The 71089-nt window shown below is 54.5% G+C and overlaps 6 protein-coding genes across 6 annotated transcripts; 1 reads left to right on the top strand and 5 right to left on the bottom strand.

Moving 5' to 3' along the window:
* Window positions 1-36379: 36379 nt before the first annotated feature.
* On the bottom strand, window positions 36380-36808 carry IUM83_03720 (RNA-dependent DNA polymerase; the record flags this gene model as incomplete). Its single annotated transcript, XM_067927748.1, has 1 exon — window positions 36380-36808. The coding sequence occupies one exon, from the start codon at window positions 36806-36808 to the stop codon at window positions 36380-36382; it is 429 nt and encodes a 142-aa protein (XP_067795424.1).
* A 43-nt stretch (window positions 36809-36851) lies between these two features.
* On the bottom strand, window positions 36852-37821 carry IUM83_03719 (uncharacterized protein; the record flags this gene model as incomplete). The annotated part of the gene is made up of 2 exons (XM_067927747.1): window positions 36852-36986; window positions 37096-37821. The coding sequence occupies 2 exons, from the start codon at window positions 37819-37821 to the stop codon at window positions 36852-36854; spliced, it is 861 nt and encodes a 286-aa protein (XP_067795384.1).
* Window positions 37822-38048: 227 nt separating this feature from the next.
* IUM83_03718 (Retrovirus Polyprotein) lies at window positions 38049-39311 on the bottom strand (the record flags this gene model as incomplete). Its single annotated transcript, XM_067927746.1, has 1 exon — window positions 38049-39311. One exon carries the CDS (start codon window positions 39309-39311, stop codon window positions 38049-38051), a length of 1263 nt encoding a protein of 420 aa, XP_067795385.1.
* Window positions 39312-41982: 2671 nt separating this feature from the next.
* IUM83_03717 (bZIP transcription factor 1) lies at window positions 41983-42810 on the bottom strand (the record flags this gene model as incomplete). The annotated part of the gene is made up of 1 exon (XM_067927745.1): window positions 41983-42810. The coding sequence occupies one exon, from the start codon at window positions 42808-42810 to the stop codon at window positions 41983-41985; it is 828 nt and encodes a 275-aa protein (XP_067795208.1).
* Window positions 42811-44294: 1484 nt separating this feature from the next.
* Window positions 44295-47094, top strand: IUM83_03716 (Carbohydrate esterase; the record flags this gene model as incomplete). The annotated part of the gene is made up of 2 exons (XM_067927744.1): window positions 44295-44569; window positions 45834-47094. 2 exons carry the CDS (start codon window positions 44295-44297, stop codon window positions 47092-47094), a joined length of 1536 nt encoding a protein of 511 aa, XP_067795386.1.
* Window positions 47095-60078: 12984 nt separating this feature from the next.
* IUM83_03715 (uncharacterized protein) lies at window positions 60079-61180 on the bottom strand (the record flags this gene model as incomplete). The annotated part of the gene is made up of 5 exons (XM_067927743.1): window positions 60079-60099; window positions 60173-60643; window positions 60722-60841; window positions 60924-61033; window positions 61123-61180. 5 exons carry the CDS (start codon window positions 61178-61180, stop codon window positions 60079-60081), a joined length of 780 nt encoding a protein of 259 aa, XP_067795387.1.
* Between the last annotated feature and the right edge of the window lie 9909 nt (window positions 61181-71089).

Here is a 71089-nt window from a genome sequence, read left to right as displayed (position 1 = left end):
GGTCGAGTCGTTGGTCTTGGGTTACTTGGATCGAGACTCGTAGGCCGATGTCGATCTTGGCCTGGGGTTGCCTTGTGGTCGGTGTGTGACCTTGTCTTGCCTTTCCTTGCTTGCCGCTTCCTCTAGAGGTGGGTTGAAACGAGAGTTGACGGACGCTGGGACAAGCAATCCTGGCGTCCGGGTGATTCGATCTTGGAGGCGTCGCTGACTTGACGGAACGTCGGGTGGGCCATAGTATATCCCGATCCCGGTAGCGCCAAGGCGAAGACGACTTGTGATGAAGAAGGAAAAATCAACTCTGTTTAATCTGTTACCATGTCCTAGTACAGGCCCTGTTTGTTCTCCTACACCACTAATCCTGGTGCCCTATTACTGGCTCCCTGGACCTCGCTGATTCTCTATATGGTGTTTGCGTCATCAGTGGGACTGAAATTCGGTGTCTATCTTCAAGATCAACATCATCCCTGTCAAGCTCGATATCGTCGATCCTGATCCAATATGCCGGGGATTGGACCGCTAGCTTCCGGGACACCACTCTTGTGACTCTGACACTCTTCCGAGGTATTGTATCTCTAGCCCTTGATCGATGGGTTGAGATCGCGGTATAATTCAATTCTCTGCTCCACCACAGTCGTCCTCTGCACGAGAGACACCGTACAACGGTATTCTCTCGCTGCATTTTCCCAATCGCTGCATCGTCTCCCATTCGCTTCATCTTCGCCGACCCGCGCGCTTCGTACCCTTGCTGGCGATTGATCGCAGTGATAGCGTGTCCGACGATCAGCGCACTCCAGATCAGGGCTCCGAGGATCAACATCTGTCATCGTCTACAGATCGCGTGCCTCTTTCCAACTCCAGATCGTCGTCGATAGGCTTGGGCTTGCTTGTGGCGGCTGCTGCTGCGGGCTCCGAGGCTGCTGGCGGCACTCCCGACGAGCGCCCGTCACCAGGAGACACGTTACCGTATCCTGTATGCACCCAGGCTGCGTGCGTACCGACCGTGTGTGTAAATCGTCCCCCTCTTGATCTCGCTGAAATCCGCGCCTCTGTCCAAGCTATCCAAGCTTCAATCCAGCGCGTGGAAGACGCTATGACACGGGACGTACTATCCCGCGAACTTCAGGATGAACACGCAGATCTCCAGCGTGCCCACACGACCTCGCTTCGTCATTCAGCCGAGCTGCACCGTCGCCTTGATACAGCAGAAGCCAGCGCCCATCCATTCATTCGATTTTGCCAAGATTGCTACGACGAGCTGATCCAGGAGCTCGAGTTGGCGAACTCGCCGCTAGTTTCGCGCACCGCGGAAGTAGACGCCATCGAGGAGCAGATTGAACGCGTGGACAAGCGCCGGGGTGAGCTGGAGCAACGACAATCGGAATCTGACAGCACCATCCAGCACCTTCGTGATCGTGTTCGAGATCTCGAGGCCCAGATCGCAGCAGTAACGAATCACCCCGACATAGGCCCGATCCCACCTCCAGCTTTGGCACGCCGACGGCAGGTCCAAGATCGAGAGCTGCAAGACCTTGCTGCAGCCCTCAATACGACGCGGCAACGTTGCCAGGCGCTCGAGGAGTGCCAAATCGCCCTAGTCGAAGCTGCCACCAGGCTTCGGTCACAAACTGAGAGTCTTAGCCGCCGCGTAACTCGCCTTCGGGAGGAGAGGGACAATTTTCAAGATGGCTTGACGGATGCTTTACGCCAACGTGATCGGGCGGAGGAGATGCGCAAGATGGAATCCGAGCGAGTGCTCAGGCGACGGGCTGATCTCCAGGCTCAAGGTTCGTTTTCGCCCCGCGGCATGTCGATCTGTCCCGGCATTAATGCTCACCCTGATCTTCCTGTCGTTTTTGGTTTTCAGAGGCGCATGTTACCTCAATGAGGGCTTCTATTGCTCGACTGGAGCAGCAGGTGGCGCGGTGGCGCAAGTACCAGCATTGAAAGCGGGCGCCTTCGAGAGGCTGCGCAACAGGAGGTCGACCTGCATCGCCCAGATCGTGATACCGCTATCCAGGATCGTGACGCTGCCGCCCAAGATCGCGACACCGTTGTCGCCGACTACCATTCGCTCCAGACGCACCATCACGATGCATATAACCGTTTTTCAGCTGTGGCAGCTGTCATGGGCATGGATACTAGCCTTCCAGATCCTTCCACGTTTGCACACCATGAGTTGTACACGCACATTGGGAAGGCCCGAAAGGCTCCACGCACCGGTACATCCCCCGCGGCACTTCGGAGTGTACCCACTTCACGATCTCGATCGCCCACGCGAAAAACATCTACCAGTATCAGGTCTCCCACCGGTGGTGATTTCGATGCTGCAAGTAAAGACGCAGCCCCCGAAGCCCCAAGACTTGCGAGTCGAAGATCCGAAGATCGACGCCATTCGGAATCAAGCCAGGATGAAGCGATCGAAGTCACGGACGAATTCTCCGAGGATGCAATACCGGAGATCGAGGGCGAGAGAAGCACCTACCGCGATGAGCAGCAGGGTACCGATACCGCCGGCCCGGAGAATGTTAGAGGGGGGGGGGATGAGCCTGATGAAGAGGTCGACGATGAGGTTTTGTCCGCCTTCTCTCGCTCCCGCTCCTCCGACCGTCGCCGTCGCTCATCGATCTCCGGTCCTGGATCTGTCAACCAACCTATTGACGTAGGCGGAAATGGTGGGACACCTGGCAGTCCTTCGGGCAGCTCATCGGGTAATTTCGGCAGCGCTGGTCCTGGCGATGATGTACCTCCTGCTTCTCCTCGTCCTGGTGAAGCCGTCCGTGGACCGGATGCCGTGAGACAACCACTCCCCAGGCAAGATCAAGCGGCAGAGTCTGATGTAGGTGCCGTGCGTAATCTAAAGGAGGCTACTCGCGAGATCGGCGAAGTTGATGATGCCACCTTACCGCCCACTGTGGTGCCCAGAAGATTGTGGAGTCCGGGGTTTCGTCGAAAGCGACTGTTCCGCGCGTCAGACGTTACGCCTTGGAATGTTGATCTCGTGAGTCACCTGCATGTGGCCCAGATCGACCTCTGTATTTTGAATACGCTTTTGGTTAACGTTTCCGAGTGGCTATTTCCAGATATCGATCCGGAATCCCATCCTCCTCCAAGTACATACGAGCCTCTGATAACTGGGGCAACCGTGGACGCGTTGATGAATACGTCCCCCCCACCGTGGGCGGATCTGGATAACAACGAGGCTCCATTGACTTCCATCCCCCAGCTCTTTGGTCGGCCGCTACTCCATGATTTCGCGCAAGCATATCTGGAGCTTGAAGAACGGCATATGCAGTCATATTGGGAATCGACACACTTCCTGCCGATCCAGGACACAATGAGGGAGGCTGATCCGATCTTGGCGGAATATCACGCACGAGCAGCGGCGTCAGGGACGAAGCAGGGCGGGTGCTGCATGGCGCAAATTTCCCTTGAAGCATGTCGTACCAGCGTCGCGACAACGCCAGTGTGATCTCGCCATTCTGCTTGATCCCCTCTTTTTGCACTTCCCGAAACCGCGTGTTCCGAAGCACTGGTTCCCGCAATATACGGACGAAGCGACAACGCTTGCTGATGCGCTCAAGTTCGTAGATGTCGCCGAACCGTGGCGACTCCAGTACCGGCAGAACCAACAGGATCATCCTGCTATGAGAATCGCCCGTCTCTGTGACAAGCTCCTCGATCCTCGACATGCTCAGGGCACTGCTGTCGTCGATCTCTGATTGATAATCTCCATTCCATTAGTTCGTAGTGATCGACTTGGGTTATTTTCATAACGCACATATGCTTTTGCATCAACTTCCTTCTCAGGCGACCGTGGTCGCCACATCGATCCTATGTGACACCCAGATCGACCGTACACAAGCACGTATATACACCACCGTTCCAACTGACTTGCAGCCCTCCTGCAAGCCATTCAGGTCAATCACGTTCGCGCAGAAACCAACTCACCCGCGATTTCACGCCTAGCGACCTTCATGTGAGTGCATAACATCAAATCGATGCCGGTTGGCCTGCTCTGGCAGGTAGTCATGTAGCAGTGCTCCGCAATTCAAATCGACTTCACCAACCCAGGTAGGTTCGTTATACCCCTTCTAGTACACCAAAAACTCTCTCAATGTGCGTCCATAGCGGGTCCGTCACCCAGATCGCATGTCGGCTACACGCTCCACTTCATACTTGTAGTGGGTCTAACTTGACTCACTACTTTAGCTTACACGTTGCGCAACGTGTATGAGGAAGCGTAAGTACCTAATAATTACTTAGGTTAATTATATTTGAATACACAAATATAAGTTAAGTAAGAAAGGATTCTAAGTGACTTAGATTAGGTAAAATGAGAACTGTATTGTTTGTAAATTGATCTTCCTCCTAAATCTACTAAAACTGTTTATCATCTATGAAAGGGGTTGACAGCGGCTGGCTGTCAGAGCCCCGCAAATATGCATGTCTCTGATTGGTAGAAAGATGCTGCTTTCTACCAATAGGATCTTTGGGTATGTGTGGACCACTCATTGTGGTGGTCCACTTCAATGTATCCATCGGTGTGTCTTACACCAAGGTGAGGAAGTATCCAAAACGTTTAACAGATAACCTATCTGTTAAATTCACAAGTGGCTTGCAGCCACTTGTGCGTGTAACCCCGTTACACCATCCCCCCTTAAGGTTTGACGCGCGGGGTCTCCGCACGTCAATCTTCGGAATTGACCATTCGTCAATTCTCCGCGTTTGGAGAAGAAATCCGCGCTCATTCAATGATGAGCGCGCCTCAGAAGAAGTCCACAAAGTCGGTGGGGAGTCATCTCTCCATCGACGACTACTTCCAACGCCAGAAGACGAAGTACGGCAACGTCGTCGACTTCGACGACGACGATAAAGATATGGAGGGCGAGGAGGACTCGCCCTCAAAGCGCAAAGACTCAGTGTCGAGCGAATCGCTCGACCCTCACGCCATGAACGTTCGTCCGCGTGAAGGGGACGAATCGGACGCTTCGAGCTCGAAGCGTTCGCGTACTGAGAGTGATACCCCACTCGCTTCGGCTGAGGCTCTCAGTACTCCGCGCGCTGCTGCTGCAGCGCGTGATGTCAAAGCTCAAGGCTCTCCGCGCGCTGCACCTGCAGCGCGTGATCCATGGATGCCGTCCGCGTCCGAGATCGCGGACCGGTATGGGAACTCGGTACCTCCGAATGAGGTGCCGCTGTACGTATGCAGTGCCATCAAAGATGACGCTGTGGCTGCCGAGCTGCACTTTGATGCGGAAACGCATCAAAGGCGCGATTACTACATCGGACTCTTTCATGAGCTCCGATGGTTTCAAAGCAAGAAGACCTCTTCTCGCAGCAAAGTGCCCGAATGGCAGGCACGTTGTCAAAGCTGGAACGCCTTTGTTGAAAACTTCAACAAGAGGCCGAGTGCTTACCGTGATCGGATTAAGCAAGCGCGTGATCGCTTCGAGACGTACTCGAAGCGTGGAAAGCTGGAGCAACTTCATGTTGCTGCTGAGGAGGCAAATGTGCCGTGCGCTGTGCCCGAGGGCTTTCAGTGCACGAAGTGCTTCCCAGGCGCGGTCCGCTTGAGCGACCGCGACCTGAACGGGTACACGTCGTTCCGTGTGCCCGAGAGTCTCAAAGAGCTCCGTGCTAAGGTCTTAGCACGTGAGGGTTCGGGCGCTAGCGATGATCGCAGCGCTCGTGTAACTTCCGCTGCGCCAGCGCGTACTGCTCTTCGTACGCCCTCACCATTTCCGGAACGTCCTCCAGCAAGACGTTCCGCGGCTCCCATGTATCTCGATGGGGAGGAAATCCTCTCCAACGAATACGAAAACGAGCCCCTTGAGAGTTCGTTTTCGGGATACTATGGTCAACAATCCGCTCAACAATCCAGCGGGTTGAGCCGCGGGCGTCACGGATCGGCGGTGGCGGGGGTGGGAACACGCCCCCGGGTATGATCAGCCCCGGGCTGATCAGTACACGCCTCTCCACGACCGGGTGACCGCCGTGGAGCGTCTGCAGGGCGCTGAGTTCGCCGCCCTGAAACAGGAGCTGGCGAACCAGAAGGCTCGAGTCGCGGCGGTCTCACAGACCGTCTCGAATATCCAGGTCGAGCTGGGGACCCAGATGAAGGAGTTGCTCCAGCGCGTCCGCGCGCTGGAGGAGAGGCTGCTCGTCGCCGAGGCCAAGTCCTCAGCTTCTGCCTGGGCTCTTGCCGAGGCTTCGGGTCAGCAAAGCTGGATGGCTCATGCTGCAGGTATGCGTAACGGGGTTACACGTACAAGTGGCTGCAAGCCACTTGTGAATTTAACAGATAGGTTATCTGTTAAACGTTTTGGATACTTCCTCACCTTGGTGTAAGACACACCAATGGATACATTGAAGTGGACCACCACAATGAGTGGTCCACACATACCCAAAAATCCTATTGGTAGAAAGCAGCATCTTTCTACCAATCAGAGACATGCATATTTGCGGGGCTCTGACAGCCAGCCGCTGTCAACCCCTTTCATAGATGATAAACAGTTTTAGTAGATTTAGGAGGAAGATCAATTTACAAACAATACAGTTCTCATTTTACCTAATCTAAGTCACTTAGAATCCTTTCTTACTTAACTTATATTTGTGTATTCAAATATAATTAACCTAAGTAATTATTAGGTACTTACGCTTCCGCATACACGTTGCGCAACGTGTAAGCTAAAGTAGTGAGTCAAGTTAGACCTACTACACCTGGTAGCACTTTGTAGTCCGTCCAACGACCGACTGCTTGACGTTCGTACGCGGTGTACGAACGCGGAGCCGAGAACCACATGAGCACGGAGGTGCCCATGGAGAGCTCCAATACGCCTGCAACTCATGTTGCACGCGCTGATTGCCCCCACCTGTCTGACCCAGAGTGGGAAGCCCTCCAACGACTGTCAACAGTCATTGGAGAAGCGGCGATAGCTACAATGCTGCGTACGCTATCGCCGACGGAGCAACATGGTGTTGCTCTAGGATTCATCATGAAGGAGCAGCGTGATGCTGCTTCCTCAGTGACGGCGTCGTCAGGGACGATACCGCGTGCTCAATCACTGAATTGAGCGTAAGCAATTACGTGGGAAGAGAGGCGAGCCTCTCCTCCGGTGGCTTGTCGAACTCGACACAGCCATAGCGGCTCGACGCATCGTCGACCCGCTGTCGAAAGTCGCGTTCGCCATGTCCTGCCTTGGCGGACGCGCAAGGCGTTGGGCGTATGGACGCCGACGCTCCGATCCTACGTGCTTCAGCACGTACGAAGTGTTCAAAGAGGAGCTCAAACAAGCGTTTGAGCCCCCGCAAAACGAGTTCCGGTCGAGGGCGGAATTCCTCGACCTGCAGCATGATAAGCATGACGTTCATGCTTACGCGCAGCGCGCACCATACTTGGTCTCGAACATCGTGACCAACCCGATTGACGAGGCGACCAAGGTCGTCACGTTCATGAAAGGACTTAGAGATGGGTCCGTGAAGACCTATCTCTTCCGAGAGTACCCGAGTACTCTCGAAGCTGCAATCACCCTTGCCATGCAAGAAGAGTTTAGCCTGCGGCAGGCTAAACTCCATGTAAATGTACCGAGGCCGCAACCGCGCCCGGTACCGAGGACGGGAGGTCCGGAACCAATTGACCTCTCGAACGCAACAACTGCTGGTTACCAGCAGCAGGGAGGCAACGTGCGATGCTTCCGTTGCGGAAGGATCGGTCACTTTGCACGGGAGTGCACAGCTCCCATGCCCCCTGGAGGTGACCGTCGTGGCGATGCTAGGCATCGCCGCGGTCCAACAAAAAACGCGAACATCCAGTAGGCACGGGGTGCCCTACTGGTAATGCAGTCACGCGTGCCGACATCGGGCACGCGACACTGAGGACTGCAGCCCCCAGTGAGACCAGCTCTCACTGCAAGAAACAAGATGACAGGCCGAACCTAGTCATCTTGAAGGTTTACTCGAAGAGAGCGAGCGACTCTCTTCGAGTTTTGGTAGATTCAGGCGCGTCGAACAACTTTGTTCGACTACGAAGCCTGCCGAGTCTTGACTTCGAGGAGGTAAATGCACCTCGAAGTCTTCTGGAGGTACGACTGGCAACAGGTGCCATCGTAAAGACCGAGAAGCGCGTCATGAACGTGCGCTTCTCGTACAAACAACGGGTGTTTGTCGAACACTTTATCGTCCTGGACCTGGACGATAAGTTCGACGTGGTAATGGGCATGCCGTACAAGCCACGGCATGATCCGGTAATAGACTGGAAGAAGCGCACGCTCGTGCGTTTCGGCCGCGACAGCGGAACAGAGAGCGATGGCCCTGTTACCGCAGCGCACGCGCCAACAGGTGCGCGCGGCTCACCAGTCGAGACAGCGCTTAACGCTGCTGTCCCGGAGTGCCCAAGGAGTGCGCGAGGGCGCGGACAAGTGAAACCCACGTCGGCAATGCTGCCGACGTCGGAAGGAAAAGATGTGTTGGTTCCGGGAACCAACACCCACATTCAAGCGTGTAAGGGACAGTCCCTGACCCGAAGAGGTGAGGTCGACAACGACGCGTCGGCTCCGGGAGCCGACGCACCCTCGGTCATGAGGGGCTCCGCCAATGAATGGCGTCGAGGTGACGAAGGCGTGTCAACTCCGGGAGTTGACGCTGCAAACAGTGCGGACGGTTGCAAACGTACCGCACTGACGCAATTTGCATCCTGTGGTGCAGCCGGGCTTGATGTCGCACGCCCGCGGACAGGGTCCGCCGGCGAACAACTGTCCACGGCCGGGCCCGGACCACAAGAACAGCTGTGCGGAGCCGGGCTCCGCACAACAAGAAGACGGCGCATGCGGAGAACGCTGCGCAAGTCTCGGTCCGGGACCGAGACGCAACGAGAACAGTCTGTTGGGCAGACTGAGGCGGCGACGCCGGATGTCGAGACGCTAAGCGTCTTAACGCGCACCGATACTGGATTCCAGTATCGTGAAATGGAACTCGCTAATCCTCCGACGACGGCGTCGGAGTTGGGTCATGAGCTGGAAGCGCTTCACGCGCGACTTGCACGATGGACGCATCGAGCAGGTCTGCGTTCTGTCGAACAGCGAAAGAACGGAGAGCGAGAGCGAAGAGCTGAGACAGCTCTTCATGGGAAGTACCACTGAGAGTGAAGACACTATCAGTGCGAAGACGAAGCGAGAGCGCTCGAGGAACAAGGCTGGGACTCGCTGAAGTCGACTCCCCATTACGAATTGTTGAGGGAGTACAAAGACGTACTCGCGGAAGGGCATTCAGCACGAGATTGATCTCGTGCCGGGCACGCAATATTGTATCACACGGCAGTGGCTACTGCCGCGAGAGCAAGTAAAAGCAATCGACGACTTCTTTGAAAGTCGTCGCAAAGCAGGACAAGTGCGGGAATCAAAGTCCCCGCACAGTGCTCCGACGTTCTGTGTCAAAAATCCACAGGGCGGATGGCGCATCGTTCATGCCTACAACAAGCTGAACGATGCGACGGTACCGGCGTCTGCGCCGGTACCGCGAAAAGATGTTATCATCGATTCGATGGCCGGGAGCACCGTTTACAGTACTCTCGATTTGCGAGATGGATTCTATCAAATCCTAATGCGTGAGAGCGATATCCCTCTCGTGGCGGTGAGCACACCAAGCGGCATGCTCTGGGAGTGGCTAGTAATGCCGCAGGGGATTAAGAACACCCCTGCGACCTTCAACAGGTGCGTGACACACTTGTTGCGCTCGGTGCGCGACTTCGCACCGAGCTACTTCGATGATGTGTTCATCCACAGCCGGGATGTGGACGGGAAGACCGACGTAGAGATGCACAGGGTGCATCTCCGGAAGCTACTTGAGCTTATGCGAAAGCATAAGCTCTACGCGAACCTGAAGAAGTGTATCTTCGGGGCGAGCGAGATACCCGTCCTCGGGTGTCTCGTAAGAAAGAATGGTGTTCACCCTGACCCAGAAAAGGTCAGAGTGATTAACGAATGGCCAACGCCTTCAAGTGTCAAGGAACTGAGGCAGTTCCTTGGCTTGGCCACGTACTTGTGCAAGTACGTGGAGGATTATGCGGGCAAGATCCGCCCGCTGTCGCAACTTCTTAAAAAAGAAGCTGTGTGGAATTGGACACCCGATTGCCAAAAGGCATTCGATGCAGTCAAGCGGGGCTTGACTGAGGCACCGATCTTGGTAGTGGCTGACCAAGATCGCCCATTTCACGTAGTGTGGGACTCATCCGATTTCGCGATCGCATGCGCGTTGATGCAGCACGATCACGAGGGGCGTGATCGTGTCGTCTACTACCAATCGCGTCAGCTGAAGCCAGCAGAGCGCAACTATCCGGTGCATGACAAGGAACTCCTTGCCATGAAATACGCACTCGCAAAGTTCCGAGTGTATTTGCTTGGAAGTAGACCGTTTGTGGTCTGCAGCGACCATGCATCACTGCGCACCGCAGTGAAGTCGCCACACATATCACAAAGAATGGCGAGATGGCTCTCATTCTTTGCGGAGTATAACTTCCGGGTCGAATACAAACCCGGAAGATTGAATGTAGAGGCCGAGGCGTTATCACGTCGACCGGACTACGCGGAAGCTGCTGACGTCAATGCCATTGACGTCATGCGATCAAGCAAACCCACACCGTCCCTGTTGGATGATGTGAAGGCCGCGTAAGCGCACGACGCGAACGCGAAACTCTTGCTGGCCTATGGCACAACACCTTCTGACAAGGCTCGTCAGAAGTTACCCAAGCACCTTCGTGCGCGTGCACACCGATATCGGGTGCACGACGGACTGCTTCTTTATAATGCAGTCGACGACAACGCAGACCGCGTTGTCGAGCCAAATGACCATGACCTGCGACTCAGGATCATGTACGAGTATCATGGTGCCCCGTCTGCGGGACATCTCGGACGTGAGAAAACATACGTCCTTCTCACGCGCGACTTCTACTGGCACCACCAGTATAAGTAGGTGCGCAAGTACGTCTGTGCTTGTGAGGTGTGCCAACGCGTAAAGCCTGCGCCATTCGCACAAACTCCATTTCAATCACTACTGACTCCGTCGGAGTGTTGGAAGTCCATGTCTTTGGACTTCATCTTTGGTCTTCCCCCGGACAGCGGAGGGAATACCGGTGTTGTGGTCTTCGTCGACCGCTTCAGCAAGATGGTACATCTTGCTGCGGTGCCGGCAGAGGTGACCGCGAAGCAGACGGCCCGTCTGTTCGTTGACATGGTGTTCAAACACCATGGTATGCCGACCGACATCGCGTCGGACAGAGACCCGCGCTTCACAGCGCACCTGTGGCAAGAAGTGCTTACACTTCTTGGGAGCCAACTTTCAATGTCGACTGCGGATCATCCGCAGACGGACGGTCAAACCGAGCGCGTGAATCGCGTGCTCGTCGATATGTTGAAGAGCTACGCTCACTCGTTCCAATACTGGAGCGAGTGCTTATCGATGGCAGAGTTTGCCATCAACAACGCAGTGTATGCCTCGACCGGGCATACACCGTTCTACGTGAATGTCATGCGGCATCCACGTCTACCGAGTTTACTCGGAGTGATGGCTCCCACTTTAAGTGGGGAGGATCTACGACTGCAATACAGCAACCGCAGAAACCGCTGACACTTGCACAGTGTCAGCTGCAACAATGGACAAACCAAATGAGTCTGCGCAGGGCGCAGACTCCTCCACCAAGAAGGCCAACGACCACGGGTCTACGCAGGGCGCAGACACCACAAAGAACCACGCAGAGGCCGGGCCTCTAGCGGAGAGCGAGATGAATGATTTCAGCTCGGATGCAATCAACTTCATTATCAAAAGACAAGCCATAATCCGGTTTGTCCTGGATGCAATAGCAGCTTCTGTTGACCAACAGAAGCTGAACGCAGACAATGCGGGCAGAGGCAACACAAATGAATTCAAAGTTAGTTCATTGGTTTTGTTAGCTACGCAAAACCTGCCTAAACATGCAGTTTCGGATTTCGGAGCAAGCAAGCTTGCTCTGCGCTTCATCGGTCCGTTCACTGTGTTAGCACGGCACGGCAACGCTTACACGCTAGACATACCGTCTAGCATGCGCCTCCTTCCGACCTTTTACGTCGGACGGCTGAAGCAATATGTAGTGGGTCTAACTTGACTCTCTACTTTTGCTTACACGTTGCGCAACGTGTATGAGGAAGCGTCAGTGCTTAGTAATTACTTAGGTTAATTATATTTGAATACACAAATATAAGTTAAGTAAGAAAGGATTCTAAGTGACTTAGATTAGGTAAAATGAGAACTGTATTGTTTGTGAATTGATCTTCCTCCTAAATCTACTAAAACTGTTTATCATCTATGAAAGGGGTTGACAGCGGCTGGCTGTCAGAGCCCCGCAAATATGCATGTCTCTGATTGGTAGAAAGATGCTGCTTTCTACCAATAGGATTTTTGGGTATGTGTGGACCACTCATTGTGGTGGCCCACTTCAATGTATCCATTGGTGTGTCTTACACCAAGGTGAGGAAGTATCCAAAACGTTTAACAGATAACCTATCTGTTAAATTCACAAGTGGCTTGCAGCCACTTGTGCGTGTAACCCCGTTACACCATCCCCCCTTAAGGTTTGACGCGCGGGGTCTCCGCACGTCAATCTTCGGAATTGACCATTCGTCAATTCTCCGCGTTTGGAGAAGAAATCCGCGCTCATTCAATGATGAGCGCGCCTCAGAAGAAGTCCACAAAGTCGGTGGGGAGTCATCTCTCCATCGACGACTACTTCGAACGCCAGAAGACGAAGTACGGCAACGTCGTCGACTTCGACGACGACGATAAAGATATGGAGGGCGAGGAGGACTCGCCCTCAAAGCGCAAAGACTCAGTGTCGAGCGAATCGCTCGACCCTCACGCCATGAACGTTCGTCCGCGTGAAGGGGACGAATCGGACGCTTCGAGCTCGAAGCGTTCGCGAACTGAGAGCGATACCCCACTCGCTTCGGCTGGGGCTCTCAGTACTCCGCGCGCTGCAGCTGCAGCGCGCGATTCTAAAGCACTGGGTTCTCCACGCGCTGCGCCTGCAGCGCGCGATCCGTGGATGCCGTCCGCGTCCGAGATCTCGGACCGGTATGGGAACTCGGTACCTCCGAATGAGGTGTCGTTATACGTATGCAGCGCAATCAAAGATGACGTTGTGGCTGCCGAGCTGCACTTTGATGCGGAAACGCATCAAAGGCGCGATTACTACATCGGACTCTTTCATGAGCTCCGATGGTTTCAAAGCAAGAAGACCTCTTCTCGCAGCAAAGTGCCCGAATGGCAGGCACTTTGTCAAAGCTGGAACGCCTTTGTTGAGAACTTCAACAAGAGGCCGAGTGCTTACCGTGATCGGATTAAGCAAGCGCGTGATCGCTTCGGGACGTACTCGAAGCGTGGAAAGCTGGAGCAACTTCATGTTGCTGCTGAGGAGGCAAATGTGCCGTGCGCTGTGCCCGAGGGCTTTCAGTGCACGAAGTGCTTTCCAGGCGCGGTCCGCTTGAGCGACCGCGACCTGAACGGGTACACGTCGTTCCGTGTGCCCGAGAGTCTCAAAGAGCTCCGTGCTAAGGTCTTAGCACGTGAGGGTTCGGGCGCTAGCGATGATCGCAGCGCTCGTGTTACTTCCGCTGCGCCAGCGCGTACTGCTCTTCGTACGCCCTCACCATTTCCGGAACGTCCTCCAGCAAGACGTTCCGCGGCTCCCATGTATCTCGATGGGGAGGAAATCCTCTCCAACGAATACGAAAACGAGCCCCTTGAGAGTTCGTTTTCGGGATACTATGGTCAACAATCCGCTCAACAATCCAGCGGGTTGAGCCGCGGGCGTCACGGATCGGCGGTGGCGGGGGTGGGAACACGCCCCGGGTATGATCAGCCCCGGGCTGATCAGTACACGCCTCTCCACGACCGGGTGACCGCCGTGGAGCGTCTGCAGGGCGCTGAGTTCGCCGCCCTGAAACAGGAGCTGGCGAACCAGAAGGCTCGAGTCGCGGCGGTCTCGCAGACCGTCTCGAATATCCAGGTCGAGCTGGGGACCCAGATGAAGGAGTTGCTCCAGCGCGTCCGCGCGCTGGAGGAGAGGCTGCTCGTCGCCGAGGCCAAGTCCTCAGCTTCTGCCTGGGCTCTTGCCGAGGCTTCGGGTCAGCAAAGCTGGATGGCTCATGCTGCAGGTATGCGTAACGGGGTTACACGTACAAGTGGCTGCAAGCCACTTGTGAATTTAACAGATAGGTTATCTGTTAAACGTTTTGGATACTTCCTCACCTTGGTGTAAGACACACCAATGGATACATTGAAGTGGGCCACCACAATGAGTGGTCCACACATACCCAAAAATCCTATTGGTAGAAAGCAGCATCTTTCTACCAATCAGAGACATGCATATTTGCGGGGCTCTGACAGCCAGCCGCTGTCAACCCCTTTCATAGATGATAAACAGTTTTAGTAGATTTAGGAGGAAGATCAATTCACAAACAATACAGTTCTCATTTTACCTAATCTAAGTCACTTAGAATCCTTTCTTACTTAACTTATATTTGTGTATTCAAATATAATTAACCTAAGTAATTACTAAGCACTGACGCTTCCTCATACACGTTGCGCAACGTGTAAGCAAAAGTAGAGAGTCAAGTTAGACCCACTACATATTGCTTCAGCCGTCCGACGTAAAAGGTCGGAAGGAGGCGCATGCTAGACGGTATGTCTAGCGTGTAAGCGTTGCCGTGCCGTGCTAACACAGTGAACGGACCGATGAAGCGCAGAGCAAGCTTGCTTGCTCCGAAATCCGAAACTGCATGTCTAGGCAGGTTTTGAGTAGCTAACAAAACTAATGAACCAACTTTAAATTCATTTGTGTTGCCTCTGCCCGCATTGTCTGCGTTCAGCTTCTGCTGATCAACAGAAGCTGCTATAGTGTCTTGGACAAACCGAATCACGGCTTGTCTTTTGGTGATGAAACTGATTGCATCCGAGCTGAAGTCATTCAGCTCGCTCTCCGCTAGAGGCCCGGCCTCTGCGTGGTTCTTTGTGGTGTCTGCGCCCTGCGTAGACCCGTGGTCGTTGGCCTTCTTGGTGGAGGAGTCTGCGCCCTGCGCAGACTCATTTGGTTTGTCCATTGTTGCAGCTGACACTGTGCAAGTGTCAGCGGTTTCTGCGGTTGCTGTATTGCAGTCGTAGATCCTCCCCCACTTAAAGTGGGAGCCATCACTCCGAGTAAACTCGGTAGACGTGGATGCCGCATGACATTCACGTAGAACGGTGTATGCCCGGTCGAGGCATACACTGCGTTGTTGATGGCAAACTCTGCCATCGATAAGCACTCGCTCCAGTATTGGAACGAGTGAGCGTAGCTCTTCAACATATCGACGAGCACGCGATTCACGCGCTCGGTTTGACCGTCCATCTGCGGATGATCCGCAGTCGACATTGAAAGTTGGCTCCCAAGAAGTGTAAGCACTTCTTGCCACAGGTGCGCTGTGAAGCGCGGGTCTCTGTCCGACGCGATGTCGGTCGGCATACCATGGTGTTTGAACACCATGTCAACGAACAGACGGGCCGTCTGCTTCGCGGTCACCTCTGCCGGCACCGCAGCAAGATGTACCATCTTGCTGAAGCGGTCGACGAAGACCACAACACCGGTATTCCCTCCGCTGTCCGGGGGAAGACCAAAGATGAAGTCCAAAGACATGGACTTCCAACACTCCGACGGAGTCAGTAGTGATTGAAATGGAGTTTGTGCGAATGGCGCAGGCTTTACGCGTTGGCACACCTCATAAGCACAGACGTACTTGCGCACCTACTTATACTGGTGGTGCCAGTAGAAGTCGCGCGTGAGAAGGACGTATGTTTTCTCACGTCCGAGATGTCCCGCAGACGGGGCACCATGATACTCGTACATGATCCTGAGTCGCAGGTCATGGTCATTTGGCTCGACAACGCGGTCTGCGTTGTCGTCGACTGCATTATAAAGAAGCAGTCCGTCGTGCACCCGATATCGGTGTGCACGCGCACGAAGGTGCTTGGGTAACTTCTGACGAGCCTTGTCAGAAGGTGTTGTGTCATAGGCCAGCAAGAGTTTCGCGTTCGCGTCGTGCGCTTACGCGGCCTTCACATCATCCAACAGGGACGGTGTGGGTTTGCTTGATCGCATGACGTCAATGGCATTGACGTCAGCAGCTCCCGCGTAGTCCGGCCGACGTGATAACGCCTCGGCCTCTACATTCAATCTTCCGGGTTTGTATTCGACCCGGAAGTTATACTCCGCAAAGAATGAGAGCCATCTCGCCATTTTTTGTGATATGTGTGGCGACTTCACTGCGGTGCGCAGTGATGCATGGTCGGTGCAGACCACAAACGGTCTACTTCCAAGCAAATACACTCGGAACTTTGCGAGTGCGTATTTCATGGCAAGGAGTTCCTTGTCATGCACCGGATAGTTGCGCTCTGCTGGCTTCAGCTGACGCGATTGGTAGTAGACGACACGATCACGCCCCTCGTGATCGTGCTGCATCAACGCGCATGCGATCGCGAAATCGGATGAGTCGCACACTACGTGAAATGGGCGATCTTGGTCAGCCACTACCAAGATCGGTGCCTCAGTCAAGCCCCGCTTGACTGCATCGAATGCCTTTTGGCAATCGGGTGTCCAATTCCACACAGCTTCTTTTTTAAGAAGTTGCGACAGCGGGCGGATCTTGCCCGCATAATCCTCCACGTACTTGCACAAGTACGTGGCCAAGCCAAGCCAAGGAACTGCCTCAGTTCCTTGACACTTGAAGGCGTTGGCCATTCGTTAATCACTCTGACCTTTTCTGGGTCAGGGTGAACACCATTCTTTCTTACGAGACACCCGAGGACGGGTATCTCGCTCGCCCCGAAGATACACTTCTTCAGGTTCGCGTAGAGCTTATGCTTTCGCATAAGCTCAAGTAGCTTCCGGAGATGCACCCTGTGCATCTCTACGTCGGTCTTCCCGTCCACAGCCCGGCTGTGGATGAACACATCATCGAAGTAGCTCGACGCGAAGTCGCGCACCGAGCGCAACAAGTGTGTCACGCACCTGTTGAAGGTCGCAGGGGTGTTCTTAATCCCCTGCGGCATTACTAGCCACTCCCAGAGCATACCGCTTGGTGTGCTCACCGCCACGAGAGGGATATCGCTCTCACGCATTAGGATTTGATAGAATCCATCTCGCAAGTCGAGAGTACTGTAAACGGTGCTCCCGGCCATCGAATCGATGATAACATCTTTTCGCGGTGCCGGCGCAGACGCCGGTACCGTCGCATCGTTCAGCTTGTTGTAGGCATGAACGATGTGTGATACAATATTGCGTGCCCGGCACGAGATCAATCTCGTGCTGAATGCCCTTCCGCGAGTACGTCTTTGTACTCCCTCAACAATTCGTAATGGGGAGTCGACTTCAGCGAGTCCCAGCCTTGTTCCTCGAAGCGCTCTCGATTCGTCTTCGCACTGATAGTGTCTTCACTCTCAGTGGTACTTCCCATGAAGAGCTGTCTCAGCTCTTCGCTCTCGCTCTCCGTTCTTTCGCTGTTCGACAGAACGCAGACCTGCTCGATGCGTCCATCGTGCAAGTCGCGCGTGAAGCGCTTCCAGCTCATGACCCAACTCCGACGCCGTCGTCGGAGGATTAGCGAGTTCCATTTCACGATACTGGAATCCAGTATCGGTGCGCGTTAAGACGCTTAGCGTCTCGACATCCGGCGTCGCCGCCTCAGTCTGCCCAACAGACTGTTCTCGTTGCGTCTCGGTCCCGGACCGAGACTTGCGCAGCGTTCTCCGCATGCGCCGTCTTCTTGTTGTGCGGAGCCCGGCTCCGCACAGCTGTTCTTCTGGTCCGGGCCCGGCCGTGGACAGTTGCTCGCCGGCGGACCCTGTCCGCGGGCGCGCGATATCAAGCCCGGCTGCACGACAGCATGCAAATTGCGTTAGTGCGGTACGTTTGCAACCGTCCGCACTGTTTGCAGCGTCAACGCCCGGATTTGACATGCCTTCGTCACCTCGACACCGTTCATTGGCGGAGTCCCTCATGACCGAGGGTGCGTCGGCTCCCGGAGCCGACGCGTCGTTGTCGACCTGACCGCTTCGGGTCAGGGACTGTCCCTTACACGCTTGAATGTGGGTGTTGGTTCCCGGAACCAACACATCTTTTCCTTCCGACGTCGGCAGCATTGCCGACGTGGGTTTCACTTGTGCGCGCCCTCGCGCACTCCTTGGGCACTCCGGGACAGCAGCGTTAAGCGCTGTCTCGACTGGTGAGCCGCGCGCACCTGTTGGCGCGTGCGCTGCGGTAACAGGGCCATCGCTCTCTGTTCCGCTGTCGCGGCCGAAACGCACGAGCGTGCGCTTCTTCCAGTCTATTACCGGATCATGCCGTGCAAGCCACGGCATGCCCAGTACCACGTCGAACTTATCGTCCAGATCCAGGACGATAAAGTGTTCGACAAACACCCGTTGTTTGTACGAGAAGCGCACGTTCATGACGCGCTTCTCGGTCTTTACGATGGCACCTGTTGCCAGTCGTACCTCCAGAAGACTTCGAGGTGCATTTACCTCCTCGATGTAGTGGGTCTAACTTGACTCACTACTTTAGCTTACACGTTGCGCAACGTGTATGAGGAAGCGTAAGTACTTAGTAATTACTTAGGTTAATTATATTTGAATACACAAATATAAGTTAAGTAAGAAGGATTCCAAGTGACTTAGATTAGGTAAAATGAGAACTGTATTGTTTGTAAATTGATCTTCCTCTAAAACTCAGCTAAAACTGTTTATCACCTATGAAAGGGTTGGCAGCGGCTGGCTGTCAGAGCCCCGCTAATATGCATGTCTCTGATTGGTAGAAAGATGCTGCTTTCTACCAATAGGATCTTTGGGTATGTGTGGACCACTTACTGTGGTGGCCCACTTCAATGTATCCATTGGTGTGTCTTACACCAAGGTGAGGAAGTATCCAAAACGTTTAACAGATAACCTATCTGTTAAATTCACAAGTGGCTTGCAGCCACTTGTGCGTGTAACCCCGTTACACCATCCCCCCCTTAAGGTTAGACGCGCGGGGTCCCCGCACGTCAATCTTTGGAATTGACCATTCGTCAATTCCCCGCGTTTGGAGAAGAAATCCGCGCTCATTCAACGATGAGCGCGCCTCAGAAGAAGTCCGCTAAGTCGATGGGGAGTCATCTCTCCATCGACGACTACTTCGAACGCCAGAAGACGAAGTACGGCAACGTCGTCGACTTCGACGACGACGATGAAGACATGGAGGGCGAGGAAGACTCGCCCTCAAAGCGTAAAGACTCAGTGTCGAGCGAATCGCTCGACCCTCACGCCAAGAACGTTCGCCCGCGTGAAGGGGACGAATCGGACGCTTCGAGTTCGAAGCGTTCGCGTACTGAGAGTGATACCCCACTCGCTTCGGCTGGGGCCCTCAGTACTCCGCGCGCTGCAGCTGCAGCGCGCGATTCTAAAGCACTGGGTTCTCCACGCGCTGCGCCTGCAGCGCGCGATCCGTGGATGCCGTCCGCGTCCGAGATCTCGGACCGGTATGGGAACTCGGTACCTCCGAATGAGGTGTCGTTATACGTATGCAGCGCAATCAAAGATGACGCCGTGGCTGCCGAGTTGCACTTTGATGTGGAGACGCATCAAAGGCGAGATTATTACATCGAACTTTTCCATGAGCTCCGATGGTTTCAAAACAAGAAGACATCTTCTCGCAGCAAAGTGCCCGAGTGGCAGGCACTTCGTCAAAGTTGGAATGCTTTTGTTGAGAACTTCAACAAGAGGCCGAGTGCTTACCGTGATCGGATTAAGCAAGCGCGTGATCTGTTCGGGACGTACTCGAAGCGTGGAAAGCTGGAGCAACTTCATGTTGCTGCTGAGGAGGCAAATGTGCCGTGCGCTGTGCCCGAGGGCTTTCAGTGCACGAAGTGCTTTCCAGGCGCGGTCCGCTTGAGCGACCGCGACCTGAACGGGTACACGTCGTTTCGTGTGCCCGAGAGTCTCAAAGAGCTCCGTGCTAAGTTCTTAGCACGTGAGGGTTCGGGCGCTGGCGATGATCGCAGCGCTCGCTCTACTTCCGCTGTGCCAGTGCGTACTGCTCTTCGTACGCCCTCACCATTTCCGGAACGTCCTCCAGCAAGACGTTCCGCGGCTCCCATGTATCTTGATGGGGAGGAAATCCTCTCCAACGAATACGAAAACGAGCCCCTTGAGGGTTCGTTTTCGGGATACTATGGTCAACAATCCGCTCAACAATCCAGCGGGTTGAGCCGCGGGCGTCACGGATCGGCGGTGGCGGGGTGGGAACACGCCCGGGTATGATCAGCCCCGGGCTGATCAGTATGCGCCTCTCCACGACCGGGTGACCGTCGTGGAGCGTCTTCAGGGCGCTGAGTTCGCCGCCCTGAAGCAGGAGCTGGCGAACCAGAAGGCCCAAGTCGCGGCGGTCTCGCAGACCGCCTCGAATATCCAGGTCGAGCTGGGGACCCAGATGAAGGGTTGCTCCAGCGCGTCCGCGCGCTGGAGGAGAGGTTGCTCGTCGCCGAGGCCAAGTCCTCAGCTTCTGCCTGGGCTCTTGCCGAGGCTTCGGGTCAGCCGAGCTAGATGGCTCGTGCTGCCGGTATGGCTTCAGCCGTCCGACGTAAAAGGTCGGATGGAGGCGCATGCTAGACGGTATGTCTAGTGTGTATGCGTTGCCGTGCCGTGCCAACACAGTGAACGGCCCGATGAAGCGCGGAGCAAGCTTGCTTGCTCCGAAATCCGAAACTGCATGTCTAGGCAGGTTTTGTGTAGCTAACAAAACTAATGAACCAACTTTAAATTCATTTGTGTTGCCTCTGCCCGCATTGTCTGCGTTCAGCTTCTGTTGATCAACAGAAGCTGCTATATGTCTTGGACAAACCGAATCACGGCTTGTCTTTTGGTGATGAAACTGATTGCATCCGAGCTGAAGTCATTCAGCTCGCTCTCCGCTAGAGGCCCGGCCTCTGCGTGGTTCTTTGCGGTGTCTGCGCCCTGCGCAGACCCGTGGCCTTGTCCTTGTTGTTGGGGAGTCTGCGCCCTGCGCAGACTCATTTGGTTTGTCCATTGTTGCAGCTGACACTGTGCAAGTGTCAGCGGTTTTCTGCGGCTGCTGTATTGCAGTCGTAGATCCTCCCCCACTTAAAGTGGGAGCCATCACTCCGAGTAAACTCGGTAGACGTGGATGCCGCATGGCATTCACGTAGAACGGTGTATGCCCGGTCGAGGCATGCACTGAGTTGTTGATGGCAAACTCTGCCATCGATAAGCACTCGCTCCAGTATTGGAACGAGTGAGCGTAGCTCTTCAACATATCGACGAGCACGCGATTCACGCGCTCGGTTTGACCGTCCGTCTGCGGATGATCCGCAGTCGACATTGAAAGTTGGCTCCCAAGAAGTGTAAGCACTTCTTGCCACAGGTGCGCTGTGAAGCGCGGGTCTCTGTCCGACGCGGTGTCGGTCGGCATACCATGGTGTTTGAACACCATGTCAACGAACAGACGGGCCGTCTGCTTCGCGGTCACCTCTGCCGGCACCGCAGCAAGATGTACCATCTTGCTGAAGCGGTCGACGAAGACCACAACACCGGTATTCCCTCCGCTGTCCGGGGGAAGACCAAAGATGAAGTCCAAAGACATGGACTTCCAACACTCCGACGGAGTCAGTAGTGATTGAAATGGAGTTTGTGCGAATGGCGCAGGCTTTACGCGTTGGCACACCTCACAAGCACAGACGTACTTGCGCACCTACTTATACTGGTGGTGCCAATAGAAGTCGCGCGTGAGAAGGACGTATGTTTTCTCACGTCCGAGATGTCCCGCAGACGGGGCACCATGATACTCGTACATGATCCTGAGTCGCAGGTCATGGTCATTTGGCTCGACAACGCGGTCTGCGTTGTCGTCGACTGCATTATAAAGAAGCGGTCCGTCGTGCACCCGATATCGGTGTGCACGCGCACGAAGGTGCTTGGGTAACTTCTGACGAGCCTTGTCAGAAGGCGCTGTGCCATAGGCCAGCAAGAGCTTCGCGTCCGCGTCGTGCGCGTACGCGGCCTTCACATCATCCAACAGAGATGATGTGGGTTTGCTCGATCGCATGGCGTCAATGGCATTGACGTCAGCAGCTTCTGCATAGTCCGGCCGACGTGATAACGCGTCGGCCACCACGTTCAATCTTCCGGGTTTGTATTCGACCCGGAAGTTATACTCCGCAAAGAATGAGAGCCATCTCGCCATTCTTTGTGAAATGTGTGGCGACTTCACTGCGGTGCGCAGTGAAGCTTGGTCGGTGTAGACCACAAATGGTCTACTCCCAAGCAAGTACACTCGGAACTTTGCGAGTGCATACTTCATGGCAAGGAGTTCCTTGTCATGCACCGGATAGTTGCGCTCAGCTGGCTTCAGCTGACGCGATTGGTAGTAGACGACACGATCACGGCTCTCGTGATCGTGCTGCATTAACGCGCATGCGATCGCGAAATCGGATGCGTCACACACTACGTGAAATGGGCGATCTTGGTCGGCCACTGCCAGGATCGTCGCCTCAGTCAAGCCCCGCTTGACTGCATCGAATGCCTTTTGACAATCGGGTGTCCAATTCCACACAGCTTCTTTCTTAAGAAGCTGTGACAGCGGGCGGATCTTGCCCGCATAATCCTCCACGTACTTGCACAAGTACGTGGCCAAGCCAAGGAACTGCCTCAGTTCCTTGACACTTGAAGGCGTTGGCCATTCATTTATCACTCTGACCTTTTCCGGGTCAGGGCGAACACCATTCTTCCCTACGAGACACCCGAGGACGGGTATCTCGCTCGCCCCGAAGATACACTTCTTCAGGTTCGCGTAGAGCTTATGCTTTCGCATAAGCTCAAGTAGCTTCCGGAGATGCACCCTGTGCATCTCTACGTCGGTCTTCCCGTCCACAGCCCGGCTGTGGATGAATACATCATCGAAGTAGCTCGGTGCGAAGTCGCGCACCGAACGCAATGAGTGCGTCACGCACCTGTTGAACGTCGCAGGGGCGTTCTTAAGCCCCTGTGGCATTACTAGCCATTCCCAGAGCATGCCGCTTGGCGTGCTCACTGCCGTGAGAGGGATTTCACTCTCACGCATTAGGATTTGATAAAATCCATCTCGCAAGTCGAGAGCACTGTAAACGGTGCTCCCGGCCATCGAATCGATGATAACATCTTTTCGTGGTATCGGCGTCTGCGCCGGTACCGTCGCATCGTTCAGCTTGTTGTAGGCATGAACGATGTGTGATACAATATTGCGTGCCCGGCACGAGATCAATCTCGTGCTGAATGCCCTTCCGCGAGTACGTCTTTGTACTCCCTCAACAATTCGTAATCGGGAGTCGACTTCAGCGAGTCCCAGCCTTGTTCCTCGAAGCGCTCTCGCTTCGTCTTCGCACTGAGAGTGTCTTCACTCTCAGTGGTACTTCCCATGAAGAGCTGCCTCAGCTCTTCGCTCTCGCTCGCCGTTCTTTCGCTGTCCGAAAGAACGCAGACTTGTTCGATGCGTCCATCGTGCAAGTCGCGCGTGAAGCGCTTCCAGCTCATGACCCAACTCCGACGCCGTCGTCGGAGGATTAGCGAGTTCCATTTCACGATACTGGAATCCAGTATCAGTGCGCGTCAAGACGCTTAGCGGCTCGACATCCGGCGTCGCCGCCTCAGTCTGCCCAGCAGACTGCTCTTGTTGCGTCTCGGTCCCGGACCGAGACTTGCGCAGCGTTTTCCGCTTGCGCCGTCTTCTTGTTGTGCGGAGCCCGGCTCCGCACAGTTGTTCTTCTTGTCCAGGCCCGGCCGTGGACAGTCGTTCGCCGGCGGACCCTGTCCGCGGGCGCGCGGTATCAAGCCCGGCTTGACCGCATTTTCCTTCGTGCAGCCCGGCTGCACGGTAATGTGTCCCTTCGCCGGCAGACCCTGTCTGCGGGCGCGCGATATCAAGCCCGGCTTGATCGCATGGCGCTTCGTCGTGCAGCCCGGCTGCACGACAGGATGCAAATTGCGTCAGTGCGGTACGTTTGCAACCGTCCGCACTGTTTGCAGCGTCAACTCCCGGAGTTGACACGCCTTCGTCACCTCGACGCCATTCATTGGCGGAGCCCCTCATGACCGAGGGTGCGTCGGCTCCCGGAGCCGACGCGTCGTTGTCGACCTGACCGCTTCGGGTCAGGGACTGTCCCTTACACGCTTGAACGTGGGTGTTGGTTCCCGGAACCAACACATCTTTTTCTTCCGACGTCGGCAGCATTGCCGACGTGGGTCTCACTTGTGCGCGCCCTCGCGCACTTCTTGGGCACTCCGGGACAGCAGCGTTAAGCGCTGTCTCGACTGGTGAGCCGCGCGCACCTGTTGGCGCGTGCGCTGCGGTAACAGGGCCATCGCTCTCTGTTCCGCTGTCGCGGCCGAAGCGCACGAGCGTGCGCTTCTTCCAGTCTATCACCGGATCATGCCGTGCAAGCCACGGCATGCCCATTACTACGTTGAATTTATCGTCCAGGTCCAGGACGATAAAGTGTTCGACAAACACTCGTTGTTTGTACGAGAAGCGCACGTTCACGACGCGCTTCTCGGTCTTCACGATGGCACCTGTTGCCAGTCGTACCTCCAGAAGACTTCGAGGTGTATCTACCTCCTCGAAGTCAAGTCTTGACAGGCTTCGTAGTCGAACAAAGTTGCTCGACGCGCCTGAGTCTACCAATGCTCGAAGAGAGTCACTCGCTCTCTTCGAGTAAACCTTCAAGATGACTAGGTTTGGCCTGTCATCTTGTTTCTTGCAGTGAGAGCTGGTCTCACTGGGGGCTGCAGTCTCAGTGTCACGTGCCCGATGTCGGCACGCGCGACTGCATTACCAGTAGGGCGCCCCGCGCCTACTGGATGTTCGCGTTTTTTGTTGGTCCGCGGCGATGCCTAGCATCGCCACGACGGCCACCTCCAGGGGGCATGGGAGCTGTACACTCCCGTGCAAAGTGACCGATCCTTCCGCAACGGAAGCATCGCACGTTACCTCCCTGCTGCTGGTAACCAGCAGTTGTTGCATTCGAGAGGTCCATTGGTTCTGGACCTCCCGTCCTCGCTACCGGGCGCGGTTGCGGCCTCGGTACGTTTACATGGAGTTTAGCCTGCCGCAGGCTAAACTCTTCTTGCATGGCAAGAGTTATTGCAGCTTCGAGAGTACTCGGGTACTCTCGGAAGAGATAGGTCTTCACAGGCCCATCTCTAAGCCCCTTCATGAACGTGACGATCTTGGTCGCTTCGTCAATCGGGTTAGTCACGATGTTCGAGACCAAGTATGGTGCGCGCTGCGCGTAAGCATGAACGTCATGCTTATCATGCTGCAGGTCGAGGAATTCCGCCCTCGACCGGAACTCGTTTTGCGGGGGCTCAAACGCTTGTTTGAGCTCCTCTTTGAACACTTCGTACGTGCTGAAGCACGTAGGATCGGAGAGTCGGCGTCCATACGCCCAACTCCTTGCGCGTCCGCCAAGGCAGGACATGGCGAACGCGACCTTTGACAGCGGGTCGACGATGCGTCGAGCCGCTATGGCTGTGTCGAGTTCGACAAGCCATCGGAGGAGAGGCTCGCCCTCTCTTCCCACGTAATTGCTTACGCTCAACTTTAATGGTTGAGCACGCGGTGTCGTCCCTGACGACGCCGTCACTGAGGAAGCAGCGTCACGCTGCTCCTTCATGATGAATCCCAGAGCAACACCATGTTGCTCCGTCGGCGATAGCGTACGCAGCATCGTAGCTATCGCCGCTTCTCCAATGACTGTTGACAGTCGTTGGAGGGCCTCCCACTCTGGGTCAGACAGGTGGGGGCAGTCAACGCGTGCAACATGTGTTGCAGGCGTGTTGAGCTTCCATGGGCACCTCCGTGCTCATGTGGTTCTCGGCTCCGCGTTCGTACACCGCGTACGAACGTCAAGCAGTCGGTCGTTGGACGGACTACAAAGTGCTACCAGGTGTAGTAGGTCTAACTTGACTCACTACTTTAGCTTACACGTTGCGCAACGTGTATGAGGAAGCGTAAGTACTTAGTAATTACTTAGGTTAATTATATTTGAATACACAAATATAAGTTAAGTAACAAAAGGATTCCAAGTGACTTAGATTAGGTAAAATGAGAACTGTATTGTTTGTAAAATGATCTTCCTCTGAAATCTGCTAAAAACTGTTTATCATCTATGAAAGGGTTGACAGCGGCTGGCTGTCAGAGCCCCGCTAATATGCATGTCTCTGATTGGTAGAAAGATGCTGCTTTCTACCAATAGGATCTTTGGGTATGTGTGGACCACTTACTGTGGTGGTCCACTTCAATGTATCCATCGGTGTGTCTTACACCAATGTGAGGAAGTATCCAAAACGTTTAACAGATAACCTATCTGTTAAATTCACAAGTGACTTGCAGCCACTTGTACGTGTAACCCCGTTACACTCGAAGTCAAGACTCGGCAGGCTTCGTAGTCGAACAAAGTTGTTCGACGCGCCTGAATCTACCAAAACTCGAAGAGAGTCGCTCGCTCTCTTCGAGTAAACCTTCAAGATGACTAGGTTCGGCCTGTCATCTTGTTTCTTGCAGTGAGAGCTGGTCTCACTGGGGGCTGCAGTCCTCAGTGTCGCGTGCCCGATGTCGGCACGCGTGACTGCATTACCAGTAGGGCACCCCGTGCCTACTGGATGTTCGCGTTTTTTTGTTGGACCGCGGCGATGCCTAGCATCGCCACGACGGTCACCTCCAGGGGGCATGGGAGCTGTGCACTCCCGTGCAAAGTGACCGGTCCTTCCGCAACGGAAGCATCGCACGTTGCCTCCCTGCTGCTGGTAACCAGCAGTTGTTGCGTTCGAGAGGTCCATTGGTTCTGGACCTCCCGTCCTCGCTACCGGGCGCGGTTGCGGCCTCGGTACGTTTACATGGAGTTTAGCCTGCCGCAGTCTAAACTCTTCTTGCATGGCAAGGGTGATTGCAGCTTCGAGAGTACTCGGGTACTCTCGGAAGAGATAGGTCTTCACGGACCCATCTCTAAGTCCTTTCATGAACGTGACGACCTTGGTCGCCTCGTCAATCGGGTTGGTCACGATGTTCGAGACCAAGTATGGTGCGCGCTGCGCGTAAGCATGAACGTCATGCTTATCATGCTGCAGGTCGAGGAATTCCGCCCTCGACCGGAACTCGTTTTGCGGGGGCTCAAACGCTTGTTTGAGCTCCTCTTTGAACACTTCGTACGTGCTGAAACACGTAGGATCGGAGAGTCGGCGTCCATACGCCCAACGCCTTGCGCGTCCGCCAAGGCAGGACATGGCGAACGCGACTTTCGACAGCGGGTCGACGATGCGTCGAGCCGCTATGGCTGTGTCGAGTTCGACAAGCCACCGGAGGAGAGGTTCGCCCTCTCTTCCTACATAATTGCTCACGCTCAATTTTAATGATTGAGCACGCGGTGTCGTCCCCGACGACGCCGTCACTGAGGAAGCAGCATCACGCTGCTCCTTCATGATGAACCCCAGAGCAACACCATGTTGCTCCGTCGGCGATAGCGTACGCAGCATCGTAGCTATCGCCGCTTCTCCAATGACTGTTGACAGTCGTTGGAGGGCCTCCCACTCTGGGTCAGACAGGTGGGGGCAATCCGCGCGTGCAACATGTGTTGCAGGCGTGTTGGAGCTCTCCATGGGCACCTCCGTGCTCATGTGGTTCTCGGCTCCGCGTTCGTACACCGCGTACGAACGTCAAGCAGTCGGTCGTTGGACGGACTACAAAGTGCTGCCAGGTGTAGTGGATCTAACTTGACTCTCTACTTTTGCTTACACGTTGCGCAACGTGTATGAGGAAGCGTAAGTACTTAGTAATTACTTAGGTTAATTATATTTGAATACACAAATATAAGTTAAGTAAGAAAGGATTCCAAGTGACTTAGATTAGGTAAAATGAGAACTGTATTGTTTGTAAATTGATCTTCCTCTAAAATCTACTAAAACTGTGTATCTTCTATGAAAGGGGTTGGCAGCAGCTGGCTGTCAGAGCCCCGCCAATATGCACGTCTCTAATTGGTAGAAAGATGCTGCTTTCTACCAATAGGATCTTTGGGTAGGTGTGGCCCACTCATAGTGGTGGCCCAGTTCAATGTATCCATTGGTGTGACTGACACCAAAGTGAGGAAGTATCTCAAACGATTTTAAGAGATATCCTATCTGTTAAAATCACAAGTGGTTTGTAGCCACTTGTGTGTGTAACCCCGTTACATACGGCATAGGTATTGATCATTTCGGTCACACTAAACGGTCCATGCCACATATGTGCCAGCTTGGGCGCATAACCTTCCTTGACTCTGTCGAAATACAACCACACCTGCATACCAGCTTCATTATGTCGATGATCTGCGCGACTTTGGATCGCGTCACGTAGGCGCCCATTGTTACCAAGTCGCTGCGTTCAGATTCTGAAGTTACCGCCACCCCCGCTTCTCGTTGTAAGGCTGCGCTCGCCAATCGATCTGCACTCTGATTCCAATCTCGCTTCATATGCCGGAACTCGTGATTAGGCCGAGATCGTAGTCGCTCCATGGCCGTTTGGCGTAATATCTTTAAGGCAGGGGCTTTACATTCGATCTTTTTTTGCATCTGCCTGATAACCAGATTGGAATCACCGCAGATTATCAGTCGTCCCCGGTATACATGTAGATCGGCCAGCAGATTGAAACATAGGAGCAGACCGTGATATTCTGCCTCATTCACCGTGAGATCAGTCTTATACTTCGTGGCGGCCGAAATTACTTGCCACCCGGGCAGACTCCACACAATCGTGCTGAAGGCTCCGCCGTTACCTTTCACCCGGGCCGATCCATCGAAGCTAACCACTAACAGTTCCTCATCAGGTTCCACCGTGGGTGGGGGCATCGAGATGATCTGGCGAGGCTGCTTCCTGGGTGAGATCGAGGTCAGGATCGAATCGACTTCCTCACGGGGCGTGATGATTGCAGCCATCACACCCCAAATCTCATCTTCGCCTTTTGTACATTTCACAATCTCCAACATCCAGCTCGAGAGTAGGCCGCCCATCTACCTAACCGGCCTTGCAACCCTGCAGAATTCATCAGCCACGCCAACGTCGAGTGGCGTGTCAACACCTTGATCGATCCGGTCACGAGTTGCGTGTAGCAAATATGCAACATTCTGAGCAGTGTCGACACTTCTTTATCCACAATACCGTAGTTTTTCTCGTTTGCCTTGAGCGTGCGACTGGTAAATGTCACCGGGTAATAAATATCACCATATTCTTGCACCAATGCAGCCGAGATCGCCCACTTGCTAGCATACACAATCAGCACTGGTTCTCGATCGGGATCGAAATGTTGCAGGATGGGTGCGTTGATGATCTTGTTCTTCAGTACCGTGAATGCTTCGGTTGCTCGGACCCACGTATCTTGTCCCTCGTCGTCGTCCCCTGTCGGGTTGATTTCGGTATTGATCTTAGACACCTTACTCGCTTCGAAGAAGTCAGTCTCCCGGAGTTCGTACAAGATTGAAGCGTAGATCACGAAATCTTCGATGAACCTGCTATAATAGATGAGGCTACCCAGGAATGATTGCATCGATCTCAGAGTCGTTGGGAAGGCGAAGTCAACAAGGGACGACAAGTCCTTCGGCTGAGCCTCCATTCCTTCCGCCGAGACCCTATGTCCCAAGTAGTCAACCTTCTTCAACCCCCAGAAGCTCTTCGCCACACTAATAGACAGATTCCACTCATTACAGGCGTCCAGAAGTTTGTCCACTCGGTTGCACAACGTATCCCATGACCTTGCCGTGACCAAGATATCGTCGATATAAGATCGACAACATAGCACCAATTTTCTTCTTCCCCACGTCTGGTTCACCTTCGCGAAACAGATCCACCGGGCTGGGTTGATCTTGATCTCTCAAGTTTTGGGCCTGTTAATTTTGGCCGTTTGTGATCTTCAAGAAGCCATACAGCGCGTTATCGAGTAGTCGCTGATAGATTTGAGGTGCATTCTTCAATCCAAAGGGCATTCGGTTCCATTCAAACAGTCCAAATGGTGTGATAAATGCTGATATCGCACGGGATCGATCTGTCATAGATACGACCCAGAACCCGCTTGCCATATCCAACGAGCAATACCAGAGTACTTTCTCGAGATCATCGAGTAGGTCGTTGATCAATGGCATAGGATAGACCATAAGCCGCGTCAAGCTGTTGATCAGATGGTAATCGATGCAAAGTTTGATGCCAATCCCATTCTTCCTGATGATCATAACAATAGGCGATGCCCACGGCGAAGTAGAGTGCTTGATGATCTTGGTGTTCGCCACATCTATGTAGCAGATCGCCCCTTCTGCGGATGGTGGTAAGGTGTTACCTTTACCGATCAGTAGATGCCGCCGGCGCCAGATGATGCTCCGTAGCAGGTCGATCTCTTCCTGCGTGTTATCACTAGGATCTCCCACCTGGATATCCTCAATCTTGACGTCTTCTGTCGTGGGTGAGACTTCCGGAAGGACCACTAGGTGTCCTTCGACATCTTCCGCGTAGAGATCGCCGCCTTCCATTATGCAGACTTGTTCGTCCTCATATTCGATGGATGCTGAATGTGTGTTCAGATCGTGATCATCGGTGGGTGCATATTTACGCCCCTCGGAACTGTCTGCCGAATTCTCCGCGAGACACGCGGTGTCACATACCGGATTTGTAGTACCGCATACTTGCGATATCAGTGGTCGAGTGCATTTTCTGTTCGTCGGCGTGGCGGAACCACCCTTCCGCGTGTCGGTGCCATGGAAGTCGCTTGTGGCGGAGTCATAAATTATATCGTCTGGGGCAACGATCGCTACCTCTCCAGATCGACTCGGTGGGCGCTTCAAAATCGCGGTTGGAAATTTGTAAAGTGGACGATCCACGTCCGGTCCGTGCACAACTTCCAGATCTGGGGTGGCGCCATCTGCGTCGGTAGTTACCTGGTAGGCCACGTTCTGCCACTCAGCGTAACGTCGCGACCCGACCGAGATATATCCAGGTATGCAGGGTATGCGATCCCCAGCTAGCCATACTGCAATCCTTGTATCTCGCTGGAGCACTAGCTTGCGGTCACTCACATTATCTATTTGCAGGTAGCAAATCTTACCGGGACCAGCAGCGACAGTAGGCACCCAGCGATCCGACGGCACGGTATGTAACTTCACCTCTGTTGATCCACCAACGTCGATCTCGCAATGTTTACCCAGGGTTACTTGTTCCACTTTGTCTCCATACAGAGGGCGTCGTCCTGCGAGTTGAATTCGGACTTCATCTGGCAGACAAATCGATCCATCCACCTAATCAAAACGGATACCGGCCGGTACCATGACGTCCATGCCTAAGATCAGGTCTTGGCCGCCGGTCGGGGGACCCACCCAAGCATCGAAGAAATAAACCAATGATCCAGCAAGCGTGATCTTGAGGCGGGTACGACCTTCCGTCACGTACGGCGCCTTTCCCACTCCATCACATTCTAATGCTTGACTATTGTCCACGTAGCACCCCACCTTACGAGCAAAGGCGGCATCTAGAAGAGACACCTCGGCACCACTGTCAAACAACAGAGTCGCTTTCTCATTGTTGACCTTCCCCATAGCTTTGGCCTGCTTGAACTTCTTGTCAGGCACATGGTATTTCCAATATCCTCGTGATTCTCCGTGCGTGATATCCAGCGCCATTTTCACGTTTGATCTGGAGTATTCATCGATCTTGTGAAGGCTTGATCGCAGCAGTAAATTTTCCATGAAATTCACATGTCTTGTCGATCGCCTCGTTTACCGTCGCTTCCGACTGCCTCTCGACATATGCATAGACGCAGAACTTAGAACGCTCGGCTCGTACCGGATTCCAACCCGGCGAGCGCCCTAGTTTAACATCTTCTCCGCCGACTCCGGCAGCATTCCCCCCGTGTTTGGTAGGATTGTACCATTGACGGATCAAGTTGTAAAATTCTTCCATTGGGCATTCGCCGGCTTCGTGAATCTCACCACACGCCTTGCATACGAATAGGCATCGATCTGGTGGATGACCTCTATTTCCACACTTGTTACAGGTCAGTCGTTTCCAGCATCCAAGATCGTCATGTTTCCTTGACCCACAATGCGAACACCGCTGAGGCGGCGTCCCCTCGTCCGTCGATCACATGTTCCGTTCAGGCAGGCGATCTTGCTTTAAGAGATCTTGCGCTTGGTCACGTGGACGTTGATCTTGGGATCTTTCCTGTTGCGTAGTCGCCGCCAGATATACTCGGTGAAAGCTCTCGTCCGCTGATTCACCTGACTCTTCATCAGAGTCGCTGCTGTCACTGGGTACGCGGATCGCCCGTGTACCAGCAGCTGCTGCAGCGGTCTTCTGACGGAACCATACACGGTCTTACTCTGCCTGACTTTCGCGCGCTGGCGAGATCGCAAGACTTCTTCCAGCGTGTCAGCGTCAGGGATTCACAGCAGGGCTAACTGGTCGGCTAGATCGCGGTCGTCGAGCATTTCGATAAAATACTCGACGTGCTCGCGTCTGACATCCGTCGAACCATCCTTGACTTGAAGACGAGCACGAAGGCCGGCGACATTATGGTGGTACAGGTACTCCAGGGGCGACTCATCAGATCGCTTTCGGGCATGATAGTACTGCCGTGCTACCGAGACTCCTCGACCACAATATTGAATCTGAAAGCTTTGGTGTTGATCCTTCCACGAGCTACGGGTAGCGCGGCTCAGCTGGCGGTACTAGTTTCGAGCTGACCCCGTGAGAAGATCCCCGATCACCAGGCACTTTTCTTCATCTGGTGCTTGGTCGCGGACGAATGCCGATTTTACCTTGCTTATCCAAGATCGGGCTCGATCTTCATCGCCGTCCTTCCCAGAAAACTCCTTCAGTTTGGACATCACTGACACTCGTGGTGTGGACAGTGTCTGTCCGCTTGTAGTGGTCGTCGCAGTAACGACTGCCGCTCGGGCTGGTTGGCCGACATCGAGGTCGTCGGGGTCATATTCCCAGGACGAGGCGGGCTGGTTGGGTGACCCACTTGACACCATTTCAACATCCTGATCTCCCGCCGATCTTGACTTCGACTGCCCTTGGCATACACGCTGTTCTTTCAGGAACCTTTCCATAGCTGCCTGGAAAAATGACTCCAGTTTCTCTGGCGAGTGACGCTCTGAATTTGTCGATGCCTGCCTGATTGCTCTGTTGGATGTAGGCGTCGCTAGGTCTGCACGGTCAGCTAGATCTCGTAACATGCCTGCACCAGAAGGCCCTAGTGTCATGCGCGGCGAGTTTTCCAAACTGTCTGACTAGACATCCTCAGTGGCGGAGACGCCGGCGGCGATGACGTTGCGGTCCGTTCCCCGGGTGTAACCGGGTCGATTTTGCCGGCGTCAGCGCTAACTCGATTGTAGTTGGCTTTGATCGGGCTGATTGCTCCTGCGGTCGCTTTGCTTCGCCAACAAGAGATGTCAGCAGTGTGAACAGGCTCTGCACAGTGTGTTCGATCTTGCGGAGTTTCAGATCGAATAGAACATCCGCTGCGAATGACCCGGCAAGTATTCCGGCCTCTTTAAGAGATGCATCAGTGCGTTAGCTTCCGTAAGCTTGTTCGACACATGCACTGGTGACGACACGGGTCCTCGGAGCTCACCAAGAATCTTCGGGCGATGGACACGCATCACAGTGTCCTGGATCAAGAAGCATGCAGCTCCTTCTTGTAGTACGCAACCGCGAACTGATCCTCGGACACGATCGAAGCGAGATTACCACGATCTTCGGTATCCGAATCTGGTGCCTTGATCTTCTTCCGCGAGGACTTCGGTTTAACAGTCTTCTTCTTTGCTGTCGATTTCGCACTGGGTGGTTGGGTGGACGATCGTGCTCCGACTTTCGCCGGTTGACTTTCGTCCGGCGGGTCTAGATGCGGATCTAGACCCGCAGGGGTCCCCGAGGGGACCTGGGGAGAAGGCCGAGGTTTATCTTCGAGGTCCGTAGCGGGACCTCCCTCTGTTCCGTCGGTAGCGCTCCTCCCAAAACTCTGCCGCTCCGCGGATCGATCTTGATTCAGCGGCGTCGTCGGTGATCCGATCTCCGTCGACACCTCACTCCCTTGTCCAAATTCGCCTTCCGCATCCTCTTGAGGGGACTCACGGTGAAATCCCGAGTCACCCAAAGATCCGGGCACGCGAACCATTGTGGCGAAGCGGCTCCTCGAAATTTGTAGATCGCGGGGGTCCTCTTGCACACAGCGCCCGAACTACAGACTAACAGGAAAAATCAACTCTGTTAAATCTGTTACCATGTCCTAGTACTGGCCCTGTTTGTTTTCCTACACCGCTAATCCTGGCGCCCTATTACTGGCTCCCTGGACCTCGCTGACTCTCTATATGGTGTTTGCGTCATCAGTGGGACTGAAATTCGGTGTCTATCTTCAAGATCAGCATCATCCCTTCCAAGATCGATATCGTCGATCCTGATCCTTCCGGGACACCACTCTTGTGACTCTGACACTCTTCCGAGGTATTATATCTCTAGCCCTTGATCAGTGGGTTGAGATCGCGGTGTAATTCAATTCTCCGCTGCACCACAGTGGCCTTCCCACCTTAACAGCGGAAAGAGGCTCTGGTAGAGCGGGCGGTGGTCGGATACACCGTTCGGATAGGTCATAGGTGTCGTTAGCCAAAGAAGTTAAGTAACTACAATGTACCGCACTGAAAAACGAAACGAGGATGTGCTGGTTACTTCGAATTGTGCCAGTGTAGCTTTCTCCAACCGCACTTCCGTTCCCATTGCACGTCCACCGTGCCCACTCCGTTCTCCCAGCAGAGTTGACCGTCAACACCTAGGTCAGCGAGTTGGGGCCGACTGCCAGCAAGCGCGAGCCGTAGTAGCCAACCAGACAGCTACTGGCCCATCGACCAGACGCCCTCGAGATAGGGACGGCAAGGAGGGAGCGTTTTCGGCACCTGGGCTCCGGTATCCACAGGCTGCCCCCAGCAGGTCCAGTCCGGATATACAACATGCACATGGGAGGAAGAGGTCCGTCACCACGTGCCGTTGCGGCTCGCTCGGGGCTCTTCCCACTCGGCCAAGGTGCGCCTCATCTCCAAGCGTTCCTCGTGCCCCCGTGGTCTCTCCCCACGGTCCCGCCACCCTATTCGACTAACATACACTCCTTGTGCGCTGCCCGCCACTATCGCCTACCTCACGGTTACTCCGTGCGCTAGCCGACCTTCCCCGCGGTCGCAGTACCAGACGCTGGAACCCGTGCTCTTGCGGCGCAACTCTGTATTAGCTGAGACTAGTTACAAGCCTGTAACCAAATCGCAACTGAGGGTCGAGCTGCAGCCGCAGCTCGGTGCCCCCACTTAAACTACCCCCCGTCGACCTACCTACTCCTACCTACGGCGCCTTCCTACTCCTACAATCTGGACCTCTCGCCCCCCCCTCCCCCGGGGTCTCATCCCCGCTCTCGTCGCTTGCTGGCCGCTCGCTGCAGCCGTCGATGTCGCCTCGCCTTCGTCGATACTCGCTCTCCGTCGCCGTCCGCCGTTCACCTCTCCTCGCGATCTTCTGCCGTCGCCGTGCTTCAACTTGGACCTCCTTGCTGTGGCTCGAGCCAGCTGGCTCGCTCCAGTCACCGTCCGCCGCCCCTGCCACTGATGTGGTCACCGTCCGTGCCGCCGCTCGCCATGTTACTCGATCGTCAAGTCGATCACCGCTGGTGTCGACTCAGACTGCTCACGTTGGCCACCGTCACCCGAATGACGCGACTCCTGCCTACACGCCATCTCCACCGACAAGATCGTCCGCGATCTTGCCTGCGTAGTCCAATGCTTCAAACTCTGCATGTGATAACCACCGCTGCTCCGTAGGTCCGCCCGGTGTGCTGCTGAACTCGACTTCGTGCTTCACTTCATAACGACCCGCACGGTTTCGTGATCGCCGTCGTGCTCGCTCGACGATATGGCCTTCTGTCCGCACCTGGAGGAGGGCGGGCATTGGTTCTGGCCACCTCAGCCTGTCTCGTCCTCGAAGCATCTCAGCCACGGCCCCAGCCGCGGCCGCCGCCGTCCCGCTCTCCGCTGGTGAATCACGAGTTTCGGGCGCTCGCCCGTGTCTTCGCTTGCTGCCGCTGGTGTCTAACGCCGCTGACCCCCAGGCCGCCACCACCGTCTCGAATCGCTCTCTCTCCAGCGTGGAGGGTGTCCGCACTGCAACGAACCCCACCAACACCGTTTGTACCCATTTCATCTCGCACGACGTGAAGTCGATCTTCACGCCGTTGCGCAGCATCCAATCTTAACCGAGGAGGAACTCGTCGGCAGCTCCTTCCACCACCAACGCGTCGACCTCCATTTCCTGGCCGTACTGCGTCAGGAACTTGAACCTGCGCACACCCAGCGCGCGCGCTACTGCCCCCGTAAAGCCTTCAATGTAGTCAACTGGCGGAAGCACTTGTTGCAACACGCCCTCCTCTTTCCACGCCTCACTGGCGACGCTATACTGCGCACCCGTGTCTAGCTTGATACTCTTCCACCCCGTCCTGGCCTTCACTATCGCCGTTGGTAGGGCGTCCACCGCCGGGGCATGCACTGCCCGCAGTCGTCCGACTCTCACAGGGTAGTCACCTCCGCTAATCTTCTTCACGCTCGGGCCTTGGTACACGCTGCCACTGCAGTATTCGTACCGCTTCTCGTGCCCTCGCCGGCCACGCCGCTTGGCCACCATCTCTGTCGACTGTGGGGCCACAAATCTCACAGCTTCAGCTTCCTCACGCGTCAGGGCCCGCGCTGATGTGTCCCTGCCACATCTCGTCGAACACGAAGTACGCCTCACTGGGGCACTCTCGAGCCGCTAGCCACGCGAGCAGCTCGCGTTTCGCCTTCGCCCGGGCCTTCGTCACCACCTTCTCATATCGTCGCCGCGTCCGGGAAGCATGCAGGGCCGTGGTTGCCGCCTTCGCGCTCCCGTCACCCTCGCCGTGTACCGCGGCCTCGCCAATACGAGCTCTCAACTGATGCTCCGTTCGCTGCAAAGCCTCGAGCGCACTGGTCATGTACGCCCTCCACTCCGCCGCTTGCCTGTATTGTTCCTTGGTTAGGGGCATCGTTGCGTCCGTATGTGATCATCTCGGCCGTGTTCACGTTCCCCGTGTCCTCCCTCACCGCGTTCCCGTCCGAGGCTTCGGTCGGCAACCGTTTGCCATTCGCCGCTCCACTGCCGCCAGCGCTGGCGACCACGTGTTCTCGATCGGCTCTTCGCTCACGCCGAGCCTTCGTCCGCTCCACCCGCTTCTTCCGTCGGCGCCGCTGCGGGTCAGTCTCGTGCGTCTGTACCGCCTCGTCTTGTAATGTGCTCGCCCCTGCCAGCAGCACGCGTCTCCTCTCGACGTCCTTCGCCTGCATCTCCTTTTCCAGCGCCGCTTGGACCTTACTCGGCGTTGCTCTGCTTCCTGCGACTCCGCTGTCACCTTGCGTGCTTACCCACGTATCCCACTGCTTCGTCACCGCCGCGGTCACCTCCTTCTCGTGCGTCCCGCCGGTCACACCGCCGTCGTACTGGCTGCTCTCGGCGTTTGCCACCTTCGTCTCCGGCTGGCCATTCTCTTCTTCCGTTGCCGGCGTCTCCGTCGTTGCGCCACGGCACTCCGTCGCCTGTGCTGCGGGCCTGGCCGGTTCGCCGGGTCCGTCGTCGCCATCCCCAGTCCGAGACCAACCCGCCGTCGCGTTGGTGGCTCGCAGCCGAGTAGTAGCTGCTGCGCCATCCCCAGACTGAAGACCCACTGCCGCTTCCGTTGTCACCTCGTGCGCAGTTTCCGCCGCACCATCCCCACTCTCAAACGTCACTCTCCGCTGGTGGCCGCCGTACCGCTGCTCCGCCGGCCGTAGTTCTCCTTGCTTCACCCGCACGGCCGCCGGTCTTCCTCGTCTTCCCGATCCCGGTTTAGCGAGGCGTAGGGTCGGGTCCCCTACGCTCGCTGCTCGTTTCCCTGGTCGTCACCTCGCGCCTGGGCAGATCCCGCTGCCGTCGGGGTGCCACTCGCCGCCAGGTCCGCCGCCTTCAAGCCACAGTCCCGGGCAAAGTGCCCTGGCTTACCACAGTAGAAGCAGAAGTCGGCCCCTCCTGCCCCTCGCCGCCTTCTCTCGCTCAGGTATCTCTCGTGATTGCGCAGGCGGCCTTCGCGCGTGGCGAGCGCAGGGTTATTGTAGCCGTCGCCCTGCCCCGCCGTGCCGCCGTACACGCCCTCGATCTTCAGCGTCTTGGTCGGACGCTTCCCATCGTATTCCGTTGCTTTCTGCCGCTTGTACCGCCCACCAGTCTGATCCGGTCCGTTGCTGGGCGTTTGAAATTTCAAACTGCTAGACGTGGTCTGATTGGTGCCGGTGGGTACCAGCTGGAACCCTGGTGGGATCGCCTTCCACCATTCGCCCGCACTGGCTTTCCCTCCGTCCACTGGTCTCCCTTCAGTATCGAACCGAGGCTGTTTCGGTGGCGTACCCCACGCCGGGCCATATCCGGTCACCACATTCCCCAAGTTCCTGTCGAGCCCGGACTGTTCCTTGTCGTGCACACTTGGTGTAGTCGCCGCCAAGGGGCCGCGCCCTGCCGTGGCCTCCCTCGCGTCCCACGCTGCGATGGCCGCCGCCAGTCCGACTCCATAGCCTTCTCCATACTCCCCCACCTGCGGGGTCGCCACGTTCAAGGCTTCGTCGAGCGTCCGGGGCCGATGGCCGCGCACGTGTGTCGCCCCCGCCACGCTGCTCATGCCTTTGAGGAACGCGCTCACCTTCCAGTCGTCGCCGATCTCCCCTCGTTCCGCGATTTCGCGCAGGGACTGCGCGTAGTCCACCAAGCGCTCTCCGCGCATCTGTCGCCGCGCATTCAGCAGATCAACCACCTCCGGGCCGGACCTCTGCGTCATATACTTCGTCCTGAGCATCCCCGCCAAGGTGTTGATCGTCTCCTCCTCCGGGGGCACCGACTCCATGACCGTGGCGAACCAGCGCTTCGCCTCGCCGTCGAGGTTCAGAGCCACCTCGTGGTACAGCTGCGCGTCGGTCCACTGCACGCCCATGGCCACCGCCTGCCGGCGCACCTCGGCCCTCACCGTCTTCAGCCACATTGTCACGGGCATGGTGTCGTCCAAGCCCTTGAACTTGGTCAACTTCAGGGACTTGGGACGCTCGCGGACCACGATCTGCTGCGGCGTCACTCCTGCCGTGCCGCCCATCGCTGTCGCTTCCACCGCCCGTCGCGCAGGTGGTGCCCAACCAGATCCAGCTCCACCGTTGCCGTACGTCGTTCTAGTTGGCCCACCGACTGCTTCGCCAGTCGCGCCAGACGGCGCGCCCCCGCCGTCACCCCTCGTCTGGGCGCCTTGACCGCTCGTGGGGCGTCCACCGTCACCACCGCCGGCTTGGTCGCCGCCCCGGTTACCAGACGCTCGTCCTCCGTCATTGCCGCTTGCCGCTTGCCGCGCCGACGTCGCTAGGCCCCGCTCCGTCCCCTATCGTCACGCTCGTGCCGCTGGCAGCCCCAATCGGCGTGTTGCCGGAGGCGCCGCGGATTTCCTCCGTCTCCAACGTCACGGTGCCGCCGTCGTCCGCGTCCACAGTGATCGTAGCCTGCTGCTTCGCCCGCTCTGACGAGCGTCGCTCGGCACGCTAGTCGCGCGCAACCACTCCCACGTTCGTAGTCATCTCTTCCGTTCTCTTCCGTTAACCTTAAATCATACAACACGTTCACACTTAGCTACCCGTTTCCGTCCTCCTTACGTACTCCAGTTCGCCTGCGGGGTTAAGCCTCTGACGCCAAGCCCGCAACAACTAGTCCCCATAGTTGTGCCCGGAAGGCGCCTGTCATGACCACCATGTAGCTTTCTCCAACCGCACTTCCGTTCCCATTGCATGTCCACCGTGCCCATTCCGTTCTCCCAGCAGAGTTGACCGTCAACACCTAGGTCAGCGAGTTGGGGCCGACTGCCAGCAAGCGCGAGCCGTAGTAGCCAACCAGACAGCTACTGGCCCATCGACCAGACGCCCTCGAGATAGGGACGGCAAGGAGGGAGCGTTTTCGGCACCTGGGCTCCGGTATCCACAGGCTGCCCCCAGCAGGTCCAGTCCGGATATACAACATGCACATGGGAGGAAGAGGTCCGTCACCACGTGCCGTTGCGGCTCGCTCGGGGCTCTTCCCACTCGGCCAAGGTGCGCCTCATCTCCAAGCGTTCCTCGTGCCCCCGTGGTCTCTCCCCACGGTCCCGCCACCCTATTCGACTAACATACACTCCTTGTGCGCTGCCCGCCACTATCGCCTACCTCACGGTTACTCCGTGCGCTAGCCGACCTTCCCCGCGGTCGCAGTACCAGACGCTGGAACCCGTGCTCTTGCGGCGCAACTCTGTATTAGCTGAGACTAGTTACAAGCCTGTAACCAAATCGCAACTGAGGGTCGAGCTGCAGCCGCAGCTCGGTGCCCCCACTTAAACTACCCCCCGTCGACCTACCTACTCCTACCTACGGCGCCTTCCTACTCCTACAATCTGGACCTCGCCCCCCCCCCCCCCCCCCCCCCCCCCGGGGTCTCATCCCCGCTCTCGTCGCTTGTTGGCCGCTCGCTGCAGCCGTCGATGTCGCCTCGCCTTCGTCGCTACTCGCTCTCCGTCGCCGTCCGCCGTTCACCTCTCCTCGCGATCTTCTGCCGTCGCCGTGCTTCAACTTGGACCTCCTTGCTGTAGCTCGAGCCAGCTGGCTCGCTCCAGTCACCGTCCGCCGCCCCTGCCACTGATGTGGTCACCGTCCGTGCCGCCGCTCGCCATGTTACTCGATCGTCAAGTCGATCACCGCTGGTGTCGACTCAGACTGCTCACGTTGGCCACCGTCACCCGAATGACGCGACTCCTGCCTACACCAACAAAAGCGTACTATCTAAGGTGCACTGTTGTTGTCGGAGGTGCGGCTGATGTCCTCCTGATCCGGGTATGTATCCATCCAGTGAGCAATGTCCGCTTGGAGGGACGCGATCGCTGTCGTCCAACGCGAAGGCAGTCGTGCCATGTTATCTGTCGTTACTTGGGTGCGCTTCTTGGAGTCCATAGCGAGGTTAGCTAGTCCGTACGCAGTCTGGCTGAAGTGGCGTAAATGATGTGACCAAGAGGTCACCATTAAAGGCGACTGGTGTGCCACAAGTGCGATGCGTCTAAGTCGCATGCGATGGTCTGAAAACAAAATAGTGTAGTGGAAGGAACTATCCCGTCATGTATCACGGTCAGTGATTGATAATAGGGGTACCTAAAGCTAATAATGCGGTAATAAATAATCTAATAGTCATATAATAGTCAAACTATTCGTGCCGCGGGAGGATCATTTTAATAATAATATGGAAGTATTAGTTTAGATTGGGCTCAGATATTAATATCTGATGGTGGGATGGTTTAGAATAACGGTTCAAGCTGCGCCTGACTTCCCAGATCGAGTTTGCCATAGTGATGATAAGATACTCGAACGGACAATCCCCGAGCTGAGATGCAAGTCCTGTTGACCAAAAGGTGATCAAGCACATGGAAGCTAACAACGGCGGCAGAGCTGCTTGAGCGCTCGTCATCTTGGTGGTCGTCAATATTGGTGATCGACAGTAGTAATACTACACAAATATAGCAGTACTGTTATATTAGATCAGGTTGTTGCCCCGGATATATTATTAGATTATCAGATTAGGATGTAGTCATCGGGTATTACTATATTAGATTGGTCAAAAACCGTCCTACTATCAATCTCTGGTCATGGTTCTTCGCGTGCTTCATACTTGTTGTTTTCTGGAATGTGCACGTCAGACCTATGCTTTGTAATCGAAGAAAATACGATCGGAATCAAGGAGAAACGAGCAAATATTCATTGATTTCATCAAATGAAGTTACCGTCCGGGGTGATGAGAGCCTCGCTGAAGAAGAGCGACACATCCGCTAAACTGACCAGCAAGTTGAGCAATGGGGTCAACAAATCCGCTTGCGTATGGAATCTCACCACTTCGTCGCTGCTGTCGTCCCAGCCGAAGATCACCGTCCCGCGCACAACAAGAGTTTGACCCAGGATTCTGGTGGCAATGGGCGACCAATCTCCTCCCTGGGCGCCACCTTTTCCATCAGAGTTCAGGTGCGGAAACGCGTATCGGAGAGTGTTCCAGCTGACAGTAATATTAGTCGACGTGCAGGCGACCAAATCGCGTTCGGTTGACATCATCATCCCTCGAAGCTCCAAGCGCGTGTCGCCACAGAAAAGTGCAAAGCGCCTCCAGTTTTCTATCTGCGTGTTCACGCCGGGGAAAACGCCATTTCCTGTATCCGGGGCCATGATTCCGCTCAGGAATTTGGACGCGGCTTCCTGTTGAGTCCCAGAACAAGCTACGAAATTGTTCAAGTGGCGAAAGTAGTCAGCAGCAACAGTCCATGGGGTCTGGGATGTTGGGATCCGGAACGAACTCTTGCATCTTGATTTGAGGTCTTCGATCTCCATCCGCAGCTGAACAATGGCAGTTTGAGTATCGGCTACGAACTTGAGCTGTTTCGCTCTGTAGCGAGCCTGGTTCACACGACAGTGTTTTCGATGACGAATCTTCTGTTTGAGAGCTTCAGCGATGATGACACTTTGTAGATCTGCATCAATCGGGAGGTTCTCTGCGTGGATTGCAGCAATGATCTTGTTTACCGCCTTCACGTCGGACGGATGGCACATCGGGAGGCTACGGGACGATGATATATCGTTCAGAGTAATTCGCTTTTCCTCTGGAGATGAGTCAAACGTAGCCGTTGACGCTACAACTCGAATGTGGGATGCATCTGTTCGAACTGTGTGATGATGCGGATGGTACCTTAGCTGCTGCAGACACGACCTGGTTTTGATGCTGGCTTCAGTTCGCCCAGAACTCACGAGTTTTGTCACCGAGTTTGCACGAGGTCCCTCGGTCCGCTGTTTAACGTCACATATCAGCTTGTCACTCAATGTACGAATGTTGGGCGGGACGAGTATGCATGAGTGCATTGCAGTGGGAGGTGTGGAGGAAGGCAGGAAGTAGTGAAATGACTTGTAAATTTGTCGGACGTGTGACTCGTCGCTTACGGGACGTCGCGTAATAGACAGGCGTGTTTACGCAGATCTACAGTAGATCAGCTTTTCCGCTTTCGATTTGAGCGCCTGGTCATCATATACTGTGAGTGATTGGTTGGACAAAGTGGAGCGATTCTAAATCCCTAGAAAGTGCGGGAATAAAATTTGGCGGGGGGGGGCGGGGGGGAGGGCACCAGATTTTTGATTGGCTCCCAGACTGATGCAGGTCCTTTTTTGGCGTATTTCTAACCAAATTAGTATTGTTTTATTTATTTTTGGATACAAAATCCAAGATAATTTTAAAGTGGCAAATCTTCACAGAACATATTTAAACCAATTAAATGCACTCATCTGGAACGCTGGAACGGCTTAGGTTTGTGAGAACAGTGGTGTTCACCATCGCCAGTTGCATTCTGTTCGACGCTGTACATACTATGATTATCATCGTGACTAAACACTGCTACGTCACGTTCTGGTGATTACCGTTATTTTTATGCGCTCAGATATTGTGGCTTGAATCCGAGAGCATAATTCAAGAACGACGAAGCACGATCTATAACCCCTTGGGGCGGTAACCGAGTGGCTACGATACCGAATAATTATGGATCAAGCGAGCGCGACGTGAACACCTGTCATTCCGATCCGTGTACCCGTTTACGCTGTCCTAACGCCGTTGAATGCCATTTTTGCGGCTTCTCGTAGCAAAACTATCATTCATTCGATACCAACTGTCCCACCCGGTGTATATGTTGTGCAGGGCTTTATTTCCCGATCCAAATTTAAAACGTGTCCGGGTTTCTATTTTGCGAAAGGTTTGTAATCGGTGAAATCCGTTAAAATGCATACGTATCCAAATGACATTACGTAGGTACCCTCACTGGAGTACGGAGTAAGCAGGCACAACCGACTTGGCTGCCGCGGTCTTTTCATCAGTCCCGTGGTGGACGAGTCGGTTGCTGTGGCTGTCTGCTTGGGTGAGTCGCTTCAGTGCTTGAGAGATCAGCAGATTCATCGAATGGTGTTGTCGTACCGGTGCGCAACGGCTTGAAGAACGACAGGATCGACGGGTTCTTGGTGTACACTTCCTTTTTGCGTGGTCTTTGATGCATAAGATGGCGTTCCAGAACCTTAGCCGCTGGGACGGAGATGACAACCTGGTGCGTGGACCCAAGGGCGAGCTGGAGAATTTCAAGCTTGTCATCGCGAAAACCAGCTTCATCCAGTATTGCTTGACGCAGTGTTACGATGTGCACAAGGAAAGTATCCTGCTCGGCGCCCCGATGAGCCACTGCAGCCTGACGCGGATCGACGTGAGGCCGAGCGACGAGATGACTGGCAAGTTCTCGAACCGAGTCTCGCACATGCCACTCACCCACCAGACGAGCGAGTAAGATAATAAGAGTAAGATTGAGGTAAACCCCAATGAACTATTGACTAGTTTGCGTACGCGAAGAGTGCTCGTCCAGGTTCTTGAGATTTTGTTGTTGTATGTGCTGAACTACTCGCGTCGCCATCGCTGGTATCCTACGCCTACAACTACCCATAGCGCTTCAAGCGAGCAAACGTTCGAAATCGTCAGCACTAGTGAATCTTGGGCTGAAATGAAGAAAACGCGGAGTTGAAGGCAAAAACGAATGTGTATTGATGGTCAAGGCAATAGAAACGCGATATGTACGCTGGGGTTTCTCTCATGGTCAGTGAGCGAGCAAGAACTAGCTCTGGTCTCCGTTTCGCTGGAACGGAGTGTTACATCCAGCGTGGACTCGAATGTGAATTGCTGTCGTCACCTTTAGGCAGTGCACACCTGCACTCCGACATCACTGGGGGACCTGCTGCCCGAGAAGGATCCGAGTGAAGTGATGTCCAGTTTTTCGGCGACCATTATCGTGACCGCAAGGGGCGGTCATGGCACCCGTGGTCGGTTGACTGAAGAGGACGATGCTGGAGTCGAGGTATCCAGCATTGGAGTCGCCGTTAGCGTGAAAGTTAGAATCCCTGGGCTGCTACCGCCGGATAGGCGTCGCTGCGCTGTACGTGGTTTCGGGTGTAATAGTTAGCCGTGTAAAGCGCACTCAAATTAAATCAACTACAACCCACTGTGTTGCGGTGTCAGGGCAGCCTCGGCGCCCGTGACTTCATTCATGCGTACAAAATATCAATACGCGCGTGTGTCTTGACGGCAAGAGTTGTTCCCAACACAGGCAGCTGGTCATGTACCGGCGTTCGCACATTTGGATTGCCAGTCAACTTGCATATACGTAAACTATTTTGGAGCGTATCGCAATCCAATATTTCGTAAGCTAGACGGCAGATGCAGGAACCTACTCGGATGTGCTTGCCTACAAAAGGTAAGTTTGGAATGATTAACAGTGCGCAAAGTAATCCTTACACCTACATGTGTGTATACGACAACGCGTACTGCATCCTCAAGTCGACATTCTTTGTAGTTCCTCTGTACGGCTTCATTTCGTCTTTTGACTCGTCCACCGCACAACTCCCAAGAATCTCGAGCTCGATTACACGGTGTTTCTTCCCCCAGGCACGATGGTCTTAGGTTACTCATTTCTGCTCATCGCAGCTTCAGTAATTGCTCAAACGACAGCTCAATCGACCTGTACACTGACTGGATCCGACACCTGCGCTGTTGAAAGTTTCACATCGCTGTCCGAAGATGGTAGCGTGCTCGTCTACCCTGGAGGCAACACTCGCTGCGCCTTCGACGACTACTCGGACCCAGTGACTGGGTTTACGACGAACTCCACGTACTTTTTTCAGGTGTTCCCGAATACGAACCACGACAAGTCAAAGCTAATGATTTTCTTCCAGGGAGGGGGTGGCTGTACGGATGACAACACGTGCGCCTTCGGTTTGGAGTGCTCGCTTGCTGAAAATGCACTTTTCACGACGGTCGCGACTGTTCGAGGGGCTGGAGTGATTGATCGGTCCATGGTGGATAACATGTTTAAAGACTGGAACGTCGTCTTCGTGCCTTATTGTACTGGCGACGTTCACGCCGGCAACAAGGTGTTCCCTCCGTTCGAGAGCGGTATTGAGAAGAGTTTAGGCAACCCACAGTGCCTTGGGAAAAACTTTTCGATGCATATGAACGGATACAACAACTCCAGGTCGACTCTCGACTGGGCACGCCAAAACTTCCCCGATGTCGACAACCTGGTCGTCGGAGGTGCTAGTGCTGGGTCACTAGGCGCGCAGTTTTTTAGTGCTCAAATCGCGGATATGTGGGACGTCGATGCGAGGGGCACGCGATTCTCGGTTATGGCTGACAGCTATGTCGGGGTTTTACCTGAAAGTCGTCCAGTACCAGCTCTATTGAGATTTTTCGGTGCTTGTGAGAATGGCCTCGCATTCCCCCCAGACATCGCAGCGGTCTGCAATGCTAAGAACGCTTCGGTGATTGATCTCGTGAACGCACTTATCGAGGATCAACCTGATTCCAAGTGGCTATTCGTCAACAGCAAAGGTGACGAGGTCCAGCGGTATTACTATGCCCTGGTCGCGGAGGGTAGCCAGGGCTACCCATTCCCCAATTTGATGCCGGAGGAGGCACTTTATAGGAACATGTCGGCAATTTTGGACGCATACCAAATGGTAAGCCCGCACATTTTCACTTTTTACGTCGAAGGGAACCACCATGTTTTTCTGACGGACAAGAACTTCACGAGCTACAAGAGCGACGCGGGGTTGTATCTTCGCGATGTCATCAAGGAATGGCTGGCATCGAACGTCAGCCTAGATCCTGCCGCTATCACCAGAAGTGCGTCGAATACACTGCTGACCACTAATACGACGCGAGCGGAAACGAAGAGTGGAATGGTAGACGCCAACGACCCGGACTCGACTCCGATAGAACTTACAACTGCGCCATCTGCCGCAGCTCCTTCTGGATGCTAGGTGCTGCAATTGCTGGAATCGCTAACTAAGACGGGGTGTGCATTTACTGTACCTTGATACATGTCAAGACTCGGTCACCTAGTACTTCGTTGGTAGTGTGTTTGCGTGGCCATAGTCATAAATGAAGCAAAAACAACCCGTTGCTCGCAGATCATATTAACGGATTTCAATGAATAGTACCTGGGCCACTATTAACTTTTGCCCACAAAAAGCAATCACATTTGGGAGGAGTACTTCTAAACTGTGTAGGTTACTAAAAACGCGGTAAGTGCCTTGATGAGAGGAACTCGTAGAGAAATTACTCCTAGTCGACAAAGAAAACTTTTTCGGATTCACTCCATAACACTACAGGGAAAATCCTCCACTACAAGTATATCGGATTAAAATGTGCTATTGCGCAATATTGACTGTGCTACAATACTCCAAATATCGTGTATGTTTCGCTCGGTTCGGGGGCGTGAGATGAAGCTGTATTGACATGCCTCCTGCCGGGTGTGGCGAGGAGGTAGCCCCATAGTCAGGCGTCAGGAAGATGAGTTGATCGCGAGCGATTCGACCATTCTTGTGTTCATCGATGCTTTCAGCCGGTCTTGAATGCGCGTGTAGCGCTCGAAGGATGATGAGAGCCATCTTCCAAACAGCTTGATTGCCAAGCTGTCGTCCCCGGCCGCGAAGAAAGCCGTGTCACCACCAACCAATTTTCAGCGAATGAGTCGAATAGCGTGTCAGGTCGTGTCCTTCCAGCACGGCCGCCTGCTTGATCTTGTTGCTGATGTCTCGGGCTTGAAGATATGATGAGGCGCTGATGTGGTATCGGGAAATGAAACCGAATCCAAAACCTAAAGCCGAGACAGGGGGTGAAGAAGACTCGAGGTGCCGGCACCAACTGGCAAGTCACAACCCATCACCAGCCATTGGATCAAACTCCCCGAGCGCTGGTTGGCCTAAATTGATCTGTGACGATGACTCGTCGACGGCCCCAAGTCAAGCGTGGGCGGTTGCAGCTCGCTAAGTACGGTGCGAACCGACTGGCAAGAACCGAACTTATGAGTCGACGGCGCCTGTCCCCAGTCGTCGGTGTGCTTTTCAGCGGCCGTTTGAGTCGTCGCTAGTCCCGTCACATCGCAGAAAAAGGGCAGAAGAGTCCTAGGTTAAAATTGGTGGTCCAAAACGGACGCGTTTATACTTGATATTTGTATTGATCGATAGGAAACTTAAGAAAAGACAAGATAAGCCTTCGGGCAACAATAACAGAACAGTTTTTCCTCCCAACAACGCAAGGGCGACACCGGTGCCTGCAGTGAACGACCTGCAGCTCAAGGTAAACCTGGTAGGTAGGATTATGACTGTCGGTGGGCACATCTACTAGTGTAGCGTGTGTTCATCCCTGGCAGGGCCAAGAGTGTAGTGGCCAGTGTATTGGTAGCGACGAGTTGTCGCCAGGTAGTGGAGGAGCGAGAGCGCACTTGTAACGGGGTTACACACACAAGTGTCTACAAGCCACTTGTGATTTTTAACAGATAGGATATCTGTTAAAGGTTTTAGGTACTTCCTCACTTTGGTGTAAGTCACACCAATGGATACATTGAACTGGGCCACCACAATGAGTGGGCCACACCTACCCAAAGATCCTATTGGTAGAAAGCAGCATCTTTCTACCAATTAGAGACGTGCATATTGGCGGGGCTCTGACAGCCAGCCGCTGCCAACCCCTTTCATAGATGATAAACAATTTTAGCAGATTTAGGAGGAAGATCAATTTACAAACAATACAGTTCTCATTTTAACTAATCTAAGTCACTTGGAGTCTTATCTGATTTAAATAATATTTGTGTATTCAAATATAATTAACTCAAGTAATTACGAAGTACTTACGCTTCCTCATACACGTAGCGCGACGTGTAAGCAAAAGTAGTGAGTCAAGGTAGACCCACTACACCTGGTAGCACTGTGTAGTCCGTCCAACGACTGACTGCTTGACGTTCGTACGAGGTGTACGAACGCGGAGCCGAGAACCCCATGAGCACGGAGGTGCCCATGGAGAGCTCCAACACGCCTGCAGCTCATGTTGCACGCGCTGGCTGTCCCCACCTGTCTGACCCAGAGTGGGAAGCCCTCCAACGACTGTCAACAGTCATTGGAGGAGCGGCGATAGCTACGATGCTGCGTACGCTATCGCCGATGGAGCAACATGGTGTTGCTCTGGGGTTCATCATGAAGGAGCAGCGTGATGCTGCTTCCTCAGTGACGGCGTCGTCAGGGACGACACCGCGTGCTCAATCATTGAAATTGAGCGTAAGCAATTACGTGGGAAGAGAGGGCGAGCCTCTCCTCCGATGGCTTGTCGAGCTCGACACAGCCATAGCGGCTCGACGCATCGTCGACCCGCTGTCGAAGGTCGCGTTCGCCATGTCCTGCCTTGGCGGACGCGCAAGGAGTTGGGCGTATGGATGCCGACTCTCCGATCCTACGTGCTTCAGCACGTACGAAGTGTTCAAAGAGGAGCTCAAACAAGCGTTTGAGCCCCCGCCAAACGAGTTCCGGTCGAGGGCGGAATTCCTCGACCTGCAGCAGGGTAAGCATGACGTCCATGCTTACGCACAGCGTGCACGGTACTTGGTCTCGAACATCGTGACCAACCCGAGAGACGAGGCGACTAAAGTCGTCACGTTCATGAAAGGACTTAGAGATGGGTCCGTGAAGACCTATCTCTTCCGAGAGTACCCGAGTACTCTCGAAGCTGCAATCACCCTTGCCATGCAAGAAGAGTTTAGCCTGCGGCAGGCTAAACTCCATGTAAATGTACCGAGGCCGCAACCGCGCCCGGTAGCGAGGACGGGAGGTCCAGAACCAATGGACCTCTCGAGCGCAACAACTGCTGGTTACCAGCAGCAGAGAGGCAACGTGCGATGCTTCCGTTGCGGAAGGATCGGTCACTTTGCACGGGAGTGCACAGCTCCCATGCCCCCTGGAGGTGGCCGTCGTGGCGCTACTAGGCATCGCCGCGGACCAACAAAAAACGCAAACATCCAGTAGGCGCGGGGCGCCCTACTGGTAGTGCAGTCGCGCGTGCCGACATCGGGCACGCGACACTGAGGACTGCAGCCCCCAGTGAGATCAGCTCTCACTGCAAGAAACAAGATGACAGGCCGAACCTAGTCATCTTGATGGTTTACTCGAAGAGAGCGAGCGACTATCTTCGAGTTTTGGTAGATTCGGGCGCGTCGAACAATTTTGTTCGACTGCGGAGTTTACCGAGTCTTGACTTCGAGGAGGTAAATGTACCTCGAAGTCTTCTGGAAGTGCGACTGGCAACAGGTGCCATCGTGAAGACCGAGAAGCGCGTCGTGAACGTGCGCTTCTCGTACAAACAACGAGTGTTTGTCGAACACTTTATCTTCCTGGACCTGGACGATAAGTTCGACGTGGTACTGGGCATGCCTTGGCTTGCACGGCATGATCCGGTAATAGACTGGAAGAAGCGCACGCTCGTGCGTTTCGGCCGCGACAGCGGAACAGAGAGCGATGGCCCTGTTACCGCAGCGCACGCACCAACAGGTGCGCGCGGCTCACCAGTCGAGACAGCGCTTAACGCTGCTGTCCCGGAGTGCCCAAGGAGTGCGCGAGGGTGCGCACAAGTGAAACCCACGTCGTGTAAGGGACAGTCCCTGACCCGAAGAGGTCAGGTCGACAACGACGCGTCGGCTCCGGGAGCCGACGCACCCTCGGTCATGAGGGACTCCGCCAATGAACGGTGTCGAGGTGACGAAGGCATGTCAAATCCGGGCGTTGACGCTGCAAACAGTGCGGACGGTTGCAAACGTACCGCACTAACGCAATTTGCATGCTGTCGTGCAGCCGGGCTTGATATCGCGCGCCCGCGGACAGGGTCCGCCGGCGAGCAACTGTCCACGGCCGGGCCTGGACCAGAAGAACAACAGTGCGGAGCCGGGCTCCGCACAACAAGAAGACGGCGCATGCGGAGAACGCTGCGCAAGTCTCGGTCCGGGACCGAGACCCCACGAGAACAGTCTGCTGGGCAGACCGAGGCGGCGACGCCGGATGTCGAGCCGCTAAGCGTCTTGACGCGCACTGATACTGGATTCCAGTATCGTGAAATGGAACTCGCTAATCCTCCGACGACGGCGTCGGAGTTGGGTCATGATCTGGAAGCGCTTCACGCGCGACTTGCACGATGGACGCATCGAGCAGGTCTGCGTTCTGTCGAACAGCGAAAGAACGGAGAGCGAGAGCGAAGAGCTGAGACAGCTCTTCATGGGAAGTACCACTGAGAGTGAAGACACTATCAGTGCGAAGACGAAGCGAGAGCGCTTCGAGGAACAAGGTTGGGACTCGCTGAAGTCGACTCCCCATTACGAATTGTTGAGGGAGTACAAAGATGTACTCGCGGAAGGGCACTCAGCACGAGATTGATCTCGTGCCGGGCACGCAATATTGTATCACACGGCAGTGGCTACTGCCGCGAGAGCAAGTAAAAGCAATCGACGACTTCTTTGAAAGTCGTCGCAAAGCAGGACAAGTGCGGGAATCAAAGTCCCCGCACAGTGCTCCGACGTTCTGTGTCAAGAAGCCACAGGGCGGATGGCGCATCGTTCATGCCTACAACAAGCTGAACGATGCGACGGTACCGGCGCAGACGCCGATACCACGAAAAGATGTTATCATCGATTCGATGGCCGGGAGCACCGTTTACAGTGCTCTCGACTTGCGAGATGGATTTTATCGGATCCTAATGCGTGAGAGCGATATACCTCTCACGGCAGTGAGCACGCCAAGCGGCATGCTCTGGGAATGGCTAGTAATGCCACAGGGGCTTAAGTACGCTCCTGCGACCTTCAACAGGTGCGTGACGCACTTGTTGCGCTCGGTGCGCGACTTCGCGCCGAGCTACTTCGATGATGTATTCATCCACAGCCGAGCTGTGGACGGGAAGACCGACGTAGAGATGCACAGGGTGCATCTCCGGAAGCTACTTGAGCTTATGCGAAAGCATAAGCTCTACGCGAACCTGAAGAAGTGTATCTTCGGGGCGAGCGAGATACCCGTCCTCAGGTGTCTCGTAGGGAAGAATGGTGTTCGCCCTGACCCGGAAAAATTCAGAGTGATTAACGAATGGCCTGCACCTTCAAGTGTCAAGGAACTGAGGCAGTTCCTTGACTTGGCTACGTACTTGTGCAAGTACGCGGAGGATTACGCGGGCAAGATCCGCCCGCTGTCGCAGCTTCTTAAGAAGGAAGCTGTGTGGAATTGGACACCCGATTGCCAAAAGGCATTCGATGCAGTCAAGCGGGCTTGACTGAGGCGCCGATCTTGGCAGTGGCTGACCAAGATCGCCCATTTCACGTCGTATGTGACGGATCCGACTTCGCCATCGGATGTGCGTTGATGCAGCACGATCACGAGGGCGTGATCGTGTCGTCTACTACCAATCGTGTCAGCTGAAGCCAGCTGAGCGCAACTATCCGGTGCATGACAAGGAACCCCTTGCCATGAAGTATGCACTCGCAAAGTTCCGAGTCTATTTGCTTGGAAGTAGACCATTTGTGGTCTACACCGAACATGCATCACTGCGCACCGCAGTGAAGTCGCCACACATATCACAAAGAATGGCGAGATGGCTTTCATTCTTCGCGGAGTATAACTTCCGGGTTGAATACAAACCCGGAAGATTGAATGTGGTGGCCGAGGCGTTATCACGTCGGCCGGACTATGCAGAAGCTGATGACGTCAATGCCATCGACGCCATGCGAACGAGCACACCCACATCGTCTCTGCTGAACGACGTGAAGGCCGCGTACGCGCACGACGCGGACGCGAAACGCTTGCTGGCCTATGGCACAGCACCTTCTGACAAGGCTCGTCAGAAGTTGCCCAAACACCCTCGTGCGCGCGCACACCGCTTTCGTGTGCTCGACGGACTACTGCTTTACAATGCAGTCGACGACAACGCGGATCGCGTTGTCGTGACAAATGACCATGACCTGCGACTCAGGATCATGTACGAATATCATGATGCCCTGACTGCGGGATATCTCGGACGTGAGAAGACATACGTCCTTCTCACGCGCGACTTCTACTGGCACCACCAGTATACGTGGGTGCGCGAGTACATCCGTGCTTGCGAGGTATGCCAGCGCGTAAAGCCTGCGCCGTTTGCCCAGGCTCCGTTGCAATCACTACCGACTCCGTCGGAGTGTTGGAAGTCGATGTCTTTGGACTTCATCTTTGGTCTTCCCCCGGACAGCGGAGGGAATACCGGTGTTGTGGTCTTCGTCGACCGCTTCAGCAAGATGGTACATCTTGCTGCGGTGCCGGCAGAAGTGACTGCGAAGCAGACGGCCCGTCTGTTCGTTGACATGGTGTTCAAACAACATGGCATGCCGACCGACATCGTGTCGGCCAGAGACCCACGCTTCACAGCGAACCTGTGGGAAGAGGTGTTTACTCTTCTTGGGAGCCAGCTTTCAATGTCGACTGCGGACCATCCGCAGACGGACGGCCAAACCGAGCGCGTGAACCGCGTGCTCGTCGACATTCTGAAGCGCTGCGCTCACTCGTTCCAATACTGGAGGGAGTGTTTGTCGATGGCGGAATTCGCCATAAAAAACTCGGTGCATGCCTCGACCGGGCATACACCGTTTTACGTGAATGCCATGCGGCATCCCCATCTGCCGAGTTTACTCGGAGTGGTCGCTCCCACTTTAAGTGGGGGAGGATCTGCGACTGCAACACAGCAGTCAACTGACACCTTCACAGTGTCAGCCGCGACAACAAGGAACAAGACAACCAGGTCTGCGCGGGGCGCAGACCTTGGCAGGAAGAACCAAGGGTCAGCGCAGGGCGCTGACCCCCAGAACAAGGAAAACGAGTCTGTGCAGAGCACAGACTCCACAAGGAACATGGATCACGGGTCTGCGCAGCGAGCAGAAACCGCGAAGAACCACGCAGAGGCCGGGCCTCTTGCGGAGAGAGAGCTGAACGATTTCAGCTCAGATGCGATTGACTTCATCAATAAAAGACAAGCCGTAATTTGGTTAGTCCAGGACGCGATTGCAACTTCTGTGGATAAACAGAAGCTGATCGCAGACAATGTGGGCAGAGGCAACACAAATGAATTCAAAGTTAGTTCATTGGTTTTGTTATCTACTCAAAACCTGCCTAAACATGCAGTTTCGGATTTCGGAGCAAGTAAGCTTGCTCCGCGCTTCATCGGGCCATTCACGGTGATGGCACATCACGGTAACGCATACACGCTAGACATACCGTCTAGCATACGGCTCCACCCGACATTTTATGTCGGGCGGTTAAAGCCATACCTCCAGCACGAGCCAAGTGGCTCGTCTGACCCGAAGAGACAGAGTCGGCAGGGGAAACCCTCCTCTCCAGCGCGTAGTCGCCCTGGAGCAGTTAATACAGTCGGGCCTACTGCCCGACCGGCACGTTCAAGGCGGTCTGGGAGACCGCCACAGCCGGGACACGATGGTACAGAGCGGCAATCTCCGCGCTCTGAAGGTACTCCACGACCGTCACCTAGTCGTGGAGCGACACGAGAGGAAGATCAACATAGCGTTGACCATCGGGGCGTGTTTCCACCACCTCCGCCACCGCTGCGAGACGCACGCGGAGAAATTCGCTGGATCGTCTAGCGAATTGTCGATCATAGGAAAACAATCCGAGGTCCGGATTGTTTTCGCATTCGCTGGAGAGGTTTCCCTCTCCAGCACGACACATGGGAACCACGGAACGTTCTGATGGAAGACGTTCCGGACATGGTGAAGGAATACGAAGCCCAACACGCACTACCAGCAAGAAGGTAGTGCGAGCGCTGTAGTAATCTACAACCTGACGCCTCGCGTGCTAGATAATTAGCACGGAGATGATTGAAGCTCTCAGGTATACATATAGTATACCTGTTGTGGTCGCGGTTGCGAATACGCACCGCCACCTGGACGGACAGTCCGCACGGCGCACGGACACCAGCCTCCACCGCAACAGCGTGGAGTTGCTAATACTTGCCTCACTTCGAGAAGGACTCGAAGTGCTTTGGCGCTTGCTTACTCGATCACGGTAAGCAACAGCAATTCGCTTAGAGATGTCGACGCACAGGCGCGGTCGACATCGAAGAATCGCACACAGGCACTATGTTGTCAGTTCCCGTGGTAGCGGCGAACCTCGCCCTACCGTGCATGGTACTCAGCAACAGAGAGCTTACCCTCTGTTGCAATGGCAGTCTTCAGTTTGGTCGTACTCATTGTGGATGAGTACGGAAATCTCCAGCACAAACAATTGACAAGCAGTCAATATTAACTGACGTGTCGAGACCGACACGTCTAAGCTTAACGGGGGGATGGTGTAACGGGGTTACACACACAAGTGACAACAGTCACTTGTGCATGACATTTGTCACTTCTGGTTTAACAGATAAATATCTGTTAAAGGTTTTAGATACTTCCTCACATTGGTGTAAGTCACACCAATGGATACATTGAACTGGGCCACCACAATGAGTGGGCCACACCTACCCAAAGATCCTATTGGTAGAAAGCAGCATCTTTCTACCAATTAGAGAAGTGCATATTGGCGGGGCCCTGACAGCCAGCCGCTGCCAACCCCTTTCATAGATGATAAACAGTTTTAGCAGATTTAGGAGGAAGATCAATTTACAAACAAGACAGTTCTCATTTTACCTTAACTAGCTACTTGGTGGTTTTATTTGATTTATATTATAGTTGTGGACTCAAGTATAATCAATTCAAATTGTTAATAAACTCCTATGCTTCCTCATACACGTAGCGCGACGTGTAAGCTAAAGTAGTGAGCCAAAGTAGGCCCACTACATAACCGGAAACCTCCCGAAGATCATCCTTTAGAACCGATTCAAGCTCCGCCAGCTCCAGCAGCAGCTCCTAACCCAGAATACATTGATTCTGTGGAAGTACAAGAAGAGAGACGACGGCGCATAGCTACTGCACAACGCGAAGAATTACGATGGGCTAACCTCAAGACCTTATTACGTGGTGATGTCAAGAAAATTGGATACCGAGCAGCCAGAGATGCATGGAAGATTGCAGATAAGTTCGTGTTGTCGGAAGGCAATTTGATACACTACATTGGAATGAGTCGTCGGCGCGACGCTGAGTCGCAAGAGGAGATCTCGCTGCGTCTGGTGGTATCAACCACGATGATTCAAGAAGTACTCCAGAACTGTCATTACTCGCTGGAAGGTGACCATCAGGGCGTGGAAAAGAACCTATCAGCGAGTCAAGCAAGATTACTACTGGCTGGGCCTTTACACCGACGTGGAGAAGCACGTGAAGTCGTGCCCCGACTGTACCACCAGCAAAAGCCGCCCCCAGCTGAGAGGATACTCTACTGGCAACGTGCCGGTGGAACAACCTTTCCAGATAGTGTCACTGGACTTCCTGATACCACTGCCAAAGACGCGGAGAGGCAGCACAGCCCTGCTGCTCTTCCAGTGTTTTTTACGGGGTTTATCGTTGCGAAAGCCACGGCAGATACCGGCGCACTCAAGATGGCACAAGCATTCGAGGAATGCATATACCGACGATTTGGTCGCCTTCACTCATCCGCCATGAACGCGACCCACGATTCATGTGTGAAGTGTTCCAAGCGTTTGCAGAAATGATGCAGTCAAGGTCCCGAGCAACGCTGAGTTACTGGCCGCAAGCCAACGGACAGCAAGAACGGTCAGTCAAAACCGTAATGCAATCCGTCAATGTATACGCCGAAGCCCCGCTTCAATAAGACTGGGACGAGATCGTGGAGCGCTTTGACTTCGCCATCATGAACTCACAAGACACGACTCGAAAGGAAACACCATTTTATTTTGAGCACGGGTGGCACGCCCAGGCAACGCTCAAATCTATGTCGTCCTCGCTACGACATGGCACGCCGAAGCAATCAGACGTAGTGGCATGTCGCCGCGAGGTCAACAGACAACACCAGAATGCTATGGAGATGGCCAATGAATACCAAGCCACCGAGAAAACTTGCAGGGCCCGTGAACACAACGCCAAACTAAGCACGAATGAGAAGGCGATACTGGCGAAGACTCAGGAGCCCGGGTCGTCTGCGACAGCACAAGACCAACCGTCTATGGGACAAGGGAACCCCGTCTCAAGTGACCTGTCGCACAAAACGAGTACGCATGAGCAGCCGTCGACGCGCGAGTCGGCGGCGACCGCTCCAAACCAAGACAGGGGGCACATGTCTCACGGGACAGGGTCGATCCACCGAAGACTGGCGGAATTGAGCCGTTTGCAAGTCGGAAATTAATGCTGCCGGCTCCGTTTGATGTCGTCAGCAGGGTCTGGTTGTACATGGAGAGCGTCAAGCCCTGAACTGGCACACCGGTGGCATGGGCCCTTCCGGATCAAAAAGAGGCTAGAAGACTATGCCTCCGAAACCGAGTTACCGGACCGCAGTGGATACCGATTTTACCCAGTCGTCCATATCTCCCGATTGAAGCTGGTCGATGAGTTTGGAGATCGACCGAAGACTCGACTTGCGCCCGGCGTAGTCGACGACACACGGCTAGATTTCGACGAAGAGCGGCTCCCTGAATACAGCTGGGGGCCGGATCACATGGGCGGGGAATATGAAGTTGAAGCCATCCTCGACGACCGTGTGCCATTGTCCACGGGAACCGAGAGGGCAGTGCGCGAATTCAAAATCAAATGGGTCGGCTACGATGAACCAACGTGGGAACCAGCCGCCAACCTTTCCTGCGGCGGGCTCCTCTACGATTACCTGCGGCGCAAAAGAAGTGAACAGCGCCTGCAGTTCGTTCATGTCGCTGACGAAGACTAGGTGGCTATGAGTCACCGCAATGATGACCTGTACTTGGGGCAAGATAGCCCAAGACCACAGACGAAAACAGCTACTGCGACATTATCTTTTGCATTTGAAATTAAACACTACCAAGACGGAAAGATAATCAACTACAACTCAGAAGCGAGACTGAAAATGAAACTCAAATAGATAGAAGACGCTGCCGACGACTCGCTTGAACTCAACTTCAACTCACTCAGGATCAGAAGCAACAACTGCACGTGTCTGGACGCCAAGCAGATCCGAGTCGCCAGAAACACCAGCAGTGTCAGAAGCTTGTTCCTCTGGAGCAGATTCAGCGCTTGGCGAAGACTCAGACGCTGCAGCAACCCGGCCATCACCAAATTCAGCGACCCATTCTGGGCTCAATTCACCATGCCTTCAGGACGGGACAAGAGTCGGTGATCCATAGGCAACGGGGTGGGTAGTCGAGCATTCAACATCTGAGTTCAACACTTGAGAGCTCCAGGAAGCGTGAACAGCGGGTCCAAGTATGGCATCGTCCACTTGGCCACTTGCTTGGAAAACCTGACGTGTGGCTGTAGGCCACGCACCGGTGGCGGCACAGCGAGCGGGCGCTGGGAACTGGGGTCTGATCCAGGCATGGATGAAATGGTGGTGACGACTTAAGTACGACCAGATAAAGCAGACCGGCGTGGAACTGATGGGCCCCAACGTTGTTCACGGGGACGCCTCTGATTCCTTGGTGAAGCGGAAGCCGCATCCACAGTCCCAATACCAGCATCTTGGATTGCTCCCGACGACTCAGTGCCCGGGCGATCCGAAACAGAAGTGGAACTAGGAGTTTTCCCCGGCAACTCAATGACGGATGCCACGACCAAGTTTTCTTCATCCGACCCAATATTCGGGAACCACTCGAGAGAAATACCAGCGTCAGCATTAACATGCTTAGACGGAGCGCTTGCAGCCCCAGCATCTTCATCCGATGACTCCTCCACCGAGAAGGTTTGCGCGAAGGAACGACAGGTGAACTGTCCGACGAAGACTTAGAAACGCTTCCTGAGGAAATGGCGCGAGCTGGCGTACTGGCAGCGGGCTGCGAGCGGGCCCATCGCCCCTTGGGTTGCCGTTTCGATTTGCCTTTGGCCGATGAAGCTTTCGCTGCCGACTTGGGCGGTGCTCCTGCAGCCGCAGGAGCACTTCAGGAAGACTCGGCGATCTCCACTTCCGCTACCAAGTGCTCACCATCTTGAGTAGAAGACCAAGAATTCCCAGAATCAGCCACCGAAGCCTCACGGCTACCACCTCGACCAGAGGATGATGTACGAGACCCACGAACAGATGAGGTTGAGGCTTCGCCAAGACGGCGTGGTCTCCTGGCCGGACGACTGGTGGACGGGCCGCGACGGCTTGACGACGAACGAGGACGCTTCTGCTACACCGAACGAGAAACAGAGCGAGCTTGACCGACCACGCTGAAGCCGGGAACCGGGCCCCTCTTGCGACGAGCCCTTGCGTGAGCGACCAACTTGCGCGGCAGGCGAAGCACGGTCTGCTTCAACATCAGCAGCACGGGTTCCCGGTGTGGTCTTGTTCGCCTCGGCCGCCCGCTCCTCCGGCATCAACTCAACTTGAGAATCAGATCTCATAAAGGCAGCGTGGGCCAAGTCAACGGCAATGGCATCCTCGGTGCGAGATGGATCGGCATTAGCCAGCATATCCTTGAGGACTCGTCGGGTCTCTTGGCCGATGTCCAGCAGATCCCAGTTCAACTCACCAGTCGACAAACCCGCAAAGGAGTGAGTCATCGCCCAGAGTCAGAACACAAGCCAGCACGCAAGAAGACGCAATACCTAGGCAACCGGCACGAACCTTCGGAGATCAGCACAAGGACGGCCGGATCCATGTCTTCAAACTTGACATGCGCCCGACGGGTCCGACTGGCGCGCGTCAGCCGCTTCACTTGCTCTTGGAGGTCTTCATTTCGGCGCTGGAGGCGAGTCGACGGCGAGTCATCGCCAGCATCCAAGCGAGCCAGAAGGTCATGAAGACGCTTGCTCTGTGCTGTCGACGACGCCACCGTAGCCTTGAACACCGTCTGCTCGCGAGTGAGCTGGAAGGCCAGCCGCTTGCACTCGACGTCGGCAGCTTTTACGCGGTTCTCCAAGCGAGCTGCCGTCTCGGTGTGTACATCCACACCTCCTCGAAGACCTTCCATCTCTTGGGGGTAGGGAGCCTCCAAGACACGCAAGCGCTTGATCTCTTTCTTGGAATGCTCGAGCTCCGCGCTTTCTTGCTTGAGGAAGACCATGGTGTTCTTGTGCTTGAAAGATTCCCTCATCATCGAGGTTTCGACGGCAGCACGCGCGGCTTCGGCAGAATGGAACTGGCCTCGCATCATAGCCAAGTCCAAGTTGATGTCATCGTGGACCCCCATGTTGGGCTGAGCCACCGCCACCACGTCGTGCAGCGAGTGGGTGGCGGCCAAGCGAGAACCCACGTGACGGTCCCCACGGATGTTGGGGCCCTGGTGCAAGGTGACATTTAGTCGGCCGATAAGATCCAGCCGAGGGCCCAACACTACGGTCACACGCTCCGACGACTTAGCACTGGCCTCCATGATGATCTGTTCAAGGAATTCACGCGACACAGCACCACCAGAGACCATCGAGTCACTGGCAGCATTACCAACGGGCACATCAACCAGAGAAGTGGCCTTCAAGACAAGAGTCGAAGATAACAACCTCGAAAGCGGAAGCGGCCCAAGATCAAGGTGCAAGGCAACGGGACGTACCGAAGGAGCAGTGGTGGTGGTGGCCAGTGATGCAGACGGCTCAGCAGACGCATCTAGCGAAGCCTGGCGCGGCGGGTCGCCGCTAACACCCGAGCTCAACCCCGGAGATGACAAAACAACCTGTGAACCAGTCGCATGAAGCCACCAAGGATCAGTACCTCACGTGAAGTTGACGGAAGGCGAAAAGACGATAAAGACTCACCGTGGACGAGCTGCTAGTCGACTCAGCCACACTCCCGTCTTCGGCCACCGCCGACTGCGGGGTAGCAGGAGTAGCAGAAGGACAAGCGCACTTCCTCGACCAGGCGAAGACTGGCAAAAAAAACAAGATCCTGGTTAGCAGTGAAGACGACGAGCGGACAAGAAAAGGCGGCTTACCTGAAGCGAGGACCGAGACACACCGAGAGCCCTGAGCGCCGAGTTCACGGCGGACTGGGCAGCACGCGAAGTTCCGACCATGGCGCAGGAAGCACCCCGACGGACACCAGCACGCGGCTCGTGTCACGGTGGGGGCAATTGTGGTATCGGGAAATGAAGCCGAATCCAAAGCCCAAAGGCGAGACAAGGGGCGAAGAAGACTTGAGGCGCCGGTGCCAACTGGCAAGTCACAACCCATCACCAGCCATTGGACCAAACTCCCCGAGCGCTGATTGGCCTAAATTGGTCGGTAACAATGACTCGTCGACGGTCCCAAGTCAAGCGTGGCGGTTGCAGCTCGCTAAGTACGGTGCGAACCGACTGGCAAGATCCGAACTTATGAGTCGTCGGCGCCTGTCCCCAGTCGTCGGTGTGCTTTTCAACGGCCGTTTGAGTCGTCGGTAACGCCGCCACGTCGCAGAGAAAGTGCTGAAGAGTTGTGAGTTACAACTCGCGGTCCAAAAACGGACGCGTTTATACTTGATATTTGTATTGATCGATAGGAAACTTAAGAAAAGACAAGATAAGCCTTCGAGCAACAATAACAGAACAGTTTTTCCTCCCAACAACGCAAGGGCGACACCGGTGCCTGCAGTGAACGACCTGCAGCTCAAGGTAAATCTGGTAGGTAGGATTATGACTGTCGGTGGGCACATCTACTAGTGTAGCGTGTGTTCATCCCTGGCAGGGCCAAGAGTGTAGTGGCCGGTGTATTGGTAGCGACGAGTCGTCGCCAGGTAGTGGAGGAGCGAGAGCGCACTCCATTTATTTCTTCCCGCCGGAGTATAGCTCCGACACCCTCGTATCACGCCGTAAAATGCCGGGACCCCTCCTTCTGAGGGCCTGCGAGGTATATTTTGTGTGTGAAAGCGTGCTAGCCTTTGCTCGTGGCTAGTGACGCTGAGTCTTCCATCGGTCGACTAGCGGAAGCTCGGTACACAGGGGAAACATCAGCCGGTGCAAGGGAAAGTTCCTGGTCCTTCAGGTTCTAACCCTAACAAGCCCATTGAGGCTTCGGTGACTTGGTGGGTGTTGTTGGCGGGGAAAGTGTGCCTTATATAAATTAGCGCGTGTTCCTACACGACACTGATCTTGCAGAGCAACTCGTTAGGGTCCGTACTGACCTTGGCGTGCTGCTGAACTAGATACCACAGCGCCCGCACCGGACAGCACCACGACAGAGGAGACTTTTTCAGGGAACGACTCACGCCGACACCGCTTTGATCATTTTTGCCACCGCGAAAATTGATGACGACGCCCTTTGGTTGATCCTTGTTGGGGCTGCCGCTGCATCGCTGGCGATGAAAGATACGTCCGAGCGGTGCATTGCGAATCGATATTGATTTTCGCCGTTGCTGAGGGATTTACGGCGCCTTAGTGGAAAGAAGAAGCCCGCGACCGTAGTCCCCCAGAGTACGCGGTCGTGGGCTGAGTTGAAATCGAGGCGCTTGTGGACTGTCCGCATGATTGCCATTGTAACTGGGTGGTTGGGGCTCGGGGCTGGTTGAAGCTGCTGGATTCCGCGGATTGCCATGGCATGGTGAGGGAGGAGGACGACATTGAAGCCATGCTGCCAACGATGATACCACGCGATATGATTGATATCGGAGCCGATGGGTTGGGCCGAGTTGCCTGCCGATGTCCCTTTAGAGTGTCCTCCAAACTTGTAGCAGTACGCAGTAAAGTGGGCCAACTGGTGGGAGGCAACGCTGGGGACATCTGGAAGCCACAGGCTGAAACCGACTTCGGTGCACCAGCGGCACCACTGCCGCCGTGTTGATCAATAGTGCTGCTGCCACGATGCGACCAAAGCCTGGGACTGCAGACTGAAGAGAATGTTGAGTAGATGTTCCTCCATTTCTCTGGAACTGCTACCTGCTTCCGTCTAACAGACATGCGAGACCACGTAAGCGAGTGTGGTTCCGACCATGCTCGCGACCCAGCGTCAGACATGCGGTTGAAAGCACCCTGAAGCTGATTGGCGGGTTTGCGAGCATTGAATACGGCCCAATGGCGCGGTTTATCTCCTTGGAGAAGTGGTTCCGTGACGTCAGGCGATTATTCCACGCCACCGCCGAGACATTATCGCTCCAACAACGCACAGGATGTATCGATTCATCGAGACGGTGCAACTCAGGCCCGCAACATAAAATTGCGAGTGCCATACCCAGATGCTCGCGCACGTCGATGGTAAATCCGGTCTCTTCAGAGGTGTGAATGAGTTCTAATTCGGCGTCTTCGAAGCGGAGCCGGACAAATTCTTCCACACTAGGATTCAGCACAGCAAGACCCAAGTCGGATGCGTCCATGTATAAATGGATGTCGGTTTCGGGGAGTTGACCAAACACCTTGAGCGGTAGCTTTTCTGTGCTCGAGAATGTGTCGAAACCACGAGAGTTCCAATCGAACGTCGGAACTGAGCTTGTTCTTCCCAAACGGGTGCATGTGCGCGCAGAAACTGTTGAGATGCAGGTTGAACGGCTTCGCAGCTCGAAGACAGGATGAGACGTGGCGCAGGCTACCCAGGAGCTGCAGCACCTGCTTGTGAGATACCGTCTCGGTCACGAGAATAGTGTTGACGCGTTCAATCGACTTCTCAATTTTCTCGTTCGGCATGGACACCGTATGATCGGCTGTGTTCTAGATGAGGCCGAGGGTTTGGCGTTCGCCCCCCCCCCACTCCGAGAATTTGGAGTCATTGATGGCGTGAGGACCAAGAACAGCAAGCATGCTGAGACGAAGGATAGCGGGGAGTTCGAGTCAATTGCCACGGTCTGGCTCGACGAGTAGGTGGTCGTCCACCCACTCGTAGCCGAAAATCAAAAAAGAAGATGGACCGACCGAAGACTGAGTAATACGCAGGCGGCCCGGCCCATCCGAATGGAGCTGCGAGATCGATGACGAGAGCGTTTTCTTCAGGTATGGTTGCGCCCATCCTGTGAACGTGGTTAGCATCGACCATGAGGTGTCGGAACGCGCCCATCACATCCCCTTTCATGACGTTTACTCGCACGCCAGGGTTTCGCTTGGCGATGTCTTCGATACGCCTGGCAATACGGTAGGCGCTGCTGTATTTCACTTCTGGGTGTAGATCGAGATTGAGACAATCATTGATTGAGCTGCCTGCTGGGAATGATAAATCGTGAATGGGTCGTACTTCTACCTGCGGGTTGACACCTTTCTTTTCGACCGCACCAAAGAGACTGCAGTGAAAGTTCGACCAGCGCTCGAGCAGGGATTTATGAACGAGCAGGCATGTCCCGCTGACTTGACCATCTCGAATACTGCGCAGCAGCGCGGGCAGAAACAGCGAGGCCGACTTGTGATTCTTATGTGGCCTTCGTTGGTGCGGGTTTGGAAGTTCCCATACCGAAGCGAGCGATTGCGACGATAGTATCAACGAGTGGGTAGCTGGTGAGTAGTTGACCGAGAACATCGGGTTTGATACCTTTATTCGGCCGTGAATAAGTGCTGGTTCCGCCTCTTCGAGCACGAACGAGTTCCACTAGCTAACAGATTTTGGCGCAGCGTAAGCTTGGATGCCGCGGATTGCTCGAGAGGTCCAAAGCACCGTTAAGTCGCTAACCGGGAGCGCGGTTTCTAGCAGATGATTCCACGCGTTTGATATCCTCGAAACTTCTGCGTTGAGCCGAGCAGACAAGATTTGTCGGACGTGCTTCACCGTTGTAGAAGATATGGATGCGGCTGTAATGCGCGCCGGAAACCCTGGCGACGGCTCGATGCGATAACGCAATGGCGATGCTCCTGGCAATGTATCCCGCCCTGGCAGCGGGAGTTGGCGACTGCCTGGGCGACTTCAAAAGGGCGTAAATTGTTCGCTGAGACCACCCATTCGCTGGATAATGTGCCCTTTTACGCGGGTATCGCGAGAATCGGTTGCAACGTGAACACGTGTGCCGTAGTGGCACCGCTCGCTCGATCCAGATGAACACCCCATTGTCGAGAGAAAGCGAAGGCAGATCTGACGTCCATTGGGCTTGGGGATGAGATCGAAGGTTTGGCGAAGAACACCGTCTCTAATTGGTAGAAAGATGCTGCTTTCTACCAATATGATCTTTGGGTATATATGGATCGCTCGTTGTGGTGGACCACTTCAATGTATACATTGGTGTGACTTACACCAAGGTGAGGAAGTATCTAAAACTTTCAACAGATAACCTATCTGTTAAATTCACAAGTGGCTTGTAGCCAACTTGTGCGTGTAACCCCGTTACAGGACCCATTAACCACGTACTGCAAGCATCCGACCAAGTTATGATACGGCAGGCACTCAGCTTGGTTGAGCTCGTCATCGCTAGCTGGTTTCATCTTCACTGCCTCAATAGTCATTGGAGTGCTTACTGGATAAACCGCATCCATGTGAAACTTTTGCATGATGTCTTGCACATACTTTGTTTGTTGAAATGCCACGAACTTATCAGAATTGAGTGTCATCTGCAACCCCAACAAATCGTTCACCGTTCCCAGCTCCTTTATATCCAAGCGCTCATTCAACTTATCAGCAATTCACATCTTGTTCACAATAAATAAGCAAACTACCGTCTACGTAGATCGGTAAGAGAACTAAACGAGTCTCCACACGAATCCAGTAGAACTTCATTTTGAAACACCGGCGAAAACCAAACTCCACCAGCGCCAACTGTAATCTGTCGTTCCAGCTCCTCGGTGACTAACGCAGTCCGTAGATCTGCGTTTCAACAAACAAACCGAGTTATCATATCCGCGCTTCACGGGGCCTTGAGGCTGCTCCACATAAATCACACAGTCCGTGGGAGCATTGATGAAATCTCTGACGAGGTCGAATTGCTTTGCAATGGCTTTCGTCAACCCAGCATACAACATAGCAAATCTTAGCGTCTCGAAACGCACTACGGGGAGGTTGTAGCTGCTGCTGTTGCGAACGGGAACCTCGCGAAGCTGAAGCTTGATTGCTCTGGCTGGGCCCACGTTGATGGAGCGCCCCATCAACGCATGGAGCACCACTACTGGTGCCACCGGAGTGAGTTGGGACAACTCCACCAAGACAATGCGGTCACGTAGTCGTCCGGTGAATCCATCCACTTGGCCGTGATAGTAGCGACCAACAGACTTGGTCCAACCGCCTGACGAAGAGGCCCGTGTGACTGAGTGCGTGTCGCATCGGCCGTACTCACTGCGAGGGACTTCGCCTCCGCGGTGGGAACCGTGAACGTTGCTGGTTCGTCCGAAGAAGTGATCGTGATGGTAGTCGAATCGTCTGCGATGGAGTCGACTTGCCTGTAGCACGGGTAGTCTGGACCACCACAGACTTGCTCCGGGAGAACGAAGACGTAACCGCCCACCTTGAACGAAGACCGGCGGTGCATGGTACGAACGAGGTTTACGGAAGCGGTTAACGAGCTAGTGAAGCTGTTCGGGCTGGAGGAATGCAAAATAAACAATGAATGAAACTAGACTAGTTGAATTTCCGGCGCTATGGCGGTCAACAAGAGCTGTTCCCTGACCAACAGTTGAGGCGATTGGTCGACAACCCTCGGCACAAGACAGCGGAACTGCTTCACGGCCCAGTTCGAGCTCCTGAACCCAATCCGCGAGAACTGGGCCGTGCCAGTTGGTTGACGCACACTCCCCCCCTCCGTAAAACCCCGCTTTTGATCGATTTCACTCCGGGCAAAAGAGAGTATTATCTCATGGAGCATTGTTTAATAACGAGCTCCTGTGATCATTCGAAAAAGGGTACATCAAAGCCTGTTCTCTATTACGTCACGTTATAAACGAAATGTATATTCGCCCTATTTGTGGTGAAGCGGACCGCGAGACGAGAAGTGACGAGCAAGGCGCGCCAGAGGACCGTTGCCCAGAGTGAAGGAACGCGATCGGTACGGAATCTTCTGCGGAAAGGGGTGAGAGACGTCCCAGACGCCAAGTCTGAGTCGGAGCCGTCATTCAGGGCTCTAGGACGGCCTGGTTTTAGTGACACTCCGCTTGAGTGACCCCGTCTCAGGTCTGGGACGGCCCCGTCCTAGGAACCCCGGAGACGCGGTCTGGAGGACCCCGTCTCAGAGATCCAGCATCAAAAATCAGGGCATGCGTCATCGAAGTAGGGTTAAGCATGGAACCGTAGCTAGCAATCTTCAAGTAGTCAGTCGGTAGCATAGGATAGGTGTAAGGCTCAGTCCCGAATCTTCTTTGTGCCGCTCAAGTGGATTTCTCCCTTGCGTTCCAAGGCTTCCGAGTGCCGGCAAGCAGAGCCGCCCCGATAACGCGGCCCCCCGTCCCTCGGTCGTCGGTGTACTCACCCTCAGACCCGTGCCCAACAGGAGGGACACGTTAAACGATACCGTCCAAGCACGCCCGATAACGCGTCGCTGAAGGCGAAGACCCGTGCCGGCCCCGATAACGCCGCACAAGACCGCGTCGGCCCCGATAACGCCACGCACCCCAAGGACGCGACGCACCGATAACTGCGCGTGTTCAAGGGCAAGAAAGGAGAAAAGACCGATCAAGGACAAGACCGTCCCAGTAAGGAAGACTTCACGCTCCAAGCTCGAGCTACTCGTTACCCTATTCTGAGATACGCTACTCAAGTCCCGGGGAAATACCCGACGCGCCCACCGACAGCGGACGCGACGGGTTTGTGCGAGGACGACTTTGCAGATTTCTGCGAGGGCGCTACTCCACATATTCGTCAATGACTGCGACGTCGTCAAGTGCGTTACTGAGCCCCTCAATCACCGACGTGCGGGCCACTGGTCCAGTGCATTGGTGGCTTAAAAAAAGCTCTCACCTCTGCGGTTCATTCGATACCTACCGTTCCACTCGGTGTATAATTTACATTAGCTACGTGAACTACTGGTAAAGCCACCACGGTCACTTCTCGCACGGGTGTCTAAAGCATGTTTTTATATACGTGTTTTTGCGCGGGAAGTTCAAGTTCGTTTTGTTGCACGTCGCGGAATTGTTCAACCGCAGCAGGGAAGCACCTTCTCGCTTGGATAAGCGATGCCTGGAACTATAAGCGCTTGTGGGGGCGATTTCAATCGCAACGACGAATACGCCATCAGGCAGCACGAAGGAACAGCACTTGGGCAAAGTCAGCACCCCCTATGTAAATGATCAGTGTTTTTACTGCTTCAAGTAGATGTAGCTTAGTACTTTGTGTGACCACCTTTGTTCGCAAGCACCGCTTTCAACCTCTTCGGCGTCAAAAGAACACACTTTCTAACTACTTCATAATCTATGCTAGTCCAAATATCTATCAGTTTAGTCTTAAGATCGTGCCACAGCGTTCATCAAACGCTTCGTGAGGCATCATTCAAACCTATACACGGCCAGACGTGCTCTGAAGCTCGACAGACGCCTCGTCGCTAACCAATACGCGGCTTTACTTGCACTTGTTGACCACACGGTCTCGGAGGTCTTTTGAGAACTGACGTCTTGCTGTGCGTGCCCTGCAGGGTCTAGTCGGGCGAAAATAAAGTGACTCTGGAAAGCGCGGTCGAGCTCAAGCTCGGCATGAGGTCATCGAATCGTTCTCAGAAATAGGTTAATTAGACTAGTATAAAGAAATCGGGTTCGTTGATTGGCAGATTTCATGAAATAACATACCAATCGAATACAAGCAAGCGATCCACAATGAGTAAGCTGCTTGACGGCGATGATCAAGAGAGAACATCCACTTGCACCCAAGTCTGGCAAGGTGTTGAAGTTGTCACGTGCTGAGATGGGGCCCTGACTTTGCCCACCAGCTGTAGGCATGTGTATGTGGCGTTTGCCGTCAAGGAATTCATAGGCGACTGGTACGTCGCGAGTGCGACGCGCCGAAGGCTCATGCGATCGTCTGAAAACTATTGATCGAAACATTTTCGCACAATTACACTCTGTGGTTGATGGGACAGCGGAGAAAATAAAATATGCGAAATCCGATGTGTAATCTTTATGAACGGCCTGTTTCTTTTTCATCTACTACAACTAACAGAGTATCCGGTGTGTCTGAGCGCAGTGGCAAAATCAGCGCGTTATAAATATAACGCTTGGTTATGTTGTAACATCGGGCAAAGATAAGCCAGTCGGGATGATGGTGAGATGCCATAGGGCAGGTTACTAATGCGCTAATGCAGGGCGGTAAGACGATGCGATAAGGTAGGCTGATGCTGCAAGGGCGGAATACGATGGACAGGAGACGAATTTCGCGCGCGGCGGAGCGAGGAAGCGCTCGGACTTCGGGCGCCGGTGCGAGCCCCACAGGACGCGACCACCGCACAGCGATGACTGTACGCTGCATCTGCGATATAGCAACCCGTATATGCGCCCTAAAGGTAATAGACGACGACCTTCTGGGCGTGAGCTACATACATAATATATTATCACTGAACTGTGATTGTCCGAAACCCTCTCTTAGAATATATTGCTATTCGGGGTGCTACACACATTTTGTGATACAACGCGCGAAATACAAGATATGCGCTGGACAGGGGTGAGCCCAGACCTTCATTCACGCTGGACCTTCAAGCACCGAGCGCGATCGCATAGAAGTGGAGCCAGCTGACACAGCGAGCGTAACGGGTTAAGATGAACTGTACACCCGCCGGAGCGAAGCGGAGTGGGGCTATGTCACATAGTGGAGCGAGCTGGAACAGTGAGCGTAGCCGTCTTCGACGAGCCACGCAGACCGCCGCGAAGCGGAGGCGATCGGCTAGTGAGAATTGTCATTTCATTCAAAGGCGTTGGTGGGACTTCTGGATTTGTCCTCAAGTGCACGTAACTATTGACATTATCCACCTGGTTACGCAGGCAACCAAAGTGCTATAACTTGGTCTTTCGAGAAATAACCGTCTTTTCAATTTGAGCCCCCACAACTAACTCAGCCTGTGGCGGTTCGAGGACAGAATACTGATCGGTTAGCTACTCGTGTTTATGTTTTCGGTCAGTTCCTCGTCGGTGTTAGTAAATGCAGCCGTCGTGGGACCTCCCCGGAGATAGCAATGCAAGAACAACACTAAGTCCATGTTATTTCCTGTCGTCACACAACCCATCGCTGCAGCCTCTTTGCAGTTAACGTGCAGTCACCGGACAACTTCTGTGTTGTCCCCTGCAAGATCCATAGCAGCTGTGGTGCATCCCCCCGAGCGATTGTTGTGAAGCAACTTCACAATGGCCAAGTGATCACAGCGAGCCCTGCATCCATAACTTCAATTGTACAACCTTCCGTGCGGTGTCCATGCAGCCATTAAATGATATCCAAACGGCCCTCTTCAGCTGCTTCGTCCATTGCTTGAGTCGTGCAGTTCGCGATATTTTCGTGCGGCCCCTATACTACTTCGAGGTGGCCGTTCCGAGCAACGAGATCCATCGTATCCACTCCATAGTTGTGCGTTCGTCGCTTCAGTAACCATTGTGCCACCTTCAAATGCCCGTTGATTGCTGTAAGATTCACCACGCGTTCCGTAAACCCCTCCTTCCTATTATGGACCAGTCACTCCACCTTATCCAAGTGGTTATCAGCAGAGGCTAAATCACTCGCAGCGCTCGAGCACGTTGTGCCAGCACCGCACGGGCTATCACCTCTCTTTCGCTTATTCTGGTCATATTCTTGAAATTCCGTGTCGATGACATCGACTTCGATCTGCTCGTCTCCTTCGTCCTCCTGCACCATTATGATCTTGAACAACTCGACATCTAGCTCATCTGCCAACTTTTCGTAGAACCACTGGACGCAATCAAGATGTCCGTTTACCACAGTTTAGTAGGTTGTATGCGCTGTGATCCAGGTTGAGTCTTCCGTCTGATTGTGGGAAATAGAGTTAGGTATTTCACTACCCGTATTAATGGAACTTTTACCCAGACAAATTTGGCGATGTTTGCAATGACCGGAGGAGTACCCGGACGTTATACATATATCAAGTACGAAACGAATATTATCTTCATTATCGCAAAACTATTTTGTAAGGC

This window comes from Phytophthora cinnamomi, assembly GCF_018691715.1.
Source record: "Phytophthora cinnamomi strain GKB4 chromosome Unknown Contig21, whole genome shotgun sequence".
Classification (NCBI taxonomy): domain Eukaryota; phylum Oomycota; class Peronosporomycetes; order Peronosporales; family Peronosporaceae; genus Phytophthora; species Phytophthora cinnamomi.
The sequence above is the reverse complement of the archived record's forward strand: the minus strand, read 5'-3'. Positions and strand labels throughout refer to the sequence as shown.